The sequence below is a fragment of the Cetorhinus maximus genome, chromosome 2 (genome assembly GCF_964194155.1).
Source record: "Cetorhinus maximus chromosome 2, sCetMax3.hap1.1, whole genome shotgun sequence".
NCBI classification, from domain to species: Eukaryota; Metazoa; Chordata; class Chondrichthyes; order Lamniformes; family Cetorhinidae; genus Cetorhinus; species Cetorhinus maximus.
The window spans coordinates 169,430,612-169,502,700 of NC_135880.1; positions in this window are offsets into that span (position 1 = coordinate 169,430,612).

Genomic DNA, 72,089 nt, shown 5'->3' on the forward strand with positions numbered 1-72,089 from the left:
CTCATCCCTATTTACCCTTCAGAAGGTGGTGAGTTGCTTTCTCCAACCGCTTTAGTCCATGTGGTGTAGAGGTCCACCCACAGTGTTGTTAGGAAGGGAGTTCCAGGATTTTTGCCCAGCAACAGTGAAGGAGCGACAATATAATTCCAAGTCAGAGTGGTGAGTGACTTGAAGTGGAACTTGCAGATGGTGGTTTTCTCATGAAGCTGCTGCCCTTGTCCTTTTTGTGGAGATTTTCTTCATTCTACACCTCGGTGCATTGACTACAGAGAATAACAGAAAACCTTCCTTTTGCCATCATTTTCTGCTTGTGGTGCAACAGGAGTGAGCTTGCTTCCATAGCTTGGAGAGAAATTACTCTTTGCCAATGAAAACTGATGACCACAGGAATGAGCAAGGCAAGGCACTTGCAGAAGTAAGCTGTAAGGAAACATCTTCTTGGGTTCAATGGCTTTGGAAGAATCCCTGGTCTCTTCAGGCTGTGGCTGTTTTCGGTATGAGCTGAACATGTGCTGATGGGTGAAAATGCTAGAAGTCCCTATTAATCACGCTGTGGGAGCACCTTGCCCACACAGACTGGCACATTCAAGAAGAAGGCTCACAAACACCTGCCAAGGGCAACTTAGGGTTTGGCCAGTGACGCCACATCCTGAGGTTCAATACAAGGAAATTGAGTACATACTGATGTCATTGTATCAGCCAATTAGTTGGAGGCAGGGCAAGACTTAAGGCAGGACTTAAAGCAAACAAAGCCCATTTTACAGAAAATAGTGTCTACTTACAAAGCCACATGCAAACAGAATCTATTTATGAGCCTGCGCACAGTACATCAAACAGAGTTTATTTAGAACATAAGAAATAGGAACAGGAGTAGACCATTCGGCCCCTCAAGCCTGCACTGCCATTCAATAATATCATGGCTGATCTTCTAGTGTTTCGATTTCCACATTCCCATCTAATGCCAATAGCCTTTGATTCCCTTGCCTAACAAGAATCTAGCTCTGCCTTAAAAATATTTAATTACCCCACCTCCATCACCTCCTGAGGCAGAGAATTCCAAAGTCACACAACCATCTGAGATAAAAAAATTCTCTTCATCTCTGTCTTAAAAGGGCAACCCCTAATTTTAAAACAGTGCCCCCTAGTTCTGGACTCACCCACAAGAGGAAACATCCTTTCGATGTCCACCTTGTCAAGGCCATTCAGAATTTTGTATACTTCAATCAAATCGCCCTTCACTCCTCTAAACTCCAATGAAAACAAGTCCAGTCTGTCCAACCTTTCCTCATAAGACAGCCTACTCATTCCAGATATCAATCTAGTAAACCTGCTTTGAACTACCTCCAATGCATTTACATCCTTCCTTAAATAAGGAGACCAAAACTGCACACAGTATTTGAGGTGCGGTCTCACCAATGCCCTGTGTAACTGAAGCATAATATCCTTACTTGTGGTTCAATCCCTCTTGTAATAAAGGATAGCATCCATTAGCCTTCATAATTGCTTGCTGTACCCGCATACTAACTTTTTTTGACTCATGCACTAGAACACCTAGATCCTTCTGCACCTCAGAATTATGCAGCCGTTCTCCATTTAAGTAATGTTCTGCTTCTTTTGTTCTTCCTACCAAAGTAAAACACTTCACAGTTTCCCACATTAAACTCCATTTGCCAGATCTTTGCCCAATCACTCAACCTATCTATACCCATTTGCAACCTCCTGATACCCTCTTCACAGCTTTCCTACCTATCTTTGTGCCATCTGCAAATTTAGCTACTATGTCTTCACTCCCCTCATCTAAGTCATTGATGTAAATCATAAAAAGTTGAGGACCCAGTACAGACCCCTGTGGATTCCAATCGTCACATCCTGCCAATCAGAAAAAGACCCATTTATGCATACTCTTTGCTTTTTGCCTGCCAGCCAATCTTCTATCCATGCTAATATGTTAGCTACTACACCATGCTCTTTTATTTTACATAATAATCTTTGACATAGCACCTTATCAAATGCCTTCTGGAAATTTACTCAGCAAATGGAACACAGAGTCAATTGGAACAGGTTTCCTATGAACAACAGCAAATCAAACTTATTTCTGAAACTGTCACAGGCTCCCAGTAAAGACAAGGTTAAGCCTCCAGCAAAATGCAATGACCAGAGGATTGTTATGTAATGCAAATGATATGTGTAAGATCAATCCCAGTCATTTTCAGCAGTGAAGTCTCCAGGTGTGATTGATGGGGAAATTACCCAGTCATCTCCATTCTGGCCAGGAGCTGTGCTGCCTTTTTATGCAGCATTAAAGAAAAAGCCTGATGGGATTGCAATCATACTGGAGATACCAGCATGCCAAAGTTTTTGGCAGATTGCTTCATATCTATAACCTTTGTTCCATTATGTTTGACAGGAATGGAAGAGTAAAATGATATGGTGTAATATTTCAGCTTACTACTGGAGTGTAACATTATTTTTTTTGCAGGTCAGGCATGTCTTATAGAAAATGCCCGATTTTGTTTTCCTTTGAAATCATGAATCCCCTGCAACAGCAAATTTATAGTTCAACCTTGAGTTGAAAATGATTATATCTCATGAACCCAGTCCATCTGAATGCCTTGTAAAACTCTTCCATCACACAATTAATTAATAATTAAACGCGATCGTTAGTTAAAAATCATTTCTGTTTAATAAATTCTGAAAACATTGGGATCTCTAGGCTGACACTTTAGTGAAGTACTGAGCTTCTAAAACTCAGCTAAGTATTCATAATGACCTCAGCTATAATAACAACCCTCGGAAAATGTCAACAAATAACTCTATTGAAACTGCAGGAACAGATGGCCTTTTTTCCTAAGCTACACCAGATAGCCTGTCAGTCAAAGCATAAGGTGTTTTTTGTTTAAACTCTAGCTGACAGCTGCAGCCTGTTTTTATTTTCATGTTTAAAGGGCTGGGGATGTAAATACCTCAGATCAAGATACTTATCTGCCCTTCAAGGGCGTTTACATCTACTTCATGAATTGGAGCAGCAAAAATGAGATCTGTTTGAACTCAGCGTTAATTTCAAAAGGCCCTGAAGAGTTTGGATTTTCCACCAGTGTGATTTATGTCCCAACGCTTCCCCCAAGCAAAATAGGATCTGCTGGTAATAGAGGTGGGACTTCCACGTCCGGGTCCTGCCCCCCCATTTGTAAAGGACTCTTCAAAAATCCGGCCTATTGCGTCTGCCCACTGAAGGTGTATATCAAAATCATTCTTGCTCAGTTATACCTTTCAGAAGCTGCTGAAAGGAAAATCCAGGTGGCTTCACCAACTTTTCCAGCTTCAGAACCATTGCATTTTCCAAGTCGAAGGAAAGCTTTTCAACTGCAGCACTATTACAGCTAAATAATTGAAAAATTATCTGCCCTACAGTTTCTGCAATGTCGACCATTTGAAATTTTAATAGATCACAGATAAAGTGACAGCAAAATGTTTGAAAATAGCTGAAAATTCATACATATCTCAAAATAATTAATTTTCTAGTCGTACCGCAGAGCACCAAATGAATCTGATAATGAAAATCACTGAAATGGTTCAGAGAGACAGCTGTTAATGGGAACACAATGTGTCACTCTAAGCAGGAATAAAAACCATCGAGAGATAGCTCAGACATCTTTGATTTTTCAACTGTATTACCTAAACAGCATCTAATTTGACATGTGTAGGAAAGAATAGAAGGGCTATTAGGCCGTTTTATAGTTTCAGATATTTGGGCGTACATGGGAAGACCTGTTCCACAATGTACGGCACATTTTAGAGGTTGTTCTTGGGTTTTGTGCTTGCGAGCCATGATCTATACCTTCTCCCAGCAGGGTATATGGGTCTTCCTAGTGATCCTGAAACTTGCTTTTGCCGAATCAGGAACACAACTCGCATACTTGGAATACTCAGTGCTTCAGTCGTGCAACAACTTATAAAGCAGCTTTAACATAATGAAACATCGCAAGGCACTTCACAGGGACATTAGAAAATAAAGTATGATACTGAGCCACATTAGAGAATAAGCTCAGGCGACCTAAAGCTTGGTCAAAGAGGTAGGTTTTAATGAGCGCCTTAAAGGAGAACAGTGGGAGGCTGAAAGGTCTAAGGAGGGATTCCAGAGCTTGGGGCTCAGCAACTGGAACAATCAAAATCAACGACACAAAGGAAGCCAGAGTTAGAAATGTGCAGATTTCTCGGAGGATTGTGGGGTTGGAGGAGGCTACAGAGAAGTGCTTTTTGACTTCAATCCCTGCTGTGTAGTTCACCAGAGAGCCTCCACCAGAGGAAACAGTCCCTCTCCATTGACTCCCCAGATCACCTTAAAGACCTGAATCGCTCAAAGTGTACCAGCAAACTACAGGCTTTCCAGACAAATCCGTAGCTCACTGGTGCACATTTATCTCCATCCCCAACAAGTTCAGCCACATTGCTCCCCATTTGCATCTTGAGCTTCTCAGCAGTTATGCATTTTTAAAATGGCGGCTTGCCCACATAAAATGACGACGCGCCCCCAATCAGGGGCGCCAATCAGAGGCGCGTCTCCGCACGCCCCCACTTTAACTTCCCCCCTAACGGGGGGAAAATCCTGCCCTTGCAGTTGGTGGTGCTCATATGCATCTGCTGCCCTCAGGTGGTAGAAGCTGTTGGTTTGGAAGGTGCTGGCAAAGGAGCCTTGGTAAGTTGCTGCAGTGCATCTTGTAGGTGGTACACACTGAGGCCACAGTGCATCAGTGGTGGAGGGAGTGATGTTTAAGTTGGTGCATGGGGTGCTGATCAATTGAGTGCTCTGTCTTGGTTGATGTTGAGCTTCTTGAGTATTGGAGCTGCACTTATCGCTGTAAGTGTACAGTGCTCCATCATACTCCTGCCTTGTGTTTTTTAGATGGTGGGCAGGCTTTGGGGAGGCACAAGGTGAATTACTCACCACAGAATTCCCAGCCTCACCTATTCTTGCAGCCGTGGTATTTATATGGCTGATCTAATTCAGCTTCTGGTCAATGATAACCCCCCAGGATGTTGATAGTAGAGGATTCAGGCATGCATGTATAGGAGAAAAAAACTACAACATGAGGACAGCAGCAAAATACTGGGAAGGAAACTTTTGTTTCACGTGACCAGGCAGAAAGCAAAAATGGACAGGTGTGACGAGTCAGGGAGACTGGCTCATGCATGGCACACAATGAGGGATGATAAATTTGTGGTTTAAGAAATGATACCAGAGGTTCAGAGTATTGTGAGAAATGAATGAAAGGGTTCTGCGCAGATAAAAAGACTACAAGAAAAGGTCATGGGAAGCAAGTAGCTTACCTTGGCTGCTTAACTTCAGATTGTTAAACCACCTGCTGTACTGTAAAGTAGCCCTGGGAGAATTTTATCTTTGAGATAGATAATGTGTGAACCATAGCTTCCCTTATGTATATAATTACTAGATCAAACCAAAGGCAACGTGACTTGTGTAGCAAGCAGCTTGGATGTGGACCTGACAGCTTGGCACCATTTTAGAGACAGTAAGAATCCATCTGTATTTAATAATTCAAAGATTACAAGCATAGGTCATCAGCCACACGGCAGGGGACCCACAGGCCACTGATACCCCCCAGATAGCTTTGCTATTGCTAGATAACATTTATTTCCATTCACTATACCACCAACATCAAGACAAATGAACATACTTCAGAAAATGAACAATGCTTTCATTTGAAAATTATGACCTGCCTAAGATTTCACAACATGTGATATGAAACTGAGATTATTTTTTTTAACAATTTGAAGCAAGGCCCCATCACTGTAATCAATGTACTTTAAGACTGGGAGGGGGCATACAATGTTTTGTGTTTTGGATTGAACCTTCACAATTGAAGGATCAGTGCACTGATTCAGCCAGTGACTCATTTACTAGCGTGAAAAGCAACTGTGAAAGGAAGAACCCTTAATGTTTTCTTCTCCATAATTATAAAGATGTTGGATTTAGTGCTAATAAAGATGATTATGAGCACAGAAACAGGCCGCTCAGTCCATCAGATTGGAGGTGATGTTTTCTTTGACATGAATTGCACAGTAAAATCTTGCGTACTCGCTCATACTCCATGAGCAACTACATTCTTCTTTTGCAAGCAACTCATTCCCTCTTGGCTCTATTTCAACAACAGCTTGTGGTAGAAACCTAATTAGAATGACTGTTGCTTTCTCAGCACCCGGACCAACAGGGGGGAAAGTGGTCAAGCTCCACCATCTGCTGCAAGGACACCAGCAAGTATCATGGTGAGCTGTGGCCTGATAGTTGTCTGCACTTTCTTGCAGGGATGCTTCAGTGATGATCGATTGGATGGTGCTGTGGAGCGGCATAGAAGAAATTTCATCTGATGCATTACCAACTCATCTACAGCATCCGTCAAAGAGGAGGATGGAGTGTACCATCACTTACCTGGTGACTCTTAGGTTCCTTCATCTTCACCCTGGCATGCCACTTATTAATCTCATACCCCTTCAACCTTGGTAAAAGTTGCAAATGGCTTGCAATACCTTTTGATGCTACCCTAAACCTTTCTCCTCTTCCTTGTAACATTAATTGTCCTCGGCTTTTTAAAATTGACTGGCACACAATTTTTTGTCTCCTATCTATAAGGAACATTGGGAAAAAAATCAAGAGAATTCAGCACACAAAACTCTAGTTCTCGAAACTGGAGCATTTCAATCTTTAAATGCTTAGCACCTCAAAAGCCACAAATGTCACAGATTTTATTGCCTATTTTATGTGGGTGAGCTGAGTGCACAACAGAATTCCTGTAAGAACATTAGACAATCACGCACTGTCAATTAAAACGGCCTTTAAATATATGATAGAGAAGTTCTCCCACAGAATACTCCAGGGCATTATTAGACAGTCTAAAAAGAATGTTAGTTGATCTGTGATTCAGGTAGGGCTCTGCCAACATGGATCTCCATCTGAATACTCCAGCCTCACAGTGGCAGGGATTGTCCGATTCAGCAGATGATTCAGGATACGAGGATGTTGTTTAATCTTTGACCAGGACCTGAACAATCAGCAGTATATATATGACAACCTGAAAGTAAAGAAATAATCAAAACTTAAACATACCTGAAACAAAAACAGAAAATCCTGGAAACTATCAGCAGCTCAGGAACATCTGTGGATATACAAACAGAAGAACTAGGAGCAGGAGTAGGCCATTTGGCCCCTTGAGCCTTGTCTGCCATTTGATAAGATCATGGCTGATCTGATTGTGGTCTCCAGCTTCCTGTCTATCCCCATACCCTTTTACTCCCTTGTCAGTAAAGACCTGTTTAACTCAGCCTTAAAAAATGTGTAATGACCCAGCCTCTATTGCTTTCTAGGGAAAATAATTCCACAGACTAAGAACCCTCTGAGAGAAAAAAAATTCTCCTCATCTCCGTCTTGAATGGGAGAACCCTTCTTTTTAAACTGTGTCCTCAAGTTCTAGTCTTGCCTAAAGGGGAAATATCCTTTCAGCAACCACCATGTCAAGTGCCCTCAGGATGTTTCAGGTGTGCAGACCTTCATCAGAGCTGTGATGATACCAATGAAAGCTCCACACCAAAAACATAGGCCCTGATATTTCTGGGGCAGCGGGTGAGGGGTGGGGAGAGGGGCACGTGCATGCAGAGGAGTGGGGGGGAGCTGAACATTATGGAAACATGGAGATCCTGCTGAATCTAACTAAAGGAACTTAATCACATTTTTATTTACAGTTTTTTCCCACTTAGCGGTAAACCAGATTGTCAGGCTGGTTGACTGCTGAGCAGAAATGCCTTTGGTAGAAGGCCGCAACTGGGGACCACTGAGTAAAGGCCCTGGTAACTGGAGAAGATCGAGGGTTAGTGGGGTGGAGTGGAGAGGTTTCAAGAGAGTGGCAGTGAGGAGGAAACACGGGGTAGAGAAATCACAAAGAGGGAGTGTTGGATCCTTGTCATGAGTTTAGTTGGAGTAATGGATCTGGGTTGCACACTTATTTGGGATGGCTGACTTGGTACCATAGACAGAGTAGATCAGCAGACAGTTCTTATGTAGAATACGTTCTATTTATTTACAAAGGAACTCAGCAGCTACACTTGTGTACTTACAACTCAAACCCTGTCTCTACATTACAGACTCTAACTCTAGACTACTCATTAGCCACTACTGACTATTAAGGTAGCCCGTGCTACTCTTCTATTGGATACTAAGATCATGTGATCTTCCATTATAACATTCTTCTTAAAGGTATATTACACATCAGATTACCACGTCCCTCCCCTTTACTCAGAAATATATTTTACAGTTACAATTACAATTTTTCTCAAAATATCCAATTATTTACACAGATAAGTAATTTACAAATTCAGCCTTTCTGGAGGTTTCCTTATGCGTGTAGAACGTCTCAGCTCTACAGCTTCAGATGTTTTGTCAGGATCCTCCTTTTCTGGTGTTGCCCAAACATCAGGTTCTTCGGTGGTCACCTGAAAATTTGTTTCCTCAACTCTTGCAGGTGTCCTTCAGACACATCTGTATTCAGTTGAGTTCCTTCAACAGGAGACATTGACATAGTGATGAACACTGGAGGAATAATTTCCTGATACTTTATTTCTCTCCTCCTTATATGATTCAATGTCTCCATATGACTCAGCCTTCCACATTCACATGGTAAGAAAGAGGTCCAGTCAATGCACTTATTTCATCTGATAGCCATTTGAGTCCTTCTCTAAAATTTTTCACATATACCATTGCTCCTACGGTAAACGTCCTGTCATGACTATGCCAGTCATGTCCAGTTTTCTGACTTCCCTGACTCCTTTCCACCTTCCCCCTAAATTTGGCGTTATTAAGCTCAACCTCATCCTGAGATGGTGTCTCATCAACAATTCCACAGGTGTGACACCTGTTGTCGTGTGAGTGGTGGCCCTATAATGGAAAAGAAAATGTGCTAGCTTGGTCGCTATGGAGCCTCCGGTTAATGTTTTCATGCCAGTTTTGAATGCTTGAACCGGTCTCTCGGCCAGTTTGGTGAAGTTTTTACATGAGTGATACCGTTGAGGCTGATAAACTATTGAAACTCAGCACTCGTAACTGCTATGCCATTATCTGATACGACAATGTCTGGTAGTCCGGTTGATGGAGAAACTTTGATGTAGCTTATCAATTCTAGCTGAAGATGCTGGTGAATTCCCCGCATATATGTCCATCCATTTTGGGGTGGTAATAAGGTCAACAATAAGGAGAAACATTGCTCCCATATAAGGTCCCACATGGGGCAGAATTTTCAGTTTGATGTGTAGGGGAGGGGTTGGGTGGGCACACGCGGGCCAAGGCCCCACACGTCCGCGCGTAAAATGATGCGCGGTGACATCGGGCGAGGGTCCTGACGTCACCGCGCGCCATCGCAATATTTCGCTGGGCGGGCACGTGATGAAGTCCGACGTGCGGCCGCTATTAATCAACGGGCCACTTAAGGCCCTTTAGTCTTCAATTGACGGCGATTTTTAGGCACCCGTGTGATCTTCGGGTTGGTGCACAGGCACAACGGGTAGAGGGGTAAGAGACTTTTATCTGAACCTCATCCGTGGGCAGGATAAGAGGGCTCAGTAGGGTCGTCAATCTGCTTTCTGGAGTATTTATTGGAGAAAGTATTTTAAACTTGCCTGTGTGATCTGCAGTAGTTCAGAACGCATTCCAGCAGCTTTCTGTGTACTTCTAACCTTCAGGACAGCACTCTGCAGCCAGGAATCTTTTTCGGGCCTGTAGCTTTCAGGAAACCTCCCCTTAGCCCGGTATAGGATCGGACATGTCCACTGGAGGCAGCACCTCTGAGGAGGAAGGGAGGGCTATAAGGGGGAGGAGGCCAAGAGTGCATGTTCAGCCTCAAGGGGCCCACCTTTGGGAGGTCAGGCACAGGCACAAGGGGCGCAAGACCAAGAGGTAGTCCAAGGTGGAATGGGCTGCAGAAGACACCACTATCCTGCTGCCAGGGTTTACAGGCAGCGAAGCAGCTACCTCAATATGTCTGAGGTGCAGTGCCGAAGGAGGCTCCGACTGTCAAGGGAGAGCCAACTATATCTGTCAGACGATTGGCTCTGAGATCTCTCCTAACTGTGTGGGTGGACACCCCATGCCAGTGGCTCTGAGGGTCACAGCTGCCCTGAACCTCTATGCCTCTGGTTCCTTCCAGGGGTTGGTGGGTGATCTTTGTAGTGTCTCCCAATCAGCTGTACACACTTGTGTCAAGCAGGTTACAGATGCTCTGTTCAGACGGGCATTGACCTTCATCCACTTCCACTGCTACCAGGCCAGCCAGACACAGCGAGCCAGAGGCTTCCCGGCCATTGCTGGCTTCCCCCGCATCCAGGGTACATAGACTGCACATATGTGGCCATCAAGGTGCCAGCAGGTGATCCTGGTGCCTTTGTCAACAGGAAGGGCTTCCACTCCATGAACGTGCAGATAGTGTGTGATCACAGGATGCTGATTTTCCAAGTCTGTGCAAGGTACCCAGGCAGCTCCCACGATGCTTACATCCTCAAACACTCCCAGGTGCCGGGGGCTCTTCAGTGCTCCGGCTCGGCTGGATGGTTGGTTGCTGGGTGACAAGGGCTATCTCCTCAGAAGGTGGCTCATGACGCCTCTCCGCCATCCAAGAACAGAAGCTGAGCAGCGGTACAATAGGAGCCACGGCACCACAAGGGCTGTGGTGGAGAGAGCCATCAGTCTTCTCAAGATGTGCTTCCGATGCCTGGGCCACTCAGGGGGCGCACTCCAGTACCCCCCAGATCGTGTGTTGGTAATAGTGGTTGCATGCTGCGCTCTCCAAATCTTGCGCTTGAAAGGGGGGAACGCTGTGGATGATGAAGGCGTCGACGCTGTGTCTGTAGCTGCACACGATGAGTCCAGCACTGATTCTGAGGGTGAGGAAACACAGGGAAATGCTGAGGGGGTAACAATGACCAGGGACTACACCAAGGAGGCAGGGACACCCGGAAGGCTTTAATCCACTGAACCTTCAATTAGCACAACACAAATGGATCAGCAGGACCAGCCTTGCCTGGTGCATCCAAACATGACACCTAAGTGCAAAATCTGCCAGGTCATCAGCAGGAACTAAGGGCCTTGTACATAAATTTGAATGTCCAAACAAACACTCATGACATAAAAATATAAAAACAAAAAACTGCAGATGCTGGAAATCCAAAACAAAACAGAAATACCTGGAAATACTCAGCAGGTCTGACAGCATCGGCGAAGAAGAGCAAAGTTGACGTTTCGAGTCCTCATGACCCTTCAACAGAACTAAGTAGAAATAGGAAAGGGGTGAAATATAAGCTGGTTTAAGGGGGTGGGAGGGGAGAAGGGGGAGGGGTGGTTGTTGGGACAAGCAAGCAGTGATAGGAGGAGATAACCAAAAGATGTCACAGACAAAAGAACAAAGAGGTTTTGAAGGTGGTAATATTATTTAAAAGAATGTGCTAATTAAGAGTGGAGAGCAGGACAAGCAAGGTAGCTCTAGTGGGGGTGGAGTGAAATAAACGATGGGTGGAATACATTTAAAAATAATGGAAATAGGTGGGAAAAGAAAAATCTATATAAATTATTGTAAAAAAACAAAAAGGAGGGGGAAGGAACAGAAAGTGGGTGGGGATGCAGGATGAAGTTCAAGATCTAAAGTTGTTGAACTCAATATTCAGTCCAGAAGGCTGTAAAGTGCCTAGTCGGAAGATGAGGTGCTGTTCCTCCAGTTTGCGTTGAGCTTCACTGGAACAATGCAGCAAGCCAAGGACAGACATGTGGGCAAGAGAACAGGGTGGAGTGTTAAAATGGCAAGTGACAGGGAGGTCTGGGTAATGCTTGCGGACAGACCGAAGGTGTTCTGCAAAGCGGTCACCCAGTCTGCGTTTGGTCCCTCCAATGTAGAGGACATCGCATTGGGAGCAACGAATGCAGTAGACTAAGTTGGAAAAAATGCAAGTGAAATGCTGCTTCACTTGAAAGGAATGTTTGAGCCCTTGGACGGTGAGGAGAGAGGAAGTGAAGCGGCAGGTGTTGCATCTTCTGCGTGGGCATGGGGAGGTGCCGTAGGAGGGGGTTGAGGAGTAGGGGGTGATGGAGGAGTGGACCTGGGTGTCACGGAGGGAACGATCCCTACGGAATGCCGCCGGGGGCGTGAAGGGAAGATGAGTTTGGTGGTGGCATCATGCTGGAGTTGGGGGAAATGGCGGAGGATGTTCCTTTGATTACGGAGGCTGATGGGGTGATAAGTGAGGACAAGGGGGACCCTATCATGTTTCTGGGAGGGAGGAGAAGGCATGAGGGCGGATGCGCGGGAGATGGGTCGGACACGGTTGAGGGCCCTGTCAACTACCATGGGTGGAAAACCTCAGTTAAGGAAGAAGGAGGACATGTCAGAGGAACTGTTTTTGAAGGTAGCATCATCAGAACAGATGCGATGGAGGCGAAGGAACTGAGAGAATGGGATGGAGTCCTTACAGGAAGCGGGGTGTAAGGAGCTGTAGTCGAGGTAGCTGTGAGAGTCGGTAGGCTTGTAATGGATATTGGTGGACAGTCTATCACCAGAAATTGAGAGAGAGAGGTCAAGGAAGGGAAGGGAAGTGTCAGAGATGGACCATGTGAAAATGATGGTGGGGTGGAGTTTGGAAGCAAAATTAATAAATTTTTCCAGGTTCCGACGAGAGCATGAAGCAGCACCGAAGTAACCATCGATGTACCAGAGAAAGAGTTGTGGGAGGGGGCCGGAGTAGGACTGGAACAAGGAATGTTCCACATACCCCATAAAGAGACAGGCATAGCTGGGGCCCATTTGGGTACCCATAGCCACACCTTTTATTTGGAGGAAGTGAGAGGAGTTAAAGGAGAAATTGTTCAGTGTGAGAACAAGTTCAGCTAGACGAAGGAGAGTAGTGGTGGATGGGGATTGTTCGGGCCTCTGTTCGAGGAAGAAGCGGAGAGCCATCAGATCATCCCAGTGGGGGATGGAGGTGTAGAGGGATTGGAAGTCCATGGTGAAGAGGAGGCGGTTGGGGCCAGGGAACTGGAAATTGTTGATGTACACACTCATGACAGTTTTCTTAAACATACACATGCAGAACAAACGAGCCACCCTCAGGCATGGTCACACATCTGAATTTTAATTTTCAACTCAGATGTTCTCCCAATTGTAAAACAATACTGTAAGCAAGCAAAAAGAAATTCTAAGGACCTAATCTCAGGCCAACACAAAAGCACCAGTGAGAATCCCGTGGTGTGCCTGATGTGCCTTATGTTTCCATTTGCGGGTGCTACGTCTTGGTGCTACCCCATTGCTGGGAGTAGCATCTGAGACAGCCTACTCACTCTGTTGTCCTCTTGGCCTTGATGACCTTGGCAGTCGTCCTCTGGCCCGTGGAGCCTGTGCTGGCCCCGCCTGGGAGGGAGCTGCCAGTTCCACAGCTGGCATCTCCCCAATCGTCGCAGCCTCACCAGATGATACAGTCACTGGGAGAGGGGCGGAGGAGCTGCTGCCCTCATCCGGAGCACCCTGAGAGGAACCCGCAGATACGACAGGCAGCTGCTGCGCTTATGTGAGGTCACCCCGGACCTCGCTGCTCACCGTGGGTGGATGGGCTCCGAGCTGGGAAGCTTGAAGTCCGCACCACCTCCCACACTGGCACTGACCAGCTGTGGCCAATACCGCTGTGAGGGCTTGCAGATCCGGGTGCAACCCCAGGAGGACCTGATTGTTCTCCTGGAGGAGCCTCTCCACGAGAGTTGCCACTCTCTCCATGGAGGAAGCATGACGCTCGGCCATGAGGCTCATGGCATCAGTGATGCTCCGCGTGGACTCCTCCACCACGGACACCAATCGAAGCACAGCCTCATGTATCACCCAGATGCTCCAGCACACCTGGCTGCATTTCCTGCAGCTGCTGCGTTGTGGGTGACTCCAGAGACACATCATCAGGCACCAACTGAGCGTGTGCCTGGTCCCCTGCAGTCCTCTCGCAGAAATGATGTGACACTGGTGAGACTTGAGGGCCGTCAGGTGTGAGATGGGGCCTCTTCAGTTCCTCCTGGTGGCCATGCTCTGATGATGTTGAAAGGAACAACAAGGACAGTGGATCAGTTAGCGTGCACACAGTGACAAACTTCATCCCTTTCCCCCTGGGTCATTATGCACTCAACCTTCCAGAACCAATGGACACAAACATTGGTGGGGTGGTAAATAGTGAGGAGGATAGCCTTACATGACAGGAGGATATAGAGGAGCTAGTCAGATGGGCTGATGAGTGCCAAATAGCATTTAATGCGGATAAGTGTGAGGTGATGCACTTGGGCAGAACAAACAAGGCACGGGAATACACGATGAATGATAAGACCGTGGGAAGTAACGAAGATCAGAGGAACTTTGTTGTGCATGTCAACTGGTCCCATAAGGTAGCGGGACAGGTATATAAGGTGTTTAAGAAGACATATGGCCTTTATTAGCCGAGGCATAGAATATAGGAGCAGGGAGGTAATGTTCGAACTGTAGGAAACGCTTCTTAGGCCACAGATACAGTACTGCGTGCAGTTCTGAAATGCACATTATGGGAAGGATGTGATTGCAGTGGAGAGGGTGCAGAGGACATTTACCAGGATGTTGCCTGGCCTGGAGAGTTCCAGTTATGGGGAGAGATTGCACAGACTGGGGTTATTTCCCCTCGGAACAGAGGAGATCGAGGGGGGACATGATTGAGGTGTATAAACTTATGAGAGGCATAGATAGGGTAGACAGAATGGAACTTTTCCCCTTGGTGGAGGGATCAGTAACCAGGGGGCATAGATTTAAGGTAAGGGGCAGGAGGTTTATAGGGGATGTGATGAGCCACTTTTGCACACAGAGGGTGGTGGGAATCTGGAACTCTGCCTGAAAGGGTGGTAGATGCCTCATAACATGTAATAACTATTTGGATGTGCACTTGCTATGCTATGGCATACAAGGCTATGGGCCTAGTGTTGGAAAATGGGATTAGAATACTTAGGTACGTGATTGACCCGCGCATCCTCGATGGGCCGAAGGGCCTTTTACTGTGCTGCACACCTCTGACTCTATCACTCTGTGACCGAGCAATGTTGCAACAATAACAAATTTAACAATCATCAGTGCTATGGATGTTGGGAGGACATTGCGGACCTCACTGTTGGTCTCAAATACCTGGCTGTTCCACCCCAGCCTCACTGACACCAGTTGACCTGGGTGCATGCCGCCTCTCCAGTTCAAGGGCCTCCTGCTTGAAGCGGCTTAAGATGAGGTGTGCCTGGCCGCCTCCAGTCCTCGCATGCTCTGAGGCATTATGAGCACTCTTCTCCTGAGAAAGAGAGAACACCATTCATTACGACAAATTGCACATGGACTCTACATGCGCACACCACATCCCAATCACAGTGGGCCATATCAGGCCTCCAGTGCCTCTTCTCCCCACTACTGCTGATCACTCACACAAAGATAGTACGCCTGCTCCCAACACCGCCCAAGCGTGCATTGCTTTAGGAACCACACGATCTTAGCTCCCATAGCAAGTTTGCGCAACTATATGCAGCGTCGAGGGCACCAGATGGTTCTTTGCCACGATACCTTGAGGCTTCCCTTCCACCATCTCATCACCCTGAATAGGACATGTGCTGGAGTTCTGAGTATACGCCTAGCTGCATTTCCTGCAGGTTGCCCCCAGACTAGTCATGTGTGACTAAGAGCAACACATGCTGTGGAGGAGAGCTCATCTCCTCATGAACCACTCAGGCTGACTTCAGCATGGGCACTATCTGCTTGCCCATCCAGCGAAGAAAAAATGATTCAGTGCAGCCACGGCAATAAAACTTGGAGGTGGGGGCCCTCAAAGGCTAAGGCTACCTGCTGGGTTAAATGCCCAATGCCAACATGGTACTTACCCTTCCAGAGCGCAACAAATCATTGAAGCGCTTACAGCACTGGATCCGGGTGTGCTGCATCACGTTGTGGGAACTCACCACCTCCGCCACCTCCGCCCAGGCACGTTTGGTCATGTTGGGAAGGCCTCCTCCTCCCATCCTGGGGACCAATACCTCCCGCCGTGCAGCCACCTCCTCGAGGAGGGCAGCAAGGCAGTCATCAGAAAAACGAGAGGCGCATTGGCCCCCCGCTGGCCTACCCTGCAGCCTGCCCTGCTCCTCTGCCCTTCCCTCCAGCCTGGCCTGCTCACCCAACCCCTTGTGGTGCACCCTCAAACGGGCCATTGTCAGCAGCCTACAGGAGGCTGCCAGGCCTTCTTTTAAACAGACTGCCGGGTCGCCATTGGACCCAGTGGTCTGTGCACACTCGCCGCTGCCAGCACACTCCCACTATCCATGGGAGTCGGCAAATACGCTGGACCCTTAATTGGCCCGTCCGCGTAAAATGGCGGCGCGGACCCGATAACGGGCGGGGATCGGGTCCACGCCCGCCTGCGCCTGCTCTCCCCCCACCCCCACAACGGAAAATTCTGCCCATAGTCAATATGTAATCGCACCCATGGCCTTCCTGGCCACTCCCAAGGGTGTAACGGAGCTGTTGGAGGTAACTTTTGCACTTGCTGACACTGCATACAACGTCTCACTAAGCTCTCTATTTCTCCATCCATTCCAGGCCACCATTGGAAACTGTGTGCTATGGTCTTCATTCGGGAAATACCTGGATGTGCACCATGTAGCTCAGTTAACAATGGCTTTTGTCTTTTCAGAGGAACAATCTCTCGAGCGTCCCACAATAAGACACAATCCTGGCTGATTATTTCATATCTTCTGTGAAAATACGGTTTCATTTTGTCAGATTCCTGTTCTTGTGACCAACCGTGAAGAACTTGTTCTCGTACTCTGGTTAAGACTAGGTCTTGACTTGTCCAATCTCTAATCTGTCTAGTGCATAGCGGTGATGAATCTAAGAAATTCAATAATAAAACGAGTTCTTGAGGAACTGGAACATCCTTATTGTTTTCTTTCAAGGAAAATGACTAAGTGTATCAGCGTTTGCAATCTGTTTCCAGGCCTGTGGATGAAAGTATACTCATTCTCTGTCAGGATCAATGCCCATCGTTGTATTCTTGCTGAGGCTATGGGTGGTATAGCCTTGTCCTCGCCGAACAATCCTAGCAAAGGCTTGTGGTCCGAAACGATAGTAAAATGACGACCATGTACGTACTGGTGAAATTTCTTGACACCAAAGATGATTGACAGACCTTTTTTTTCTATCTGCGAGTATCCCTTTTCTGCTGTGTTGAGCATTCCTGATACATATCCAATAGATTGTTCTGAGCCATTGCCCATTCGATGGGAGAGCACTGCTCCAGCCCCATAGGGAGATGTGTCACATGTCAAAACTAACTCTTTTCTTTGGTCAAAATGTTCTAATAGGGTGGATGAGTGCAACAGCTGTTTTACTTTTGTGAAAGCTTCTTTCTGTGGTGTTTGCCAGGACCAATGTTGGATTTTCTTGAGTAGGTAATACAGGGGTGCCAGTTCTGTTGATAAATTAGGCAGAAAAGCATCCACGGTAATTGATCATCCCTAAGAATGATTTGAGCTCAGAAGCATTCTTTGGTGCTGGTGCCTCTCTAATGGCTCTCACTTTTTCTTCAGCCAGGTGGAGGCCCTGTGAATCTACCCTGTGACCTAAATAGACTACCTCTTTTGCTTGGAACATGCACTTGTCTTTTTTTAAATGTGCTTCCACCTGCAAGAAACGTTTCAAAACTTCTTCCAAATTTGCCAAATGCTCCTTTTCAGTGAGTCCTGTCACCAGAATGTCATCTAAATACACTACAATGTGAGACAATCCCTGCAGTAAACTTTCCCTTCTTCTCTCAAATATGGTGCAAGCTGAGGATACTCCAAAAGGCAAACAGGTGTATTGGTACAACCCTTTGTGTGTATTAATTGTGACAAATTTCTGGGAGGCCTTCTCTAATTCCAATTGTTGATCAGCATAACTCATATCAAGCTTAGCATACAGGTCTTCAATTTTTGGTATGGGTGTCTGTCCAACTTAGCCAATTTGTTAACAGTCTATTTGTAGTCTCCACAAATTCGAACACTTTGGTCAGGTTTCAGTATGGGGACTATTGGTGCTGCCCATTCTGAGGACTACACCGGTTGTATACCTCCCAGTTTCTCTAATCTGTCCAATTCGGAATCTACCTTTTCCCGCATTGCATAAGGTACTGTTCTTGCCTACATAAATCGGGGGGTAGCCTCTGGATCCATATGAAATTATGCTCGAAGCCCCTGGATATTCCTGAATTCATCTTGGAAAACTGAGGCATATTTTTGTAGTAGCTCAGGTAGCCCTCTGGCTCTCAGTTGGAAGGCCTCAGTCCAATCCAATTTAATTTTGTTCAGCCAGTTTCATCCAAGGAGGCTTGGCCCTTCACCTGCTACAACCATCAAGTGTAATGTTACTGATTGACTTCCGTACTGTACAGTAACCCTGCTTATGCCTTTGATTTTGATGTCTTCTCCTGTGTAAGTTTTCAATTTGGCATCTGTTTCTTCTAAATTTGATTTTCACTCAACATAATTCAGGTATGTGAAGGTACGCTCATGTATTACTGTAATGAAAGCTCCTGTGTCTACCTCCATTCTGATAGGTCTATCATTCACCCTCACGGTTACTTAGATTGATTCTGTTCTTCCTACCTTTAAATTATACAACGAATACATATCTGAATCAGGCTCTTCTACATTATGGATCTCACGGGGTTTTCTTCTTTTGATTGAAAATCTGCCTGATTCTATCCTTGCACTGTCTCATGAGGTGTCTGTTTCAATAACAGTGAAAACATTCATTTTTTTTAAACTTCCATTCATTAAAAGGTTGGCTGCTTCCATCCGCATTATTCCATTACCATTATCTGTTACCATTATTCCATGTTTTTGCTGCTAAGTCATTTCTTTTTATTTGTCGGAAAGCGATGGCTGTTTCCCACTTCTAATCAGAGCTGTGGATTTTCGCACCATTTTTGGTTGGGGCCCCCCCGCCCAACATGAAGGGTGGCGCCATTTTGCGGTCCCTGTATGGGTTTCAAGTCCCTCACTGCACTTTCCATAGCCAATGCTATTTCTAGTGCCTTCTGAAGATCCAAATTTATTTTAGACAGTAATCTCTTCTGAATTGTATCATTTGTATTGCACACCAAATGATCTCTGAGCATATCATTTATAAATGTACCAAACTCGCAATATTCTGTTAGCTGTTTCAGACTTGCCACATAACAAGCAACTGTCTCCCCTGGGGCTCTATTTCTTGAGTTAAATTTGAACCGTTGCATCGTTACCAAGTGCTTGGGCTAGTAATGACTTTTCACAAGCTTCACTAAATCATCAAAACCTTTTGAAACCGGGGCATGGGTGCCATGAAACTTTGAATCAATTCATAGGTCTTACTCCCACACATGGTTAAGAGGATCGCTCACCTCTTCTCCTCCCCGACAAAATTGTTAGCTTGGAAAAGAACACAAGGTGTTCAACATAATGAGACCAATCATCCATGGTTGGGTCAAAAGAATCAACTCTTCCAAACTGCAGCATGCTTCGAGGGGACGGCTTCATGATTAGGACAGAAGTTCTGTTTACAACTACCGTGCGAGGTACAGCCTAATTTTGGTTCACTTGATTTCCTTCCTCGCTTTTTCTTGCTTTTTTCTAGTTCTTTCTTGCTTTTTCCTCATTGCCAGTTTGTTGGATCCTGGTCACTAGTTTAGTTGGACTAATGGATCCGGACAGAGTAGATCAGCAGACAGTTCTTATGTAGAACACATTCTATTTATTTACAAAGAAACTCAGCAGTTACATTTGTGTGCTTACAACTCAAACTCTGTCTCTGCACTACAGGCTCTAACTCTAGACTTCTCACTACTGACTACTGACTACTAAGGTAGCCCGCGCTAATCTGCTATTGGATACTAAGATCATGTGATTTCCATTATAACATTCTTCTTAAAGCTACATTGCACATCAGATTATCACAGGGAGAGATTGCAGTTGAAAATTTGCTTGAGGGGCTGGGAGATACACTCATTTCTTCCTGGCCCACAAGCAGTGCTGGAAATAGCTGGATATGGCACCTCCCAGGTCCCTTCAGCTGCTGGATATCCTGAGCCCTGGGAATCCCAGCCGATAACCATGAAATTCAAATAACTCCAAAAACCTGAGCAATGGAACCATGTTGACATATTAAAATCACGGACCCGCCTTTCCAGGGTGGGTTACCTGGGTGCCCTCTGACCTGTGGTCATAAAGTGATAAAGTAGGTGATCAGTTCCAGGAATGAGTCTGGTTTCATTTCTTTTACCAATGTAACATTCCTCCAGCATGCTTTCTTTCATCATTGTTTGGGGGCAGAGTTGGGCTGTTAAATTCCCCCAGTAAACTCATCTGTTCCCATCAGTGAATGTACCTGACCTGCTGAGAGTTTTCAGCATCTTCTGTTTCTGTTACATAAAGGAACAATGGTAAAGCTGCTAAATTAACAGGGAATAATTTTATTTAAGATGCTGTGGAAAAATAAATTTTTAATAACATGCCTTTCACAAACTCAAGATGTCCTAAAGCACTTAACAACCAATGAAATGCTTCTTTGATGAGTCATCACTGTCATAATGTAGGAAACATGGCAGCCAAGTTGCACACAACATAATCCCACAAACAGCTAGAGGTTAATAACCAGATAATCTGTCCTAATTCAATGGTTCAATTGTTCTGTGTTTGATTTTGTGAGTCTGGTGACTGATCTGTGCCCACTGTGCTTGACTGATTAAGCCTGGATGTTGGCTCAGAGCAAATAAACATGCACTACAGAAGCTGCTAGAACCATGAAAGAGTAGGCATTTTAAAGCATTGTTAAAAAAACTCTGTAAATAAAGTTCCTGCACAATTTAAAATGAATAACACCTCTGCATTGCTCTGAGAAAAATCAAATATATAAAATATACAACACAAATGATGTTGGTAAATGGATAAATATCGGCCAGGACACCAGGGAGAACTTTCTTGTTCAATTTAATGCCATGTAACAATTTCTATTCACCTGAGAGAGGAGATGGGGCTTTGGTTTAAAATTCCATTCGAGAAAAAAACACTTCTACCTGTGCAGCACTCCTTCAAACCTATATTTAAGTGTCAGTTCTACATTTTGTGTTTCCGGTTCGAGGTAAGATAAGGTACAATTTGAACCGAGATAATTCTGAACCAGGGGCAATGGTGATAGCCAAAGAGTCAAGGCTGACACTTAGAATGCTAGAATGGTTATAGCAAAGAAGGAGACCATTCAGCCCCTCAGCTAGTCTCACTTCCCTGCCTTTTCTTCACAGCCCTGCAAATTTTTACTATTGAGTTAATTACCCAGCTCCCTTTTGCAAGTTATTATAGCATCTGCCTCCACAACGCTTTCAGGCCGTGCTTTCCAGATTTATTATGCAAGTGCCTACTTTCCCTTTTATTCCATGACCTAGAATTTTGCTCACAAGTCTGTGGTGTGGCATTGTATCAGTTGCCTTATGAAAATCCATATACACCACATCAACAGCATTTCCCTTATCAATCTTCTCTGTCACCTCCTCAAAAAACTCCAGAAAGTTACTTAAACATGATTTTCTCTTAATTAATCTATGCTGGCTTTCCTTATGTATCTTGCATTTGACTAAGTAATCATTGATTTTATCCTGAACTATAGTTTCCAGATGTTTTTCTGCCAGTGAGGTCAAACTGACTGGCCTGCAGTTGCCAGCTTAATCCTTGCACCCCTTTTTGAACAAGGGTGTAACATTCATAATTCTCCAGTCCTCTAGCACCTCCCCTGTGCCTAAGGAAGACTAGAAGATTATCACTACTGACTCTGCAATTTCCACTCTCACTTCCCTCAGTACTCTTGCATGTATCTCATCTGACCCTGGTACCTTATCAATTTTAAGTAAAGGCAACCTTGCTAACATCTTCTCCTTCTCAATTCTAATTTATTTTAGTGAACTAGTTGCCTCCTCTCTCACCTTGGTTTGGGTAGCACCTTCTTCCTTTGTAAAGACAAGTGCAAAGTGCTTGCTCAATACCTCTGCTATCTCTCCAGCCTCCATGTGCAAGTCCTCTTTATTGTCCCTAATTGCCCTAATCTTTCTTTTACCACCCTTTTACTATTTACATGCTTGTAGAAGACCTTGGGATTCCCTTTTATGTTAGCTGCCAGCCTCTTTTCATGTTCTCTCCTTGTTTTTTTTTATTAGTTTCTTCACTTCTCCTGTGGTCCATTTATATTCAGCCTGATTCTCTATTGTATTTTCTACCTGACATCTGTTGTAAGTCCACTTCTTCCTTTTCATCTTCACCTCTAACTCTCTCATCATCCAGGGTTTACTTGTCCTACCTTTCTCCTTCAGGGGAATATACCTTGACATTGCCTGGAATACCTTTTCTTTGAAGGTGACCCATTGTTCAGCCGCCGCCCTTTCTGCCAACACTTGATTCCAACTCACTCAACTCAGATGCATTCTCATCGCATCAAAGCTGGCCTTTCCCCAGTTAATTATCTCTGCTCTGGATTGTACCCTGTCCTTTTCCATGGCCAACCTAAGCCTTATGAAACAATGGTCACTGTCCCTAGAGGCCAACACATTGGGCCAACTCATTCCCTAAAACCAGCTCCAAAAGTGCATGTCTATTCGTTGGCCTGGCAACATACAGCTGGGGAAAATTATCTTGAACACATTCCAGGAACTCTCGCCCCTCTTGTCCCTTTGTTCTATTCCTATCCCAAAATGAAGCCCCTCATCCCTGGAACCAATCTCAGAATTTTTATTTGCACCCTCTTTAATGCCTTTTACATCCTTGCTAAAGTGTGGTTCCCAGAATTGGATATAATGCTCTGGTTGAGGCTGAACCACTGTTTTTTAAAGGTTCATTATAATTTCCTTGCTTTTATACTCTATGCCTCTATTTATAAAGCCCATGATCCTGTAATTCTCATTAACTATGTTCTCGACCTGCCTGCTATCTTCAGCAATCTTAATCAAAGCTAAACTAAATAACTTGTACTAAGTATTGCTGCCCAAATGTTGGAAGTGTCCAGAGGTCAGTGCTTAAATGATGATTGAATTTGGATAGGACTAAGCAATTTATCCTTGATTAGTTTGCACAGGTAGGGTAATAGAACAATATGCTGGAGTTTAAGAAAATGACAGAATTTTTATTTGAACGTATGTTTTGTGTTTGTGTGCCCATCCCCCACATCCAGTCACAGCATCAAATTTCCTAGGCAAAATAGAATATTAAAAAAGGAAAGCAGACACTGGAGTAGAGAGTGGCATCTGCACCACATACCCAATTGTGGACCGGATTGAGCTGGTCAATCGGTTGGTATTAGCATTAGCACAGAGACAGTGAATGCCACACTGAAGCATACAGACAGAACAGATCACAATCAATTGACATGGAATGCTGATTTGATATCAGCAAATCCATTTTGGAGCTCAACGCCACCGCCAACAATGTTCATTAGCCTTGCACAACTGAATATAGGTTAAGTAGCAGGAAGGGCACACCATCAGTGCTATTTAAAGGGATTATCAATTACTTACAGATTAGCTGCTGATTGGTTTCTGCTGCCAATTGTTATGATTCTACAAGTTTTTGGTGCTTTCCATAGTTGTTTCAAGTTGCAAACTTCAACAAGGAGTGGTGTGGCAGGTGTTGAAGGACATTTTACACACTTCAATGTTTCTGTACGAACCAGGGATGGGTGCACGACTAAGCATTCCCTTTGGGATACAGCATGACTGGGAATGAAGAGAGGTCAAGTAGAGCAAGACAAGCTCCTGGAAGAGGAAGGAGGAGCAAGGAAAGAGAGGTCACAACAGAAGGCCACATCCGCCCAGAGTATTCAGGGAGCAATGCCTGAAACTCAGGGGGAATCTGTGATTCAGTAAGGATGTCCTCACTGAAAGCTGCCATCCACTGCAGCCACAACTGCAACCTCAGAGCAGGACAAGGACGGCATTGCTGGCTGCTGTGGATAGGAACCTTTATAAGTCTAGCTCCTTCCAGGCTGGAGTTCGAGATATTTGCAAGGTGTATTATGGCATACAGGGGTCCTTGAGGCTCTCTATTCAAAGAGAATTAATTACATTTCATCCACTTCCAACAGAGACTAGGGTGCAGAGCAGCCACTTGGCTTCACTTGGTTTGCAGACTTCCCTAACACGTAAGCTGCAATTGACTGTGGTTTTGCAGGAGCTGCATGTCAGCGTGGAACCAAAAGTGAGCTCACTCCGTCAATGTTCAACTGGTGTGTGAACGAAGGCAGCTAATATTGCAGGTCAATGCCCACAATCATCATGCCATCATTCTCCAACATTCTTGTGTGCCAGCTGCATTTCAGCCGCACATGGACTGCAGTGGTTCAAGAAGGCGGCTCACCACCAGCTTCTCAAGGGCAATTAGAGGTGGGCAATAAATACTGGTCTAGCCAGCGAAGCCCACAGTCTATGGAAAAATATCTACAGAAACCAAAAAGTGGCTACTGGGCGACAAGGGCTGAAAACGGTGGTGAGCCCACGTCCATTTTTAAATTGTGTCTTTTTGCATCTGCCTGAACAAATCGGTGGAGCCTCCATTTAACATTGCACCTAAAAGACATCACCTTTAATCCAGTATTGCAGTAGATCCTGTGGCAAATCCTGAAGTGAGGCTTCAATGTACAGCTACCTAAGTAAGGGCAAAGAGAGCTACTCCCAAAACAAAGAGGGGTGGGTAGGTGGGTTGATTTCCGCACTGCTCACCTGACAGAAATCGGCCATATTCACATCATCCACCCTCCCTTGAACTCATGGGAGCTGAGAGGTTCAGATGAGCAGGCAGCAAGGATGGCCTTCTAAAGCCAGCTGGGTTCTTTTTAACACCTGCCTTTGCACCCTGACAATGACATCAAAGAGCAACTGTAATTCTTACCAGGCGGCCTGAGTGGGAAGGTGGCAGTGAGGTTCCAGCTAGGCCAGGGTAATGGTGGAGGTGATCAGGTGACCAGATTGGACCCAGGAAGATAAGTCATTCATTTCATTTGGCCTTCCTTTTGGGGCTCGGGACCACTGTTGCCGGGTGGTCTCTGGACTGTGCAATTTGCCACTGATTGCTCCCATGTTTCCTTGACGAATGGCAGGCTTGCCGACCACAATCATTGGTCCAATTTTTCTTAATTTAAGGAAGTATGTTCACAATTCTGAAGCAGAAGTTGACTGATATTCCAAGAGGAGAGTATGTGATTTCAGTGTTTAAAAAAAATGCCGACTTGAGACTGTATTAAGATTGCTCACAAAAATATAATCTGAAATAACACAATAACAAATAAATCATATTTCTTGGAATGTCTCACATACATAGATTGCCCAGCACAGCATTAAGGGCTGACCACTGGCTTGAAGCAAACTGACCTTTCAGTTTTGAAGTGAATATCTATATTGTGCTATGGAGCTTTTTAAGAAATTGTAGTAACTAGAGGTGGAATTTTGTGCTCGTCGGGCGGGCATGTGCCCGACCTGAGCGAGCGTCAAATGATGTGTGATGACGTCGGGTGAGTGTCCAGACCTCATTGCGCACTCACGTGATACTTCAGCAGGTGGGCACTGCGGGAGTCAGAGTTGTGTCTACCATTAATTAAGAGGCCTTTATAAGGCCGTGGAGAACCCAATTGACTTGAATTTTTCACTGCCCAATCCAAGCGGCCTTTGTATTTTTGGCGAAATCTCATCCACGGGCGGGATGAGGTTTCGACCAGTGATTTAAAAAAAACTTAAAACTTTTAACACTCATGTTTAACACGTCCCTGCTCATGCAACAGAGCCACATGAGGGGACACGTTTTCATTATTTTAAAAATCTTTGTTTCTATTGTTAAAAATTGTCAGCTACCTGAGGCAGCTCTGTGCCTCAGGGGCTTTTATGCACACACCCGCGCGTATGCGCACTCTTCCGCATTTGCACTCCTCCTGCCACTACCCAGGCAGCGCTAACTGGCCAGCCAGTGTGAAATCCATGTCGGGGTCCGATCGCGGGCGGCGATTAGCTTCCCAGTCACTCCTAGGCCCACTAGCCAAGCCCACCCAACCACCAGAAAATCCTGGCCTAGATGTATTGACCCTCTGACCTGTCAATAACTCATCATGTGATGCGATTAGGGGGGGCTTCGACCAATAAGCTTATTGTGTGAGTAATCCTGTGGGCGGGGCTTCTGCCGGAGAGATCGCATCTAATGTGCAAGCGCCTCTACATGTCTCCTAAATAAAGTTTAGCCTTTTCTCCGCCAAACCTGCTGCTCCATCGAGTTGTTATATAAATCTTCCACCTTTTTAAAAGAAATGACATTTATCTCCTCTTACACTGGGCCTACAAGTGAAGAGGCATTCAGGACGCAATGGGATCCTTGAGATAACTGACCTTTTCATCACTTTTCAACTTAGCAAAAAGAGCCCAGCTATCATAGCAAGGTATATTCTCAACTTTGTGAGCATTTAAAAATATATGAGTTTGTCAGGGGCATCAGACATGTCTGTCAGACTGGATGATTTCCTTCAGTTTGTACAGCAGTAAGGCCAAGTCCAGAAGCAGTGGAAAGAAAAGAAAACATATGAGTAGAATCTTACCTATGTCGGGCGAGCTGGGCGGGAATGGGCGGGTGCGGATGTGGAACCAATCGCCGCCTGCGATTGGCTGCACACCGCCATTTTACATGGGTGGGTTAATTAAGGCCCGCTCAGTGTAACGCGCGGCCGGTAGCACTCAGTGCTACCTGTGCGGGTGGCGGGAGGAGGGAGAGTCGGGGCCTGCATGCGCGCGAAACAGCGCCGCGATCTCCCTGAGACACGGCGCTGCCTTGGGGGGATTAAGTGGATAATAAAACATGTCCCTTCATTTTACAGTGTCACATGAGCTGGGACATGTTTGTGAAGTTGACAAAATTTATTTATTAATTTTATAAAACCTTCAGGAAAACTCATCCCGTCCATGGATGAGGTTTCCTGGAAAATACAAAGGCCGCTTGGGTTCTTTGCCTGCCCGCCAACCTTAAGGTTAGATGGGCAGCATTGTTAATAAGGTATATTGCTTTCTTAATGGCCTTAATAGGTCGTTGACAGTTCGGTGTACACGCAGCCGCCGAACGCAATATCAAAATGACGCATGATGACTTTTGGACACGTGCCTGGCGTCACCTCATGTCATTTTACTCATCAGCATTTAGGGCCCACCCCTGCACGCCGATGGCAATATTCTGCCCATATATAAGCAAGCCCTGATGTAGGGAAACAGAAGTGAAACTGAGTACTAAAGGAAAGGGAATGACAAAGTTGACCTGATTGGGCAGAGCAGAAGCAAGCCGTAAAATGATTTTTCACATCATCTCTGTCCTTTGACCCCCTTGCAGGCCTAGCAATTCCATGTGACCCCATCCCAATACCTTGGAAGTGGCAGCACACAACTAGTAGCTATCAGCTGTTTGCTGGCCACTGGTGCCCAGGAAGACAGCCTCGTACTCCTGTCATGAGGCACGTCCTCAGTATATCAAACAAATATTCAAATGAGTTGAATTTGCATTACCGGGCAGGTGAAATTCTTTTGTGCAAAGATACTTGGAGTTTGTGAGCAGTGCTGCCTCTGGGCAGCCTTACCAGACATTTTATGTGACATAATTTAACCAATGAAGAAATTGTTTTGCTCCTTTTGGCTGCATCTTATGTTCAGATTGTGTATTTTTTCAACATCATTACTTCACTTCTGTAACAGGGCTGAACATTAGTTCAAATGAAGGAAGAGGTGGCCTTTCTGTTTCTATGGGGGCAATATTAACATAACTCACCGTGTAGCAAGCCCACAGGACTGGGTGCACTGTTGATTTTACACACTACCTGATTTTGCTTTCTATTGAAGTCAATGAGTAACATTGACTGGGATCTGAAATCTGCTTTCTACCAGACCCCTTGTAGTTCCCACTGGCGATTTGAGTTAAAATAGCCTGCCATGAATCCAAGAATAGTTCACTAATGTGTATCTTCACAACACCAGTATACTGATTAAACATTATTTATATGATGCTAATTAGACTCTGGCTAATTGGAAAATAATTTTCCCTCAAACACAAGCAAGCCATCTCTGTGAAACTCAGAAAACAAGTAAAAGCAAAATACTGCAGATGCTCTGAAGAAGACTTATATTGGACTCAAAACGTTAACTCTGTTTCTTTCTCCACAGAAGCTGCCAGACCTGCTGAGTTTTACCAGCACTTCCTTATTTTTTATTTCAGATCTCCAGCATCCGCTGTATTTTACTTTTATTATATTGTTTAATTCACCGCCAGGAAGACCTATCTTGAAGATGTTCTGCCCTTCTGTTTGCTGTTTGTCTCTTTCACCTTGTTCACTTCATTGCTTCCCATTTCCCTTCTGGTGCTTGAGAAGTTGTCTACCAAAACTCGCTTTCACAGCCACATTTCCTTCCTCAGTCACTGCCTCTGGCTCCGACTTACCTCACATGGATTCCAACTGAATTCCATCCTACGTGTTTCAAAGCCATCCAGGATTACAGGTATCTCCGATACATACAACGTTCCTTGCACTGCTGTTCTCATCACATCCTGAGATCTGCACCATGCGCCGCCACATGTACCACACTCAACCTTTCTTTCCAGCAGCATCGACTCACCCCCACCTCAAAGCTGTCCGTGTCCCCAGTTTCATTTCATTCTTCATCTCATTCAGTGCCTTAACAAGAAATTTTTCTCTCCTCTTTTTCGGTGGTAAGGACCACAAACTCCAGCAACTGATTGGTACCAGCTCTGAAGAAGGGTCATACGGACTCAAAACATTAACTCTGTTTCTCTCTTCACAGATGCTGTCAGACCTGCTGAGTTTTTCATGCATTTTCTGTTTGTGTTTATAACTTATCGGTCCCGATGCCCCTCTGCATCCTTCCTTCTCTTCCCTGCCCTCTGACCCCATCCTTTTTCCTAGTCCCAGCTCTTGCTGTAAAAGAAAAACGTCAGTTCCGAAGAAGAGTCATACTGGACTTGAAGGTTAACTCTGTTTCTCTCTCCACAGATGCTGATGGACCTGCTGAGTTTTTCCAGCATTTTCTGTTTTTATTTCAGACAGCAAATGCTTTGCCCAAAAGGTGAAGATATGACCAAAATGTGATAATTAGACAAACAGATCTACATCTAAAAATAAAGTTAATTTGAAAATGGACATTTCTACCACAATTCAGAAAAAACCCTTTCCTTTGTTGAAAGTGAGAAGTACTTCAGTAATGCTAAAATAATGAAAGCATGGGGATTGGATCCCATTTGTAAAAACTGCATAAGGCTGATCTCAAATTAAATTGTGTAACTCAGACGGCTATCTTACACAGTTTTCCTACTATCAATTGTTGTTTTACCCTCCTTGTCAATTTGTTCCTCTTCCTTCAGCTTCTGAGATTGTTAACTCTGTGTGGGTGTATGACCAATACTCTCCATCCAGCACCAGAATAGCGGTGACAAGGAGTGTCAGAAGGACCTCTGATCACAGAGTTAATCAAATCCACACCCAAACATGTCTTTGCCACAAAGTCTACACAGGCGCACTTACAGCAAAGGAACTGGGGTGGGGGGGGCGGGGTCACTGTTCACTGTGTTAAAATTAGGGGCCGCCCTTATAGGACAGAGATGAGGAGATTTATTTTCTCTCAGAGGGTTCTGCGACTTTGGAACTCTGCCTCAGAAGGTGGTGGTGGTGGAGGCTGGGTCACTGATTATTTTTGAAGGCAGAGGTAGATAGATTCTTGTCAGGCAATGGAATCAAAGGTTATCGAGGGTAAATGGGAATGTGGAACTTAAAACACGAAAGGATCAGTCATGTTCTTATTGAATGGCAGACCAGGCTCGAGGGGCCAAATGGCCTACTTTTGCACCGATTTTTAAAGTTTGGATGTAGGTGTTCAAACCATAGTAGATTTTACCCTCCCTAGCCCAAGGGGCATTGAGGCAATGAGGTAGATTTTCAATTGCTGCTGAGGGTGCAAACGTGTGCGGGTGCAATTTGAAAATTGCATTCCTGGGGGGCAGCACTGCATCCCACCAATTCCAAAATAGTTTGCAACTTTCAAAGGGCCTGCAGGGTTAGGGAACAGGAAGCCTGCTCACCACCAATTAATGATCCTCTTCAAGGAGCTTGTTAAGGGGCCTGTCCTGAATGGGACAAACAAAAGTTGGTTTCCATGTGTTTTTTTTGTGAAATTTGGGGTGTCAGTTGGCATAGGGTTGAACTCTGTTCCTCAACTTGGCATCCATGTGCCACCTTTATCCTCCACCCCTTTCATGCCTGTTCTTCTTGGTTAGGCAGCAGCAGCCCCCAATATGGCTGCCACCTGCATTTGCTGTTGGTGCTAGGCAGGCAGCTTCTGCCTTCTGGAGGCACTGAGCATCTCCATTGGACACCAAGTGTTAACAGTTTGTTTATTATATTTTTAAGTTTAAGGATATACAGGTGGAGGGCATTGATTGATTAAGTACCTTGAGCACATATTAAGAGAGATTTTTTGGAGGTTGGGTGCTAATTAGGGAGCAGGCAGGCATTTGTAGTTGAACCTGCCCATGGCAGGTTGGGGAGGGTGGTGGTTGGGGAGTTTGCGGGAAGGGAGGTGATGATACATTGCATTTGCCTAAAACAAAGGAAAGAGCAGGAGACACTGCGTATAGGTTGAAGCAGCATAAGGGAGTGGCAAGGTAGCCACTTCAGAGCACAGTATTTCCCGCTCCTGAGCAGACTGGTCCATTGTCTCTATGGGGGAATTTGGCTGTGCCTTTGTCCTTTGTATGTATGGGGTGCTTGGGTGTGAATTGGCTTTTGAGAGAAAAATTCTCCCTGGCTGAGACCAGTTCAATCTGCAGAGACTGAAGATAGAGTCATTTAGTTTGCCTGGCTCAGCTATTAACTGGATGAACTCACTAAGCTATCAGAAGAGCTGAGTATAATGTTTAAAGCGTGAGTTGAAGCCATTGATGAGAAGTACTATAACCTTCACAATAGTTGAGATTTCCTTCTCTTCATTTGTCCTACCATTTTGTAACAAAGAGTAACAAACCAAATCAGCACGGTTGCAGTTCTATAAATCTATCGGACAATTAGCTTCTCTTGTTGTGTGTTAAAAACCACATCAGAAAATATTGAAGGTTGAATCAATCTTGGAGCATTTTTATTTAAAAGGAAGCCTAACTTGATCAAAGTAAACTAATGTTCAGCATGTAATCTGCCAGCTCCTTCTGAAAATCTCACAGCAACTCTGAGCTAATTGGTAGTCTACACTTAAGCTAGCCAAGTGTGAAAAGATTATTGGTGCTTAGCATCCCTGAAAGCTTGCATGAATGCCGTCTACTCAATCTTGAAAAGCTGTTGAGTTTTTTCATCTGATTGTTTAATGCAATTTCTCTAGTGCACGATATGCTGGAAGTAATAGGGTTCTTTGGAAATCAGTTTGTTTAAAGAGGCGAACTAGCTCCAAGTATGTGAAAGTAAATGGTTCTGTCACTTTCATTATAGCTCATATTCATCATTTGGAGGCCCTACCAATGAATAGCTTGAAAACACATCTCAATCCGATCCTAGCTTCTGACAATGAAAGAGGCAGTACGAAGCACAACGTGTGTGCTTATCAATCTTTAATCTCTTGGATCCTTTCTGTTCATAAAGATACAATATTATGGCACAAGAAACAGCTACAAAGTAAACATTTATTATCATGGAGAAATAAGGGAATTATTTTTTAATTGACTATAAAGTTTACTTTATATTATTTATTATGGCCAGGACTTGTCAAGTCGTGCATAGCCAATCTAGTAGGAAGCATTTAACATAGCATCAAAGGAAGATAAATTGCCCTTTTTATTATGGTGTTATTTCATCAGGTTCCTTTGTATGAGTTGAATGTGATGCTTTTGTTGGTTTTACCCAGTGCAAATGCAAAGAAAATCTAAGCTGATCTAAAGCTATGATATGGCTGTCAGCAGCTCCCTCAGTGGAGATAAAAGAAACAACAAATAGCCTTACTTTCTTTTTAAATGAAGAGAAAGCTTCTTGCTATCTCTTAACTTTTTTGCTGAATTTCCAGTACAGCGATTTCCAAAGTAAACAGTCTTAAGGTTTCAGTAATAGAGTTCTGGGCATTCATACTCTCAGCTTAACTGCTACAAATGGATAATGCACTGACATTTTAAACAGATCTACAACAAGAAGGACACTCTCTGGCAAAGCCAAAAAAAACACCAAATAGCTATCAAGTTGAACCTTTTGTTGGATGCTATTCAGGTTTCATAGCTTTAAACTATTGGGTTCTTAATATCCACCTGACATTTCTTTCTCATCGACTTGCTCCTGGCTTGAATACAGGCTGGAACATCCTGTTTTGCTTTAGTACTTTACTTAAATGGTCATCCTTCATGTGTGAGCATGAGAGTGAATGTAAGAGGGCTACTTGTCCCCATGAAATATGACAAGCGAGCCTGCTCCTGTCCTTAACTAATGTGCAAGCACATCCATTTTCAACAAGAGGCACTGGATAAATTTTCACTCCCTAACACCCTGAAGGCAGTTGTAACACCTCTGTTGATGCCCCGATAACTCAAAGCAGACCAGACGTTAATTCTGCTATAAAACTGAATATCAAGCACTATGTATAATGGGCAGCCTATCTACCACAACCTAAGATAAAAGCAAAATACAGCAGGTGCTGGAAATCTGACACAAAAACAGAAAATGCTGGAAAAACTCAGCAGGCCTAACGGCATCTGTGGAGAGAAAGACAGAGTTAACATTTTGAGTCCGTAATACTACCTGTTTCCACCACACAAAGTGAATTTATAACCCTAAGTCTTCCTTAACTACCTACTTATCCATTATCGAATACGTTTATACTGTTTGGTTTAATGTAGCAACTAAAACAAAACTTAACCACGCCCTAAGCTCTGAAATTCCATGCCTAAACCTATTGACATGCCTAAGCTCTGTCCATTTCCTCATTTTCAACTCTCTTTCCTCCTTTAAGATGCTCCTTAAAACCAATCTCTTTTGTCAACGCTTTTAGACAACTATCCTCATATCTTATATGTATCTTGAAGTCAAATTTTGTTTAATAACACTCCTGTTAATTTCCCTTGGAACTATTTATTTTTAAAGGCACTAAATAAATGCAAATTCTTATTTAATTTGTTATGATCACAGCCAGCGTTAATTGCTGCACAAAACAAATACCAGAGGGAAATTTGGCTTAGGTACCAGAACCTTTTTTTTGTATTCTGATAACGAGAAGGAGATGTACTAATCTCAGCAGTAAAAGGTTCAGTAATATTTCCGGGCTTTTAAAAATTAAAAGTAAAAAATTATTAACAAAAAGAAAAGAAAGCTTAAGCACTCAAGATTACAGTTATACAATTACGGTGAGTCTTACAAAACATTCCCCCAAAACTCCCTACTTGGTCAAGCCCACAAGTAAATACTTTTCAGGCAACAGTCCCTTATAGATATTTAAATATGAAATTCTGTAATATTACACAAGGCAAACTTCTGTAGCTTCACTAAGGTGTATCAAATGACCTTTACCCTCTTCCACTCTGCTATGTAATTGACTTCAGAATAAAACTGTTTGCTGCAGCCCAGGACATCTCTGGTTTGACTGGATGGGTGATTCAAACTGCATCCTCTCCCAGCCCAGAGCTCCAGCTATCTCAACAGCTTAAACAGTTCTAGTTATCTCTAACCATCTCCAGTTTAACAGCTCTTCAGCTCAATTGCGAAAGTCCAGCTATCCACAGTAACTCGTATATACCCTTTTTACCCTTTTATCTCAGTCTCATTGATCTCACATCCCTTTGAAACTCAAACCCTTCCAAATATAAGATTGTTCATGTTTCCAACTTGTCTTTGCTTTTGAGTCAATACAAATATTAGATCTCCACTACTAGTTATCTATGGACTCCTGCAAGATGCAAGCATTTTTCTTTGTGCCTCTAATTACCCTTTGAAATTCAAACAACCTCTCAACTTATCCAAAAAAATGCAAATGTTAGAGATCTGACCTATTTACTTGTGCCTCAACTTAACACCTCTTATCCTTTTCATGGTTCCAAACCCTCAGACAACCTGACTCCTATCAAACTCTTGCCCAGCTTAAATAAATAAAACACACATAGACACCCAGCCTTTTTTACAGAATAGCACAATGTTCCCCCAATTTTTTTTTTAAAATCCATTCTCACGATATGTATACTTATTTATATAAAGGGGTCTACAACACTGTAGCCCTGGGTCTTTGCCCTGTACCCCCTACAAGTACAGCTCCCTGTGGGAATGCAGAGCTATCCATAGCAAGCCACAGCTGCAGATAAAAAGGCTGCATCTGCTAGCAGTGGGGGAAGGGATTCCTGTGCCTGACACCACGATGGGGGACACAGTACGATCCCTGATCAAGGGGACTCTGATTCTGGCGTTGAGGGTTGTCTAATTCCTGATCCAGGGCAGCATTTTTTGGATGGGTGCATTTCCACCAGCTGCCATTAAGTACCCCACTGGTGTAAATGGGATGAGAGTGGGGTCGGATTGGAATCCTGTCCAACTGGGAAATTTATGGAACATAATTTCAAACCCACGGACATGTTTTGCCCTCATGATTGGAACTATAAATTACAAAAAAAGATAAGCCACAGTCAGCAGTGCAGGGCTGGGTAGCAACGGGTTAATTCGGACATTTAGTGAAAAAACAGTGACTCATCAAAAGGGTTTGCACATTGGCTGACTGCTATCGGGGAACAATGGTACCAGGGAAATACCATTACCTGCCATCAACTAACGCAAACAAGAAAGTCTGATTACCCAATATAATGGCACAATGGACACATCATCAATACAATACGCTAAAGGAATTATGCACACAAGGTCTTCACCACCGATGTTAGTACTGGAATAGGATCATTCAAACCCTCATTAACTTTGGAGCCAGTTGCTGTTGCTGTCCTGTTACTGTACCATCTCAAACAGCAGGAGAATTTCCCATACAATGAGAACTGATGATATTCGGCTGGATACGTGTTCCATGGAAAAACCCATAGTGTTTCAACCAGCATGAGCTGATCATATTTGTTAGGACTTTGCGTGGAACTAAATGGACATTGGAACAACAGGAAATATGTTATGACATGTCAGAGTTCAATTATTATAAAAGAAGAACAGATCTGAGTATCTGGGCTCCAGCTGGAAGGAGGGTCAGGGCTGGTCACCTTGACTCAGGCCTACAGACAGACCAGCCGTGTTGGGGATTGTAAGTGTTTTCAACCATACTGTGGTGATAATGACCTGAGGTTTTGGGTTGCAGTCCAAAGAAGGGTCAAGTTTGGTTACCTTGACTTAGGCCTGTGTCTCCTTGTTCTGATGAGCAGTGTTCTTGTCACTCAGATGTGAAACTTTCTGCACAAGATAAAAGGCAGGTGTCTCAGTCCAGGGTCTCTTCCCTGTGCTCTGCGCGGCCTTCAGACCACAGTGATGGTCCAGTCTCACACTCCCTGGAAACATTACTGATGACTGCACCTCGATGTGCTGGTCATTGCTGCCAGAATATAGTGAGCAGGCACCACAGAGTTCTCTCATACTCTCTGTGTGCTCTCAGCACCTTTAAGGTGGGGCTGGCCGCGATCACACCAGCATCTGTGACCAGTGATGCTGTGCACCAGCTCCTGAAGGGCTGAGGTGCTGAAGGGTGGACACACCATCAGGTGTGTTTTAAGTTTCATGGCTACGTCTCTGAGATGACCCTGATCATGGAGGGCAAGCGAGCTGCCCTCAGCCAGGCAGGAGTCAGACATTCTCAGAGGCTATGTGAAGATCTATGGGGTGTCCTCAATGCATGTTGTCATCATCCTTCTATGATCGAGCAACAATTAGGGCCTCCACTGCATCTCCATGACAGGAGCATTCTCACAGAGGGTATTGGCGCTACCATAAGCCAGACTGGAGTCAAACATTCACAACTGCAATGTGAGGATCTATAGGAACACCTCACTGCATGTCATCATCATCCTCCACAAATCTAGCAGCTATGAGGGCCTCCCAAGCACGCCTGCCTCGTCTAGCCAGTGCAAGAGCCTCATCCCCATCCATCGTCACCACCGAGGACCTCCTCACCCTCATCCCCATTGGCTTCCTCCTCACCGGAGGAGACATCTAGCTCCTCCATCTCCTCCTCAGCCAGCTCCTCTCCCTGTTGCAGCACCAGGTTGCAAAGACAAGAGTAAACGATGCCGATACGTGACATCCTCTGCAGACTGTATTGCAGGGCTCCACCAGACCGGTCCAGGCATCGGAACTGCATCTTCAGCATCCCGATGGTCTGCTCCACCAAGTTGCGAGCTGCTGCATGAGCCTCATTATAGCGTTGCTCTGCTGCAGTTTGAGGCTGCCTCACAGGTATCATCAGCCACGGCCTCTGCGGGTAGCCCTTGTCCCTGAGGAGCCAACCCTGGAGCCTCTGTGGAACCTGGAAGACTGCAGGGATCTGCAAGCGACTCAGGATGTAGGCATCATGCACACTCCCCGGAAACTGTGTGCAGACTGCAGGATGCATTTCTGGTGGTCGCATACCAGCTGCACATTCAGTCAGTGGAAGCCCTTGTGGTTTTCTGAAGTCCACTGAGTGTAGCGGGGGAGACCTGAGTGCCACATGAATGCAGTCAATTGCACCCTGAACCTATGGGAATCCTGAGATCAGGGCGAATCCAATGGCCTTTGCATCCTGGCTGTCCCGGTCCAGGGCGAAATGCACAAAGTTGTGTGTCATAGAGAAGATGGCGTCCGTGACCTCAGGGACGCATTTGTGGGTGGCAGATTGTGAAATCCCACAGAGGTCACCTGTGGAGCCCTGAAAGGAGCCACTGGCATAGAAATTGAGCACTGTGGTCACTTTCACAGCCACTGGCAGTGGATGCCCTCCATCTCCCCTTGGCACCAAGTCCTGCAGTAAGTGGCAGATGTGAGTGACCAGGTCCCTAGACATGTGCAGTCATCGACGACACTGGTTCTCAGTCATCTGCAGGAATGGCAGATAAACTCTGGGTGTCACTATGCGCTGACCAGTCATGGCTCCCTGTCGCTTCTGGGCAGCATGTGTGGGATCCCCTGCTGCCCCTTCCTCGTGAGGTTGCTGGTCCTGCCTTTGTGCAGCCAGGAGCCTCAGTCGCTCTCTCCTCTGTCTTCTACTGTCTCTGTAGGCCATCAGGCATACAGCTTGGTCACCAGGATCCATGATCCTGATGTTGTCCTCCAGCAGCATGAAAGAGAGAGAGACGTGGTTGTCGTGGCTGTACTTAGCACCTTTCCTGGCCCTGTGTGACTGCCCCTTAACACTTCCCGGAGAGCGCTGGTCACCCCTCGGATGGCCAGAGATGAGTGTGCTGCATGGCTGCCCTGTCAGCCTGTGACATGGGGGAGACAGCTCCTAACCAGGATGCTGAGATTGGAAGGGGCTGTGAGCGCCTCCAGCAGTAACTGTCACATGGCCAGCGTTGGGTAGGAGATTGTACAACGTGCGCAGTTCAACTGCTCCGTGGTCAAATAAAATGCTAGCAGACTTGAGGTCTGTCCCGGCGGTGGGGAGTGGGGTGGGGGTTGCAGGAGGTTAAGGTATGGAGCGCTTGTTGGCCCTTTGGTGCCTTTGCATTTTTTGCATGGGTGGGCAGGCTATGAGCCTGACTCCAATCATATCACTGAGCCTGCGCCTGATCTGTCTCAGTTTCTGAGGCATGATCAGTTTATACAGGTGTCCCTAATGCGTTGCCACTTCCCTCGCTTACGCTGACCCCCACCTCGATTGTTTGTGTGCAGGATGCAGCACCAGGCAGCATTTGACACTGCCCCCCCCTCCACCAACAACGGTTGTCTTCGAGACTGTCCAGCACTTGCCCATGGAAACCCTGCCCCTCAGCAATCGCCTCCAAGGCTGGACAGCAGTTGCCCCTGGATAGCCCGCCTACCAGCATTCGTCTCCGAGGCTGGCTAGCACTTGCGCCCAGACAATCCCCTCCCTCAGCAGTTGCCTCCGAGGCTGGCCAGCACTTGCCCTCGGACACCACCCCCCCCACCCACCACACCCCCCCCCCCCCCCCCCCCCAAACTTAATCAGCAGCCGCCTCCAACGCTGGCCAGCTCTGCCCCTGGACAACCCCCCTACTCAGCAGTCGCCTCCAGGACCAGGCATCAGTTGACCCCACCCCCTGACGCCCCTGAGGTCTGTAAACAACGGGCGAGCTGTGGAGAACGCTGCTGCTCACTCACCTCAGTTTCCCCAAAGTGAAGGCCGCCAAGTACACGTCGCCTGTGTGCTGTTGTGAAACACATTGATGCGCTTTCCCGCCGACATGGACGGACGATACGGTGAGGTTCCAAGAGCCTGGTGGGATGGCCTTTTAATTATATGTTAATGTATTACAATTAGCTCCCTGCTGACCAATGGCGGGAAATGCGGGCTAAGTGGGCGATCGTGATCTGCCTTCACACCATCGTGAAACAGGTCTCACCATATTTTCCACACACGCCACCTATCACAACCGCCACCAGCGGGCTTGGAAAACTCCGCCCTTTGTGAGGAGTTAGCAATTTTGTAAGTTTAAGCCCGGGTCGTGGTGACTTCCCGTTGGGTACTGGGGGAATGGGTTGTTTTATATTTTGGGGGTTTGTACTGTGGGGTTGTGTGTGATTCAATAAAGCAATTGTGAATTATCAGAAGAAACTTGTCTCGCTGGTCATTCTGTTCAAGCCATACACACGTAAATCTGGTGTCACGAGCTTGAGTGTGGGGAGGGTCTCTGAGGGAAAAGGGGAACCCTTACAGCAGCTTGGTCATGACATTGGGATGATGTTGCGCCCTGACTATACTGTTGCTTCGCCATCACCCATCTTGGGAAATGCCATGTAAGGGTATCCAGAGCTGTTTCCCGTGGTAAGCTCGTTGAAAATTGGGATGCTGTGGCAAACATTGCAGAGCGGAATAGGGATAAAGGGCCTCTTCCTGTTCCTGTGTTCCTATGAAAATCAATGCTTTTGCTGCGTGCTGGATCCTGAGAAAATATATTCCACTGAATTCTGTTGAGCAGAATCAAAGAGGCTGATTACTAATATAGGTAGCATTTTGAGGTTTATTTACATTAGATTTGGAAGGAGAAAAGCTAAACTAAAGTGTAGAGTAGCAGAGGTGGTCAAAAGATGGATAAAAAAAAATGCGAGAAAAAATAAATTCAGACAAATGAATCAAACACATGGGATGTAATACTCCGGGGGCAGAGTTTTTCGCTTGTCCGGTGGGCTCGGTGGGGGTGGGCCGCGCTGTTGGCTTCCCGTGATCAGGGCCGGACCGCAAATTCACACTGGCGGGCCAATTTAGTCCCACCCAGCGTGAAATGTGAGCGGCAACGCTCAGCGCTGCCTGTGCAGGCGGGGGAGGCGTGCGAGCGCGAACTTTGCGCATCCGTGAGGGTGCGCACTTGAGAATCTCCCTGAGGCACAGAGCCGTCTCAAGGAGATGAACAGTGTTCAAAATAAAAAATAAAGATGTTAAAAATTAAAAAACACGTCCCCTCATGTGACTCTGTCGCATGAGCAGGGAACATGTTATTAATTAAAGTTTTAAATTTTTACTTGGTTTTTATTTGTGGATGGAAACCTCCCGTGGATGAGGTTTCCAAAAAAGCCCTTTTGCCTGCCCGCCAACCGTCAGGTTGGACAGGCAGCAAAAAATTTCTTTTACTTAGCTTTTTAGTGGCCTTAACAGGCCTTTTAATTATCGGCGCACGGCTGCTGACTCCAGTGCGCACCCGCCAACCAAAATATTGTGCGAGTGCGCGGTGATGTTGGGATGCTCGCTCGACGTCATCGCTCGTCATTTTACGCTTGGTCGGGTCAGACGTGTGCTTGCCCGACGAGCTAAAAATTCAGCCTCTAGAAAATAGTGAAGCTTATTTTAATTTGTTTCTAGAATGTGGGCTGATGTGTTCAATCAATATTTATTGTTCAACTCTAGTTGTCCTGATGACATTAAGAATTTGCCTCTTACTCCCAGGCTGGAGTCAGATATAGGCCATACCCATTGGGAGTGTTAGGTTACTGTGATGAAGGACATCAGTGAACCATTTGGATTATTGCTACCATCCAACAGCTTTCATGGCCATTTTATGGTAGCAGCCCACAAATTTACCAGATTTATAGAATTAATTTTCAAAAGTTGCTCAAATAAGATTTGAACTAACGGTTAAGCCAACCGAATGCCTGCAGGTGAATACTAGAAGCATTAGAATCAGGTGCTTCAGGTAAAAGCATATGTGGGAATAATAGATTATGATGTTAAAGGGATCACTTCTTAGCTGTTGGAAGTGAATGCGATATACAGAAATAGAATATTCTTGGAGGAGAAAATTAAAATGAGGTTTAGCTTTACATTTTTTAAATAATGTAGGAATTAAGAAGAGTGAATTTATATCCCAAGAAAATATATAGGTCCCAATTTTTACACAGATGCCAGGAGAGAATAAGGGCACTTCTTTTCAAAGGGGAGTGCAGAGATCCTGCCGAATTTTACGGCTCGCTCCTGCTATCAGCCAAATTGACAGGTTGGTCAGTTGTTAGGTGGGAAAGCCTGCAGTGGAAGGTGTTAGGAGTCCATATCTCCAAGGACAATATGCTTTCTAAAATATTGCAAATGCATTGAATTATTTGGACACTCTCTTGGGTTTGTTTCTCTAAAAGGCTACAAGTTCACATTGGTCTGTGAGCAATCTGCTTTTTCCAAGAATTCACATGATTTCAGCAATAAAGTGACCAGCAAGACACCTGGAGAGATAAGAATTATTTTGTTTACTTGAGTTAAAACATTTTTAAAAACTGATTTTGCCAGGCTATGGGCTCCTGCTGATTGGCTGAAAGACACCTGGCCTGGGAGAAGTTCTGACTGAACATGTTTTTTGAACTTAATGTGTGTCTTGGGAGCAAACTATGAAGGAAGATTGCTCCGCTCTCTCTCTCTCTCTCTCCCTATATTTCCTGCAGTCCAGAGGAGTCAGAAGAACTCCTCATCTCAGAATAATTCATCTATATTTGAAAGCAGATGAAGCTGCGACATGTGAGAGTTAAAAAAGACAATGTTTCACCAAAAATCTTTTGGAAAGGACTTCCAGACTAGTACTGTGACCAGCAGTCTGTCTTTGCATGCATCAACATAAAATCGACAATATCAGGACCATTTTGAACTTTATCCTTTTTCATAAAGTATTCTTTTACACCAACCACTGCAGAGACTTTATTTGTCTTGTCCTTTGTTTTGTATCTGTGTGTGTGTGTGTGTGTGTGTGTTTGTGTTTGTGTGGGTGTTGACATAGATAGGGAGGCTCACAATTGTGAGGGAAAGATCAGGGGTCAGGGTTGGAGCTTATTGTGATGTGGGATTGTGTGCGTGTGGGGGCGGTGGTCTGGGTCGAGGAACCCAGTAATCATTAGGGACAAATTAGTGGTTTGGGGGGAGGTCGGCTAATTGTAGAGTTGGTTGGAGATGGATGGCGGGGGGTTGTGGTTGGTTGGAGGAGGTGACCAATTGCGGCAGGGAGGAGAGGTCATGGTTAGCAGAAAGGAAAGTGAAGGATTGCTCGAGGGGCTGGTTTAGAAGCATTGCTGCCCCTCCTGGCCCACAAGGAATATTCTAACAAGCGCTTAGAATGAGATTTTTTTGGCCCAGGAGTGATAGTCTGGGAGGCAGTGGGGAGGGGGTGGAAAGGGGGGTGGGGGGGGAGGAAAATAATGAGGAGCCTTGTTGGTTCCCTAATGCAGTCCCACTGCTGGGGATGTTTCCCACTGGTGGACCCAGATGCAGAGTGGCTGCCCACCCAACAGGGGTAGGCAGTCAATTTAAATATTTAATGCCCCCATTTGGGTCAAACCTTTGGCCCTGCTGGCATTTTGCCAGTGCTGGAATGGCCCCCTGCCATCTTCTTGGAGGTGACCTCCCTGAGGCCCTCTGGGGGGCCATTGGAGCTGGAGGCTCATGCCCCAAAGAGCGGCTGTAGGAAGGGAAAGTTTGTCACCCCAGTGACCCATGTGAAGGAGGCCTGCCTGCTTGGTCCCTCTGATTTTTATTTTTTAACTTACATCTCCGAGGGTGCCCCCATGTTGAGATGCCCTATTGACCCCAGCTGGGGTTGCCAATCTGATTTGGCAGCTGCATCAGGAGCTCGCCCACTATTCTTACATGGACGGCAGGCTCAGAGGTGGTCAATTAGGAGGCCGCCTCTGGTAAAATTGCTGAGCTGGTCCTGCTCCCTGACAGGGGAGGCTCAGGGCCTCCATTTTATCTCTACATCAAGATCCCAATGCCCGGGGGAAAATTATGTCCTTATTTGCTGGATCCAGCAGCTCCAGGATCCCTTCATCTGTTGCCTTCCCAATGGTCTACCTGGTCCACAGCTGTAAAATTTAAATAGATTCCAAAATCTAAGGAGCACAGCCTCATTTAAATATTATGACGAGTGTACCTCCTTTCCAGAGCTTGTTACTTAAACGTCCTAAACCCGGCATGGTCAGAAGTAGGCACATTCACAGTGATGTGGGGTTAGGTTGAACATGTTTAATGATTTAATCCCCCTCCAGGCTCCAACCTTCTCCCACATTGTCACGGGAGGGTGTGGGTTAAAATTCCCCCAAACAAAGCTGCTGATTCCTACGCAGGAGAAGGATGATATTAAAGGAGAGAAGCCTATGTGTTATTCAGCAACATTCGTTGGCTTCAATCGATTCGTTATGAACGAAAGGTTTCTTAATGAAAGTAAGACAAGAGATCAGACTATTGACCACATTGCAGGGAGCTATCTTCAGTGTGCTATGTGTAGCGTTTTTATAAATGAGTTTCTGATTTGTTTTGTATTGCCCCAGTGGAAATCTATTCCTCGTTATGATTCAATTTAAGATTATTTGCCGACCAGCATTACTAAATTGCGGGGGGAAATTAATAATTGTTGAAAAGCAAATTTCAGAGGGAAGGAAATAAAGGAGAAAATGTTACTGTAATGATTCTTAGCTGATGAAAAATCAAACATTTTTAGAAGAATTTGTTATGTTAGCAATGTAGGAAATACCCCAAAAACTAAACAAAATAAGCCGTCACATCTCTAAACATTTTAACAGTCTGGTTTACATCTCATTCAACCTTCTTTTCTCCAGTATACTTCAACTAACCTTATCAGTATATCTTTTATTCCTTTCTCCCTCATAGGGAGAATTTTCTCCCCGTCGGGGGCACTGAGCGGGAATGGGCGCGGGTGGGCACGCAGCCGTTCGCCGCCCGCAATCGGCTACGTGCCACCATTTTACGTGGGCGGGCCAATTAAGGCCCGCCCAGCGGGACGCGCACCCGGAAGTGCTGAACGCCCTCTGTGCGGGAGGGAGGAGTTGGCTTAGTCGCGTCCTGCGCTCTTTCACGCATGTGCGCGAAAGAGCACAGACATCCCCCAAGGCACAGAGCTGCCTCAGGGAGTTTAATTTCATGGTTCAAAATTTAAATAAAGAAAAAATGATTTTTCAGACATGTCCCCTCATGTGACAGTGTCACATGAGCTGGGACATGTCAATGAATTTTAATTTAAACATTTATTCGGTTTATAAATCCTTCATGAAACATCATCCTGCCCATGGACGAGGTTTCATGATAAATGCAAAAGCCGCCTGGGCTCTTCGCCTGCCCGCCAACCTTATGTCTGGACTGGCAGTTCCATTGATTGTTTTAATTAGTTTCAAATGGCCTTAATAGGCCTTTTACAGTTCGGCAGGCGCGCAGCCGACTCCGATGCATGGCCGCTGAACAGAAAATTGGAATAACGCACAGTGACATCGGGACACACAGCTGATATCACCGTGCGTCATTTTATGCGTCAGTAAGCGGGGCCCACCACCGCACGCCAACCCGAAGATTCTGGCCCATGTGTCTATCTGGCTTCCCCTTGAATGCATCAGTGCTATTCCCTCAATTACTCCATGTGATAGCAAGTTTCGTTATTCTGACCATTTCTTTTCTCCAATGAAAACAGGTAGAGTTCTGTGATTCCCCTTTTCATTATCCTAAACTCAATTTCCTGAATCATTCTTGTTTCCATGTCCTGAACTGACTCCAGTGGCTCAGGATCCTTTTAAAAGCCAGGTGCCCACAACTATGGGCGATATTCCCATTGTAACCTTGCCTGTGATCCACATAATGCTAAGGCAACATATGTGATCATAATTGTATTTCAATAGTTAATTAGTGTGCTTAATCACAACTCATAAAACCATTGGAAAGTTGTTCCACTTTAGTAATTAAGAGACAATACATGTCATTTTTAAAATAGAATAAAATAAGGCACTGCAAAGCACCTAACCCGAAAAAGAGAAAATTCAGTAGAATAACACAGGTGTTGGAAGAACTCCTTATTTTCCTCTACAACTATAGTACAAACATATGAATTAGGAGCAGGAATAGGCCATTCGGCCCCTCGAGCCTGCTCCGCTGCCATTCAATAAAATCATGGCTGACCTGATTGTGGCCTCAGCTCCACCTCCCTTCCTACACCCGATACCCTTTGACTCCCATCAAGAATCTTTCTAACTCAGCCTTAAAAATATTCAATGACCCTACCTCCACTACCCTCTGGGAAAGAGAGTTCGACAGACTAACAACCCTTTGATAGAAATACATTCATCCTTATACCCGTCTTAAATGGAAGACCCCTTATTTTTAAACTGTGTCCCCCAACTTCTAGTCTCTCTTACAAGGGAAAATATCCTTTCAGCATCCACCCTGTCAAGATCACTCAGGATCTTGTATGTTTCAGTAAGATTGCCTCTCGCTCTTCTAAACTCCAATGGATACAGGTTCAACCTGTCCACCTTTTCTCATTAGACAACCTCCTCATCCTAACATCTGGTTCAGGCTTGGGTAAAGGACACTTCCTGTTTGCCTTTATGGCAATGAGGTTGCAGCTGGAAAATCGGTGCTGTATAGATCAATTTCTTGGGCATATTGTGTTAATATGATAGCTAATTTGTAATTAATAGGATATATTATTTGTATCTAATCTTATGCAGGTGGTGGGTGTTAATTGATCATTCACTGGTACCTCTAAACAAAGGAACAGGCTTAAATTGTGTTGTTGGGTTAGGAGGTGCATGTTTGTAATGTGTACTTCTGGAAATAAATGCTTTTCAAAGTGTGTAAAGATTGTCTCCCATTCTATCCTTCACCACTTGATTTTCTGGAGTGCAACATATTGCTCAGTCACTGAATTTCTCACACGAATGAAAATCTGCCTGGAATAACCGAGAGAAATGTTGGATTATGGTAAGGAAGCCTCACAGAAAGACATTGGCTTGACTGCTCAATGAAACAAGACAGCTGTCAAAAATATTTTAGTTCCTGAACAGACACAGGCTCCTGGCATTACCAGAGCCTAAAGGAAGCTGCATGTGATTAAAGTTTCCACTTTCTTTTCAAGTATTATTAATTTTTGGTTGATTGCTGTTGCCCCTTGGCATTAACTTGCCTTTCAAAACTACCTTAAGGCCGATTATGTGATGAATGGGTAGAAGGACAGATGGACAAAAACAGGACTGCACTTATTGGAATAGAGCACATTTTTATTTGCTGCCCAATTGTTTTATATTCGTCAACCAATGTCAGTATATTGAAAGGCCTCACTGATTTATGTCCTGAACATTTAGATTGAACAGATAATAGTCTAAGGCACAACTGCCTCATTAAAAGATGCAGCATTATGCACACTTGGCTGCACTTCTTTTTCTCTTTGAAAATGTATTATTCAGTTCAAAGAATGGATTTTAACCAGCAATGAGCTAATGGTCTTACACTCAAAATTCTGGTCTGGTTGTAATTAAATCAAATCCATTTGATTTGAGAGAGATACTTTAATCTTCAAATCTTGATAATCTTTCCCAGCTCCGCAACACCTGTTTAAACTTATATGCAAGATATTAGCATCCTTAGTACTAACTTCTAATAATATTGAATCAATCCTAGGTGATACTTCAACCCGTTCTATCTAATAGCCCCAAGCTTCCTAGCCACAAACTCCATTCTCTTGTTACGGACTGCGTTCCACTTCCTGGCCAGGCCACTATCTCACGCTGTAACAGACATTTTGCAAGCCTTGTGGCCAATTCAACAAAAATCTGGTGTTCCAATCCCATATTATCTCCAACACAAAAGATGGCTCACTTCCACCTGCATATTCTAGGGGTCCGCTGCTAGCCCAGCCTTTCTTCTGTTGAATACCTCAACAACGTATTTATTAATTATTGCTGAAAAAAGTGACATTTTTGTCAAAACTTTTCATCTTGCACTCATCAGGACAATTCGCAAGAATACCAAATGTAAAGGAAACAACAATTTATACTGCATGCGAAGAAAGTAAGCATTCGTTATTCTTGCAAATTGTCCTGATGAGTACGAGATGAAAAGCTTTGACAAAAATATCACTTTTTTCAGCAATACTCATGTTCTGTATTACCAAAGGACTAAACGTATCTATTATGTTTACTAGATTTCTCCAGTGTTCTTTTGGCTGGTCTCCAATCCTGCAACCTGTGTAAACTTCAGCTTATTACCAATTTTGTTTTCTCTTATCCTGTGTCAGTTTAAGTCCCGTTTACTTGTCTGTCCAGTGCTCACCCAATTTCCCGACACCTTAAATTTAAAATTCCCACTTTTATGTACAAGTCTCACAGGGTTTCACCACTTCCTATCTCCGTAACACCCTCCAGCACTACAAGCCCCCATCTAACTCTCCACTCTTCTAATTCTAGCCTCTTGAGCATGCCTTTCCTTTTTCTCCATCATTGGTGGCTGTACCTTCAGCTGACGGGGTTCTGTATCCAGGATTCTTCTGAAACCACTCCACCAGCTTCATCTCTTTTATGACCATTCTTAAGACCCATTTCTTTCACCAAGCTTATAGGCTACCACCTGGCATGTATGATGGTGTGTTACAGTTCACTCAGGGAATTCGAGTGGCAACCTGCACGTTTTACACGCATGTTGAAGCCTGGGGATATGGATGGTGATAATAGAGGCTCCAACCTCCTTTCCAACACATAGCTGACCAGGAATCTTTCCCACCCTTACCGCCTGCCATTGAGGTGTGTTGGAACGATTTTCAGATTGATACTTGACAATTCTGACCGTGTTATGAATGCACCTTCCTTGGAAGCAAGTCCTGGGACGCAACTAGAACCTAGGCCTTCTGGGTCAGAGGCAGGGGCACTACGCACTTCGCCACAAGACCTCAATAAATATGGTACTTAGATATTATGAACTGACCACAAGATGGTTCCCTTAATGGGAGTCATCAATTATCGCAGTTATACTCCAAGGCATATCTAGTATCATTTTTCTTCTTCTTTGGCTGAAGATTCTAGAGGGCCTGGAAATAAACAGAGCTAGTTCTTATCACACTAATTTGAGTTTATTCAGAATAACGGGAAACACATTGTTAAACATATTGAGTAACCTACACCTTTGTTATAAAGTATTTGTCTACTTTGTACCGAAATTATTTCACCATCATAGATTGGTAGCTCAGGTTTCCCATTGAACTGTATCCGATCCTATCTTTTTGACCCCATTTCTACCAGATTACATTGACTTCTGATGGGATTACCACGGTGAGATCCCCAAACATACGAAAGAGTACACGAATTTAGCTTTATTTGAATTAAGAAAACCTAGAACAACCATCCCTGGTTACAGGTTAAGCATGACCTTGAAACAAGCAAGCTTGGCTGGGTTCTGGAGTCTGGCTGCCAACCTGCTTTGAACAGCTTTTGGTCATAAGAGATAAAGGAAGGCTTTTTTTAAAAATTCATTCATGGGATGTGGGCTTTGCTGGTTGGGCCAGCATTTATTGCCCATCCCTAGTTGCCTTTGAGAAGATGGTGGTGAGCTGTCTTCTTGAACAGCTGCAGTCCATTTGGTGTAGGTACACCCACAGTGCTGTTAGCGGGGGTAGTTCCAGGATTTTGACCCAGCGACAGTGAAGGAATGGTAATATATTTCCAAGTCAGGACGGTGAGTGACTTGAAGGGGAATTTCCAGGTGGTGGTGTTCCCATCTATCTGCTGCGAGCAGTCAGACATTCCTTGACAAATATTACATGGACTGTTATTTCATTAGCACAGTGAACTGTATAATGCCTCAGACAGAATGTAACACATCAGAGTGCTCAGTGCTCAATTAAGTGAAAAATAAGCTCTAGGGAAACTGCCAAACAATTCGGCCATTTAAGAAATAACACACAAGATAAAAAGTGTTTTTTTTAGATGCAGACAGTAACAGCAGTGTGCTAAGCACAATGTTTCTGCTACTATAGACTGAACAATTGTGGTAAGCTTGTGATGTAGCAGTATATGATTTGAAAAAAAATCATTAAAGCCTCACAATATTTTACATTGTTCTACATGTCAAGTGTGTTTGGCAATAGAACGGAAATAAAGTTGAGAAATATGTGGAGCTGCATAGTGAATGCATTTAAGACTTGCAAAAAATTATATAAAATTTGCAGGAGAGAAACAGGTCATTTGCCCCACTTGGCCTATGCCAGTATTTATCTTCCAGACGAGCCTTCTCCCAGTATACTACAACTAACATAATTTGGCTTTTATTTTAACCTTATCAGTATGTATTTTATTCCTTTCTCCCTCATGTGTCTATCTAGCTTCTCCTTGAATGCATCAATGCTATTCCCTCAAGTACTCCATGTGGTAGCAAGTTTCCACATTCTAACCATTTCCTGGGCAAAGACGTTTCTCCTGAATTGTTTTTATTGGAGAGGCTGAATATCCACAATCATGCTTCACTTCAATGGACATAATTTTATGGTCCCCCTACAGTAGGTTTGTGAGAGTTGTTGGGGGAGGGGCATAAAATTCGCCAAGTGGCATTCCAACCACCCTCCCATCTGAAGTGTTACATGGGGTGGGCAAGGCCTATGGTGGCCTGCCCTCTCCCCAGTTGAGGCCCTTACTTTTCAACTATTGGCTACTTTAAAGACCACTTCCCCCCTGGCCTCAATTGTGAGGCTGGTGGGAGGTGTTCAGGGGCAGGAGGGTGGCCCAGCAGATCACGCTGCTTGGGCCTTCCTTGAGTGGTAAAGGAGGGGGACGCCTCCCTGAAGGCCACAAGGGCCTCCTTCCACATCGGTGACACCACACATTCCCCCCACCTCAAAAAACCCCCCCGCCCACCAAGGTCTGCCACCACCCCCATTACATGTTCTCCTTCCCACCTATTATCTCCATCAAGACCTCCATTACCTGTTTCCCCACCTCCCTGGGCCTCACTCCCCTTCTTGCTATGAGAACCGCACCCCCTCCCAACCCCTCAATTACCTGGTCCTGGATTCTGAGACTTAGAACCTGGGGACTGCTTGGAGTCCCAGTCTTGGACGCTGCTGAAACTGGTGCTGCTGGGATTACAGACCTGCCAGCCAATCACATTGGTTGGCGGCAGCCTGAGGGTGGGACTTGCACCCGAGTGAGAAGCGGAAGTCCCGTCTCCAGCCAATTAACACTCTTCGGAGAGTTAAGCGTTCTGAGGTAGTTGTGATCGGTGGGCATGTATTTCAGAAACTCCACCATCCGAAAATTCATCCCAATAAGTATAAAAGAGCAATAATTGTGCACTATGAGTGGTGACCTGGGAGCCTGCCCCCACTGAAGGCCATAGGATTGGACAATTGCACTCATGCTGACCTTAGACACCCGTTGTGAGCAGCAAGCAAATTGCAGTACTAGTCAGGCAAAGTCCAGAGGAGCCTAGAATGTCTAAGTATATAGAATTTACTTAAAATTGCCATCATTTTTATTCTTGCATGGGTTGTGGGCATCACTGGGAAGTCAAATAGTTGTTGCCCATCTCTAATTGCCCTTGAACTGAGTGGTTTGCCACACTATTTCAGAGTCAACACTATGGGCAGAATTTTGCCCTCAACAAAAAATAAAAAATACCTGGAAAAACTCAGCAGGTCTGGCAGCATCGGCGGAGAAGAGTACAGTTGACGTTTCGAGTCCTCATGACCCTTCAACAGAACTAAATAAAAATAGGAGAGGGGTGAAATATAAGCTGGTTTAAGGGGGCAAGAGGGAGGCAGTTGAGAAGGGTGGGGGGGTGGTTGTTGGGACAAGCAAGCAGTGATAGGAGGAGATAACCAAAAGATGTCACAGACAAAAGAGCAAAGAGGTGTTGAAGGTGGTGATATTATCTAAAAGAATGTGCTAATTAAGAATGGATAGCAGGACAAGCAAGGTACAGATAGCTCTAGTGGGGGTGGGGTGAAATAAGACTAAAAGGGCATAAAAAGTATAGATAAATGATCGATGGAATACATTAAAAATAATGGAAATAGGTGGGAAAAGAAAAATCTATATAAATTATTGGAAAAAACAAAAAGGAGGGGGAAGAAACGGAAAGGGGTGGGGATGGAGGAGGGAGTTTAAGATCTAAAATTGTTGAACTCAATATTCAGCCCGGAAGGCTGTAAAGTGCCTAGTCGGAAGATGAGGTGCTGTTCCTCCAGTTTGCGTTGAGCTTCACTGGAACAATGCAGCAAGCCAAGGACAGACATGTAGGCAAGAGAGCAGGGTGGGGTGTTAAAATGGCAAGCGACAGGGAGTTCTGGGTGATGCTTACGGACAGATCGAAGGTATTCTGCAAAGTGGTCACCCAGTCTGCGTTTGGTCTCTCCAATGTAGAGGAAACCGCATTGGGAGCAACGAATGCAGTAGACTAAGTTGGAAAAAATGCAAGTGAAATGCTGCTTCACTTGAAAGGAGTGTTTGGGCCTTTGGACGGTGAGGAGAGAGGAAGTGAAGGGGCAGGTGTTGCATATCTTGCATTCGCATGGGGAGGTGACATAGGAGGGGGTTGAGGAGTAGGGGGTGATGGAGGAGTGGACCAGGGTGTCATGGAGGGAACGGTCTCTACAGAATGCCGCTAGGGGGGTGAAGGGAAGATGTGTTTGGTGGTGGCATCATGCTGGAGTTGGCGGAAATGGCGGAGGATGATCCTTTGAATGCGGAGGCTGGTGGGGTGATAAGTGAGGACAAGGGGGACCCTATCATGTTTCTGGGAGGGAGGAGAAGGCGTGAGGGCGGATGCGCGGGATATGGGCTGGACACGGTTGAGGGCTCTGTCAACTACTGTGGGTGGAAAACCTCGGTTAAGGAAGAAGGAAGACATGTCAGAGGAACTGTTTTTGAAGGTAGCATCATCAGAACAGATGCGACGGAGGCGAAGAAACTGAGAGAATGGGATGGAGTCCTTACAGGAAGCAGGGTGTGAGGAGCTGTAGTCAAGGTAGCTATGGGAGTCGGTAGGCTTGTAATGGATATTGGTGAACAGTCTATCACCAGAAATTGAGACAGAGAGGTCAAGGAAGGGAAGGGAAGTGTCAGAGATGGACCATGTGAAATGATGGAGGGGTGGAGATTGGAAGCAAAATTAATAAATTGTTCCAGGTCCCGATGAGAGCATGAAGCAGCATATTTATATATAGAATTTTGCCCTCGGCTGGCGGGCGGGCCCCACCGGCTCGGTGGCAGGCGGACAGCTGACCCCCGCTGCCAAAACGGGGCCCGCCGCCATTTTGAGTGGGCGGGCCAATTAAGGCCCACCCAGCGGCCTGCCCGACCAGAAGCGTTATGCGCTATGCCCTTCCTGTGCTGGGGGGAGGGAATTCCCAGCTATCAAAGTGTGCTCTTCCACGTGCATCTGCTCCCTGAGGCTAAGTGCTGTCTCAGGGAGATTAGTGACAATGCACAAAAGTTAAAAATAGAAAAATAAAAATATTATTAACATGTCCCCCTCAAGTGACAATGTCACACGAGATGGGACATGTTAATTAAAACGATATAAACTTTATTAAACTTTTTTAAAAAATGGACATGAAACCTCATCCAGCCAGTGGATGACGTTTTATATACTATCAGGAGCCCGCTGGGGCTCCTGGCCTGCCCGCCAGCCTTAAGGTTGGACGGGCAGGTCTTTAATGATCTTAATTAGCCTGTCAATGGCCTCAATTGGCAATTGACAGGTCGGTGGGTGGACAGCTGATTTCGCTGTCCGCCTGCCTTCCTAAAAATTTAACGGGAACGGGATGATGTCGGGGGTTCCTCCCGACGTCATTCTGCGTCATTTTCCCATCGATTGGCCTCGCCCCCAAATCGCCAATGGGAAAATTCTGGCCTATGGCTCTGGAGTCACATGTCAGCCAATCTTTCTTTCATAAAGCACATTAGTGAATCAGATGGGTTTTTAGTGCAATCATTGATAGCTTCATGGCACCATTACTGAGACCAGCTATCAGTTCCAGATTTAATTGATTGAATTTAAATTCTACCAGAAGCCATGCCCCCGGTACATCACTCAGGATTACTAGCCCAGTAACATTACCACCACGCCACCAGTTGCAAACAGGTGTCTGACAAGGTGTTAATTATTATTCTGGCTGCTGACTGACCAGTCGCAACTAGTGCATTTCTGAAAGGTTTTTATTTGTGGATTTTTGCTTGATGTGTAGAACTGTGGCTTGTTAAATAGAGTGGAAACTAGGAATTGGTGAGACTGAGAATTCTTTGGTGAGACTATGGATGTATTGTTATTAAGCTGAGATTTAACATAATCTTCTTCATTCCAAACTTTCCTTAAAACCGCACAGGACTGGAAGAGACAAATATCATTAGTGTAAGGAATAGTTCAGAAATAGTAGGTATGAAACATGGGGGGCAAATGCAAAGAAGTGAAAAGACGGTCTGGAATACACACACATAATGCACTTAGCATGGAAAATAGTCTTGCTGAGCTGCAGTGTCATGGCAGAGCTGATGGTAAATGTTGAGTTGTTCAAATCCCAGAGGGAAACTTGAGACAACTGCCACAACTATTTTTGCACTTTGTATGTTTCGAGATATGGGCTTTGAATTCAGTAGTAATAATACCATCGAGCCTTATAGGTTTTTACCAAACTGCTTGAAACATTTATTAATAAGATAAATGATTTTAAGCACACATGTATGCCTACAAATTACTACTATGATAACTTCTACATCCCCTAATTAATCTGACTCCATGTTATACCTCCATTAAGGCAACAGTAAGACACATAGGGCAGAATATTACCCTCGGTATGTGGGCACGCGCCCAACACGCCCGAACGTAAAATGGCGCGTAATGATGTCGGGCGTGCGTCCCGATGTCATCGCACAGTCTCATGATATTTTGTTTGGTGGGTGCGCCGGAGTCGGCTGCATGCCCGCTGATAATTAAAAGGCATATTAAGGCCATGAACAATCTAATTAAATTCAAATTTACACTGCCCGTCCAACCTAACGGTTGGCTGGCAGGCGAAAAGGCCAAGCAGCCTTTACATTTTTTAGGAAACTTCATCCATGAGCGGGTGAGGTCTCCTAACACTAATAAACATTAAATAAAAGCCTTATTTTTGAATCAAAAGCACGTCCCAGCTCATGTAACAGAGTCACGTGAGGGGCCATGTTTTATTAAATTTTTATTCTCTTCATTTTTTTCTTACACAGTGCTTCAATCTCCCTGAGCGAGCTCCATGCCTTAGGCAGATTGAAGTGCTCTTTCTCACGCATGTGCAAACTGTGCACTAGGCCCGGCTCTCCCTCCTCCCCCCGCCCGCACAGGCAGCGCTCAGCGCTGCCGCTCGCAATCCGTACAGGACAGGCCTTGATTGGCCTGCCTGTGTGAAATTGTGGTGCAGAGCTGATTGCGGGCAGCAGTTGGCTTCCAGACCATCCCAGCCCACCTCCTCCAAGCACCCCCGCCAAGGGCAAAATCCTGCCCATAGATTTTAAAAGGCCCAGGCAAAGAAACATGATACCCTGAACAATCCAATTCAAAGTGAGTTTTCTTAACTTCAGTTTGTGGTTGACAACAGCTTAAGATATAGATGGGGGAGGCCTTTCACACTTGTTAGATCTTAAACTACCTGCCTTTACATATAGACTTTATACTAATGTTCCCCTTCAAATAGGCAAATTCCCATTGTTTCACTATGTCTTTGGGCTTTACCTCCCTGATGATAAAAAATAATCATACTATCAATTTTACCAGTAATCTTTGGAAAAAATAAACACACTGGGCAAAATTTTAACCTCAGTAGGCTGGCAGTGCCCAACCCATCAAGCATAAAATGATGCGCGTTGACGTCAGGCGAGTGTCCCGATGTCAACGCACAGTCGCGCGATATTTTTGTTGGTGGGCATGCGCTAGGATTGGCAGCGTGCCAGCCGACAATTAAAAGGCCTATTAAGGCCATTAAAGGATCAATTAAATAGAATTACGGTTGGCAGGCAGGCGAAAAGGCCAAGCGGCCTTTGAACTTTTTTAGAAACCTCATCCACGGGCAGGATGAAGTTTAACATCAAATAAAAATCAAATAAAATTTTTCAGATTTCACTTTAAACACGTCCCTACTCATGTGACAGAGTCATGGGACATGTTTTAAAACATTTTTCTAACCTTAATTTTTTTTAAAAAAACTCTTCATCTCCGTGCCTCAGGGAGATTCTGAAGCACGCACTCACATGCATGCGCAAAGTTCGCGCTCACCCCACTCACCCTGCTCACCCCACCCAAACAGACAGCGCTGAGCCTTAATTGGCCCACCAGCGTGAAATCGCCTTCCGGCCTTGATTGCGGGCAGCAGTTGGCTTCCCGACCACCTATGCCCACCCCTGTCGAGCTCGCCTGACAAGGGCAAACTTCTGCCCACTGTTTCTTAAATTTTGATGGTTAGGGGTAATATTTCACTCCCTCTTTCGGATTCAAGCTAGTCTTGTTTAATAAAAAAATGCAAATGTCCTTTTTTACACCTTACATTCTAAACTTACCCCATGTTTACCTACTTAGCATTTTGAACCCAGTTTATCTCACCTTCAGACCAGCTTCCTTGAATCCAATTAAGTCACACACACACACACACACACGCGCACGTACGCCTGAATTTTTCCCTCACCGAGTGGGCTCTGGCGGGTCAGCTGGGGAGCTGCTGCCCACGATTGGTTCCACGCCGCAATTTCAAGTGGGCAGGCTAATTACGGCCCATCCTGCATGAATCGCGAGTGGTAGTGCTGAACGCTGACTGTGTGGGCGGTGGGGAGGAGGGAAAGTGGGCCTGGCATGCAGTTCACGCATGTGCGCAAAAGGGCGCGTCAATCTCCCTGAGGCACGGGGAGATTGAAGCGTTTTTAAAAAAATACATAAATAAAGACATGAAAAACTTAATGAAACATGTCTCCTCATGTGACTATGTCACATGAGATGCGGCATGTTTTTAATTTCAGTATAATGCTTTTATTTAATTTGCATTAGCTTTAGGAAACCTCATCCCACTTGTGGATGAGGTTTCCTAAAAAATGCAAAGGCCGCTTGGGCTTTTCACCTGCCCACTAACTGTTAGGTTGGACTGGGAGCCTAAATTTCAACTTAATGTGCTCATTAATGGCCTTAATAGGCCGTTCAATTATCGCGGGCGCGCAGCCGACTCTGGTGCACGCTGGCTGAACGAAGTATCGCGCGAGTGCACAACGAAGTCGGGACACACTCCCGATGTCATCGCGTGTCATATTACATTCGTGCATGTTGGGCGCGCGCCCGCATGCCAAGGGCAAAATTCTGACCGTAGACACAGATACCACTACTTTACAATAAATTCCAATAACATTATGAGATCTTCCTGACATGCAGGCACAAGTCACCACATAGGCCTCTAATATTGGGCGAGATTTCCTAGTCCCACCAGAAGTGGGCATCATCGCGGACAGGACAAGAAATTTGGAAAGCGGCCAAAAGTCACTCTCCAAATTTTCCCATCCCACCCACGGTAATGCCCGCTGCTGGCAGGACCTGAAAATCCTGGCCATGTTGTCAAGAACAGAGACCTTGGGCTAAATTTCATGACCCTTTAGGGATGGGATGCCAATTGAGTGCCACAGCAGCTGCACTGTGCCTGCCACCTTCCGACTGCTGCAGGTATTTTACCCATGGCGAGGGAGGCATCGGGCTGCTCACCCGTGGGCCAACTGAAGCCTTTAAGTGACCAATTAACGGCCTCCTCCTGCTGCCACTTGGATTCTCCCTTCAGCAAGAGGGGCTGGCATCAAATTCCCAGGGTGCCCAGTAAAAGATGGTAGCTGGGCTGGGGGCTGGGGGCTGGGGGGGGTGATGGTAGGGGTGTTTCCTGCTGGGGCATTCTGTGCCCAGTGGAGCCCCGCTCACTCAAGGTTTCCCCCAACCCACATTTCACCCCCACTCCCCCATTTCCCTGTTCACCCAAGGCCTCCAGCCCCCTCACCAGGGTTTGCCAGCCCGGGCCTGGCAAGACCCCAGACTCATCTTGTTCCAGAATACTGGCTCCTCTTCTTCTGAGAACTCACTACAGTCATGGACAGAATTTCTGTGTTTCTTATTCTGCCCATGATCGGTATGTTGGTATGTAAACATGTGTGTGTTTTCTTACCCTCAGAGTGGGTGTCCAAATTAAATAATTCCAACAGCAAGGTTCTTGTAAGCTTTAAAATGAATAAGATTACTTATTATCACACACCAGGATTTCAAAAAGCGTCACCTCACTCACCAGTTTCACACACACTCCTCACACACACAAAGATTAGTTACAGATGAAGATAAAACAATATGGTTGCAAATTATAATTATCTCGGTCTCTTTCATTGCAGGCCTATAGTTTCTCAGATAAAGGTGATGCTTTACAGTTGAAGGCAAGTCTCGTGGTGAAGGGCTCTCAGCAAAATGTGAGGTTTCTTGTAGTTGAATTTCCAGGAGGTTGGTTCACAGGGGAACTCAAACTTGAAACAGGATGGGAGGAAATCCTTCTCCCACTTTCATGACCTTGGCTGTTTGGTTGACTTGCAGCCAGTTTTCTGGTTTTCACAGGAATTCCCTCTGTCTGCGAGCAGCTTCTGCTGTTTTTTTAAAAGCAGACAGCCAAAATGGTTGCCTCATTATGTGACATACACAAGTTCAAAGTCCTTTTTCCAGACAAGAAGTGTTGTGCTTGTTGATACCAACCATCCTGCATTTTCATTTGACATCTTCAGAGCTTGAGACGAGTGTCTTTGTGTTTGAATGATCCATTACATTTTGAAATGACTCTTTTGATTTTGTTTCAGGCAAGGGAGTTGATTCAGCATCAGTCTGGGGTGTCCCGTTTGTTCCCTCTTGAGATAGGAGAGTGGTTTCAAACCACAAAAGAAGTCAGGTGACCCTTAAGCAGCCATCTTTTGCTCAGTTTTTAAAACTATAAAGTATTGTTTGAAAGTCGATAATATACTGGAACATGACACTGTAGTCCCAGCAGTGGCCACTGCTCCTGGAGGTGCTGGTGGGACAAGAGAGCTCCTGGCAACTTGATTGGATTTCCTCTTGGCTAGGGGTGTAAGTCCCACCTCAAGGCAATTAAAGTGCTTGGATCAAAGAAGGAGATTGAATTTGGGCAGCATAGTGCCCATAGTTTTAGTACCACTTTGTTACCAAAATGACATCTGCACTGCGCATGCGCACTTCTGATGTGGAAGAATGCCAGTGACAAGAGGAGACAATCCTCAGCAACCAGGAGCAATTGAGGCTGGGTGGTGGGATGAGTGGGATGGGGGAGGGGGGGGTGAGGATGATGTCCTGCAGTTGGGTGGGAAAGATCACAGCTTATGATCAGACCTTCTTGTGGTGTGGGATGAGAGATGTTGGGTGTCAAAGGAAGGTTGTGAAGGGAGGGTCAGGGATTGGGGTGAGGGGTGGCCGATTGCGGGTCAGGTTGGAGGTCAGCGATTGGAGGGGGTGGGTTTTGCTCATGCATGGACAGATTGCGATCAGCAGAATGAGACCTGAAGGTTAGCTTGAGATGCCAGGGCTGATGCACTCCTGCTCCCCTGGCTCACAATGAGTACTCCAAAAAGCAATTAACTACTGTGTCCAGCTGCGCTCAACTCCATTTAACTGCCCATAACCATTAAATAGACATCAAACTTCCAACTGCACTGTGAGAGCCTGAGGTAAGTATTTTAATGAAGCGTCTTGTCACTACAAGAGGACACACACACACAGAAAAAAAATCAGAGCTATGGGGAAAAGACAGGCGTTTAGGATTAGCTGAGTTTCTCTTGCAGAGAGCCAACATAGACTGTGCTTAACAATTCTATGGTTCTATAATTCTACATGCACACCATGCATGGCAGCAGGGGTGGGGATGCATTCCCTGGTTTCCAATCTTTAACCACCATCCTGCCTGGTCCTCCCCGGTTCATTGTTCCAGCCTAATATCAGTCCCAACAAGACTTTCAAAGCACCAGAAAGATTACAAATGCGATGCTCATTGCTCGGTGGGCTTCACTCTTGCCTCTGATAAGAAGACTGTGGGTTCAAATCCTCCTCCAGAGACATGAGCATAAAAATCTAGGCTGACACTCCAGTGCAATATTGAGCAAGTGCTGCATTGTTGGAGCAGTTGCTTGGATGAGATATTATCACAAAGCCCTGTCTGCTGTCTCAGGTGGACATATAAGATCCCATGGCATTACTTTGAAGAAGAGCAGGGGAGTTAAGGACAGGAGAAGGCCACTCAGTCTGTCGAGCCACCATTCAATACAATCGTGGCTGAATGAACACTTCAATGCCTTTTACCTACACTATCTCCATAACCCTTTACATTATTGTTAATCAGAAATCTATCAATCTCTACTTTAAACACACTTAATGACTAAGCTTCCATGGTCCTTTGGGGTAGAGAATTGTAAAGGTCACAACCCTCTGAGTGGAGACATTTCTCCTCATCTCAGTCCTAAGTGCCGTACCCCTTATTTTGAAATTGCGTCCCCTGGTCCTAGACTCCCCAACCAGGGGAAACATCTTACCTGCATCCACCCAATTTATTCCTTTAAGTATTTTGTAGGTTTCAATGAGATCACCTCTCATTCTTCGAAACTCTAGAGAATATAGGCCCAGTTTGCCCAATCTCTCTTCATAAAACAATCCCGCCATCCCCGGAACAAATCTGGTGAACCTTCCTTGCACTCCCTCTATGGCAATAATATCGTTCCTGAGGTAAGGGGACCAAAACTGCACACACAGTTCTCACTGGTGTGCTGGCCAATATTTATCCCTCAATCAACATCACTAAAATTAAGCTCATTATTATCACATTGCTGTTCGCGGAATTTCCTGTGAGTAAATTGACTGTCATCTTTCCTTCTTTACAGCAGTGACTATACTTCAAAAATATGTCAATGGCTGCAAAGCACTTTGGGGCATCCTGGGATCATGAAAAGTGCTGGGGAGATGCGCGTCTTCCTTTCTCTGTGCAGGGAGACTACATGTTTTTACATGAAATATCTGCCAAAATTAACGTGTGTTCTTTATTTGTCGTGACAACTGATGGACAGAAGTTGAGCTAATCAAGCCAAGAAACTTTTACCATATTCTATATGCTTTACCTTCCGTGGAACAAAATAGTTTTTGAGAGATTAATGAAGCACACTTAAGACATGGAGAGCCAATCTCAAATCACAAAGAATTTTTGTTGCTACACTGCCTGGTTCCATGGCTACACTAACAGAAAAAGGGAAAACAGAGTCAACTTCTTTAAAAATAGCAGACAGCCTGACTACAGAAGAGAGTGACTGACATCATTGATCCTGAGATAATACCCATGGCAGCTTTGGATTTGCCATAACAAATCTAATACTCAAACTGCTATCTGAGCTACACCCAAGGGCAGTGCACCTTCCCAATGATGAAGAGGTGTCAGCTGTGGCTCAGTCCATAGCACCCTCGCCTTTGAGTCAGAGGGTTGTGGGTTCATGTCCCACTCCCGGAAACCAAGAACTGTGATTGTACTCGAAAGAGTTGCAATCTGTGACTGTTGGTAACTCGAAAGAGTTTCCCAATGATGAAGAGGTGTCAGCTGTGGCTCAGTCCATAGCACCCTCGCCTTTGAATCAGAGGGTTGTGGGTTCATGTCCCACTCCTGGAAACCAAGAACTGTGATTGTACTCAAAAGGGTTGCAATCTGTGACTGTTGATAACTCGAAAGAGTTTCCCAATGATGAAACATGTTCAGATATCCAACTATGCAAACATCCTTACCTTTCCTGCTGTATTCAATCAGCTCACTTGAATATTTTATAGGCCTAACCAACCACAGACTATTAATTAACCTCATGAAAGAGCAATTTGGTAGACCAATTCACCTAAAAAAAACTACTTAGTTCGCCAATCACACTTTTGCAAATAAAGTCAAACAGACTTGGCTTTGGCTAAACACTCTTAATCCAAAACAGACAAGGAACAGCAGATAAGATTTAGTTCTAATTCAATCTCGGGATGTGGTCAGCACTTATTGTCCATCCATAGTTGTTCTCTGCAAGGTGGTGATTACATTTACCACATGTGACAGGCCCACTAAACCATGTTAAACAAACTCAATTCATTCAAACACATTTGTGTGGTGTGGCGTGGTGTGGGTGGTTGGGGGGTGGGAGGGGTTTTAAGGAGCATGCAAGAGCAGGAATGCGGCGGGTGGGGTGACTGAATTAGGCGGGACGCAAAATTTTGATTTCCCGATGGCAAGTTGAGATGCCGATATTAATTCAGCGGCGTGTTTGTGGTATGTCAAGCCTCACGCCATGCTGTGGGGGGTTTGTATATTTGCATGCCGTGAAACTCATTAGCGTAAAACTTTTCAAAATTACGTCCTACCTTTGAGCTAAATTCAGTGGCGCACAAGAATCTCGTGGCACCCGGTTCACAATCGTGTAAAAGTGGCGTGCACCAGTCAGCTCTGTGAGGCCAGTGGTTTTCCTTCTTGAACTCTGCAGCATAAGGGAGGAGGGGGGGGTGTGGGCAGGAGAATGGAAGCTTGCTTGGAGGCGCAGGATCAGAAATGGCGAGTCGGCGGTGAGGTGGGGGTAGCGGTGGGGGTTGAAGGATTGGTGTGCAGGTGGATGGAGGAATGAAAGAGGGATCCAGAAGAGGATGTGGGGTTGCAGGCATGGAGAAGCGAAGTGGGAAGAGCCTGGTGTCTTGGGTGTGGTGTGGGGGGTTGGGGGGAGGTGGTAGGGTCAGTCCGTCAAGATAAGTAAATGAGGGGACAAAAAGGCGATGGCAGCACTATCAAAATACGGGTCTATCTCAGTGTTTTGGCTGGCAAAGTCCTTGCAGAGCTTTGAGTTCACCTACGACATTTCAAGTACCCTACTGAGAGTGATCTCGGACAAAGTCCTTTAAAATGCGTAAACGGGATGGCCAGCTGAGCTTATGGGCAGAATTTTGCCCTTGGTGGGCGTACAGGCCCCACAGGCCCGGCAACGGGCGGACAGCCGACCCCCGCCACAGAAGCGGCCTGCCTGACAGGAAGCGCTATGCGCTATGCGCTTCCTGTGCGGGGGTGGGGAGGGAATCCCCAGCTGTCAAAGTGCGCTCTTTCACACATGCGTGCGAAAGAGTGAACTGCTCCCTGAGACAAAGTCCTGTCTCAGTGAGATCAGTGACAGTCCAGAAAACTTTAAAAATAGAAAATTAAAAAAATTATTAACATGTCCCCCTCATGTGACAATGTCACACGAGATGGGACATGTTAATAAATATCACATAAAATGTATTAACGTTTTTAAAAATGGACATGAAACCTCATCCCGCCAGTGGATATTATATTATATATATTTTTTTCTCTGATTAAGCTAGACTCAACAAGTAACAATGATACACACATGAATAAAGTGAAATGAATATGATGTGAAATATTTACAAGTGAAGCTTAATTTTGAACAAATATCTGCGCCACATTTTTGGGGCTTTGGAATTCTCTGCCTCAGAAGGCGGTGGAGACGAGGTCATTGAATATTTTTAAGGCGGAGGTAGATGGATTCTTGGTAGGCAAGGGAATCCAAGGTCCTTGGAGATAGATGGCAATGTGGAGTTGGAAACAAAAAGATCAGCCATGGTTTTATTGATTGGGGGAGCAGGTTCGAGGGGCCAAATGGTCGTCTTCTGCTCCTATTTTGTATGCTCATGTTCATATGAGACAACTGGAAGGTGGTGAGGGGTGGTGGGCAAATAAAGCCTCGTGGGGATGTCACCAGCCAAATGGATGCAGCTTCCCCACAGTAGCCCAGGGGGATATCGAGACCAGAGATCGATGGACCAAAGAGGAGGCCATGGGGAAAAGGCAAACTCCCAAACCCCAATGGTATCTCCAAAGGGGTTTCCTCTATGATCTTCAGCCCTTCAATTTTTAAAAACTCTTTTACACTTACCTGCCCAGCTCCCGTGGTTTCCTGCCTGCCCCAGCAGCAACAACCTCTCTCAGTGGCAACGTTCAGGCTTCAGAACTGCTGGCCCTCTGAATGGGGTAGCCGCATCGGCAGTCTGCCCACCATCCTTTATTGGACGCTGGGCCCAGAGGTGGCCTCCTGTAGTAAAATTGCTGAGTTGGTCACATTGCCGGCAAGTACAGACGAGGGACTTGTTTTTCACCCTGACTTCAGGGTTCCAATGCCTGCAGTTAAATTCAGGACAGATTTGTTGCTGAGACACAGCTGGACTAATTTCTGTCTGGTGCAGAGACCAGCTCTTAAAAAATGTAGGCACTGCATAGAATTGCCAGGGCCAGAGCAATCTTCCTTCTCTGAAGGAAGTCAGAAATCGGAAGGGAATTTTCCCAGGTTTACTTTGGGCAGAATTTTCTGGATGGCAGGTAGGGGGTGGTGGAGCATGAGCAGGCGCAGGCGGGCGTGGACCCGATTGCCGCTCGTGATCGGGTCCACGCTGCCATTTATGCAAGCAGGCCAATTAAGGCCAGCCCAGCGCACTTCACGACTCCCGTGCATAGCAGGAGTGGGCGGGAGGCAGTGGGTGCACTCAGCCCACTTGGTCTAATGGTGACCCGACGGCCTGTATAAATGAAGGCCTGGCATCCTTGGAAAGGCTGCTCGCAATGGCTGGGCGAAGGGGTCTGAGATGGGCAATGGAAATGACGCCAGTCCAGAGGGTAGGCCATCGGAGCAGGCCAGGCCAGAAGGTAGGGCGGGGGGCCATTGTACCCCTTGTTTTTCTGATGACTGCATATCTGTCCCCCTGAAGGAGGTGGCAGCACGCCGGGAGGTGCTGGTTCCCCAGGACGGGAGGAGGAGGCCCCCCCACATGACAAAACGCCCCCGGAAGGAGGTGGCGGAGGTGGTGAGCTCCCGTGACGTGATGCAGCGCACCTGGATCCAGTGTCGCAAGCGCTTCAATGACCTGTTGTGCTCTGGAAGGGTGAGGACAATGTTGGCATTGGTCACTTAACCCATCAGGTAGACTTTACCCCCTGCTGTCCCCCACCCCTTCCCTCACCAAGTCTGAGTGTAATGACTGCATTGAATCACTGACGGCGTGTGTCCTTCGCTGGGTGGGCCAGCTGATATTGCCCATGCTGAGATCACCCTGAGAGTGTGGTGAAGAGATGGGCTCTGCACCCGTGGCATGTGGTACACTGAGACCCACATTACTGTTTTGGGGGCAACCTGGAGGAGCTGCACCTAGGCGCAGTGCTTGAACTCCAGGACATGTCCAAGTCAGAGTGATGACATGCTGGGAGGGGAGCTTCAAGGTGGCGTGGCTACGAGCCATCTGCTGCCCTTTGTGCTTCACGTGCTTGCGCTTCCTTGCTATGGGAGGTTAGACTGTGTGGTGCCTAATGTGATGTAGGCAGCATGTGGCCAAGGGGGTGGGGGGGTGGGGGTGCGGGGGGCTGGTTGGGGTGGAACAGGCCTAGCATCTTGGTCTGAGTGTTCAGCAGCAGCGGGGTGAGGAGGCACTGGAGCCCTGATATGTCCCACTCTGGTTGGGGTGGGCCGTGCGGGAAGCGAGTCCATGTACAATTTGCACAAATCAATGCTCTTCTCTCATTTTCAGGAGAAGAATGCACATAATGCCACCGAGTGAGTGAGGACTGGCAACGACCAGGTGCAGTTAGCCATTCTCAGCCAGCTTTAGCAGGAGGCCCTGGATTTGGAAGGCGCCATGCGCCCAGGTCCACCGGTGTCGGTGAAGCTGGGATCCCACAGGCATGTATATTTGCCCAGCACTGAGGTCACCCTTGTTCTCCCAACAGCCATGGTAGTGCTGAATGTTCAGTGATTTAATTTTGCAACATGGCTTGACCATTGCTTATGGAAGGATGAGCGCATAATGATCCGGGGGACAGGGATGCACTTTGACATTGTCTCCACGTTAACTGATCCAATGTCCTTCTTCTTCCTTTCAGCATCAGTGAACCAGGGCCAGGAGGAGGAGCAGCAGAGGCCCCCTCTCACACCTGAGGGGCCTGAAGTCTCACCAGCGTCACACCATCTCTGCCAGGCAGGCACCAGCGCAGATACTAGCACCTCGTTGGGAGTTAGAACATCGGCTAGTGTTCTGGGGCACAGCAGTGAGGGCACTTCACAGTCGCTCGAGGAGCTGGCAGAGACAGAGAGTGCCCATGGCGCCAGCAGTCGGAGGACTGCAGGGGACCAGGCACATGCTCAGTCGGTGCCTGATGATGTGCCTCTGGAGTCGCCCATGATGCAGCAGGTGCAGGAAATGCGGTCGGGTGTGCGGGAGCATCTGGGGGAGATACATGAGGCTATGCTTGGCTTGGTGTCCGTGCTGGAGGAGTCTACGCGGACTATCACCGAAGCAATGAGCCACATGTCTGAGCGCCATGCGTCTTCCATGGAGACAGTGGCGACTCTCGTGGAGAGGCTCCTCCAGAAGACCCATCAGGGATTCCTGGGGATGCGCTCTGACCAGCAAGCCCTCACATCGGTATTGACCTCAGCTGGTCAGTGCCAGTGTGGGAGATGGTCTGGGCATCAAGTTTCCCAGCTTGGTGCCCATCCATCCACGGTGAACAGTGAGGCCTGAAGCAACCTCACGTCGGCGCAGTCGCTGCCTGTCATCTCTGCGGGCACCTCTTAGTGTGCTCCGGATGAGGGTGGCAGCTCCTCCGCCCCTCTCCCAGTAACTGGAGCATCCGGTGAGACTGCGACGACTGGGGAGATGCCAGCTGTGGAACTGGCAGCTCCCTCCCAGGCGATGCCAGCACAGGCTCCATGGGCCAGAGGGCGACCGCCAAGGTCATGGAGGCCAACAGGACAGCACAGTGTGCAGGCTGTCTCAGACGCCACTCCCAGCGATGGGGCAGCACGAAGACATAGCACCCAGAAATGTAAACATAAGGCAGCATAGGCACAGCATGTGTTTATCACTGGTGCTTTTGTGTTGGCCCGAGATGAGGACTTTATGATTTGCATTGAATTGGAACACCATTGTCATTTTTTTGGCTTAAGTTTTTTTGCTTGTGATATTAAATTCAGACATGTGACCATGGCTGAGGGTGCCTCTTTTCTTCTGCATGTGTATGTTTTCCAAAAATGTTAGGAGTGCTTTGTGGGACATTCAGCTTTATTAGCAAGGCTCTTAGTTACTGTTCCTAACCTGGCAGATTTGGCACTTAGGTATCGAGTATGGAGCCTGCAGGCCAGGCTTGTCCTGGAGGTCCATCTGTGGTGTGCTAGCTGAAGGTTCGTTGGATTGAAGCACCCTGGGTGTCCCTGCCTCCCTGGAGTGTGCCCGGGTCAGCGTGTACCCCCTCAGCATTTCCCTGTGCATGCTCATCCTCGGACTCACTGCTGGACTCATCGTGTGAAGCTGCAGCCACTGCGACGACGTCTTCATCATCCACTGCCTCCCCCCTTTCTGGCGCAAGATTTTGAAGAGCGCAGCATGCAACCACTATCACCGAGACACGATCTGGGGGATACTGGAGTGCGCCCCCTGAGCAGTCCAGGCATCGGAAGCATATCTTGAGAAGACCAATGGCTCTCTCCATCACAGCCCTTGTGGAGGCATGGCTCCTATTGTACCGCTGCTCAGCCTCTGTTCTTGGATCGCGGAGAGGAGTCATGAGCCACCTTCTGAGGAGAAAGCTCTTGTCACCCAGCAGCCATCCATCCAGCCGGGCTGGAGCACTGAAGAGTCCTGGGACCTGGAAGTGTCTGAGGATGTAGGCATCGTGGGAGCTGCCTGGGTACCTTGCACAGACTTGCAGAATCAGCGTCCTGTGATCACACACTATCTGCACGTTCATGGAGTGGAAGCCCTTCCTGTTGACGAAGGCACCGGGCTCACCTGCTGGTTCCTTGATGGCCACATGTGTACAGTCTATTGTACCTTGGACACGGGGGAAGCCAGCAATGGCCACGAAGCCTCTGGATCGCTGTGTCTGGCTGGCCTGATCCCAATGGAAGTGGGTGGAAAGCAATGTACACCTGAACAGAGAATCTGTAACCTACTTGACACAAGTGTGGACAGCTGATTGGGAGACACCACAGAGATCACCCACCGATCCCTGGAAGGAGCCAGAGGCATAGAAGTTGAGGGCAGCTGTGACCTTTAGAGCCGCTGGCATGGGGTGTCCACCCACACAGTTAGCGGAGATCTCAGGCCCAATCGTCTGACAGTTGACTGTCTCCCTTGAGAGATGGAGCTTTCTTTGGCACTGCACCTCAGACATATTGAGGTTAGCTGCTTCGCCGCCTGTAAACCCTGGTAGCAGGATAGTGGCGTCTTCTGTGGCCCCTTCCGCCTTGGACTTCCTGTTGCCCCTGCACCCCTTGTACCAGCGCCTCTCCTCCCAAAGGTGACTCCCCTGGAGGCTGAATGTGCACTCCTGGCTTCCTCCCCCTTCTAGCCCTCCCCTCCTCAGAGGAGGAGGTGCCTCCAGTGGAGAGTTCAGCTCCCATTCCCAGGCTAAGGGAAGGCTTCCTGAAACCTGCAGGCTCAAAAATGATTCCTCACTGCAGAGTGCTGAGCTGAAGGTTGTGAGTTCAGGTCAAGCAGCTGGTGTGGGTTTTGAAGTATTGCAGATCACACAGGCAAGTATCAGTAACTCTGAAACATCAATGTTTGACAGAGCACACTTGCGACCCAACTGAGCCCTCTTATCCTGCCCGTAGATTAGGTTAATACAAATGTGTCCTACCCGCCTGCCCATTGCGCCCGTGCGCTGCCCCGAAGATTGCAAGGGTGCCGAAAAATGGGCGTCGATTGGTGAGTCAAGGGCCTAAAGTGGCCCGTTAATTAATGGCGGATGCACAGCGGATATCATTGCGTGCCCGCCCAACGAAATATCGTGATGGTGCGCGATGACGTTGGGACACCCGCCTGAAGTCACCACACGTCATTTAACCCCCCACATGCCAACGGGAAAATTCTGCCCCTTAGCTTGATTTTTAATCTGTTTTGTCACCTCTTCCAGGAGATCACTCTAGATTCGGCTAGAGTGGAGAATATATAGAATGTGATGCATAAGGCATAACAATTGTGTGGGATGGACAGGAGGAACTTTTACTTGCCATCATTGTTCACATGTTCATCGTTTTGTAGAATGTCTAATGTGACTTCTCACCTGAGTTAGTTACCTGAGTTTCAGGAACTGTTCTGTTTTTGAACTGTACAATTCTTTTCAAGTCAGATTTCCAGATAGACTTAGAAGGTTGTGGTTAAACAGGTGAAAAGTAGATACTGGGCTAGTAGCACAACCTGTTTGAAAGTTGGGTTTTAGTGTGCAATTTTGGTCCTAATTGCTGACTACCATAATTTCAATTTGCCCGGAAGTGGTAAAGCCAAAACCCACAGGTTTAACATTCAAGCTTGAACCTGAGATCATGCTCAGCTACCTCTGTCCTAGGCCACACCAAACCCCATTCATCCATCATCCCTGCTCCCACTAACCTACATTGGCTCCGGTTAAGCAATGTTTTGATTGTAAAATTCTTATCCTTTTTTCAAATCCCTCCATGGCTTACTTCCTTCTTATCTCTGCAATGTCCTCCAGCCCCGCAGCCCTCTTGAAATATCTACTCTCATCTAATTCCAGTCTCTTGGCCATCCCGAATTTAATCGTTCAATCATTGGTGGCCATGCCTTCAGCTGCCTAGGCCCTAAGCTCTGGAATTCCCTTCCTAAATCTCCCCACCTCTCTACCTTGCTTTCCTCCTTCAAGACACTGATGAAACCTATCTCTTTGGTGCAGCTTTTGCTCATCTCACCTAATATCTCCTTACATAGTTAGGCATCATATTTTGTTCAATAAGGTTCCTGTAAAGCACCTTGGGACATTTTATTACATGAAAATTACTATATAAACATAAGTTGTCGTTGTTCATAACACAGTAGTGAGGGAAATAGGGTACTTTGGACCTTGGTAAATTATCAGACCAATAGTTTATCTCCTTAACTGATCTGGTTTAAGTATTGAGAAAGAAACCCAGGAATGATAGAGAGGGAAATAGGGTGAATTATAGAGAAATCGGGTGTAGAAAGAGAAATAAAAGAAGGAAAGCATGATTGGATTAAGAGAAAACCAAAAACAGAAAGGAAAATTAAAAATTCAGAAATAAATATTAAATTCAAATTTTATAACCCAGTCAGAACAATTTACTTCCAACAAGAATAAGACCCCATTGATTCACTTGTTCCTTTTCTGGGTCAGAGAGGTTGAGTGGTATTCCAGGAACATGAATCTCATCAATGAAAAGGCCTTAAGTCTTTAAGTACCAGCACTGTCTTTCTGTGGCAGGTTTAATTTGACTTTATAATGCAAATCCAGCAATTTCGTGAAACTCAAGGAGAGGTTGAAGGCGATCTGTCACTTTCACTAGGTTCAAAATGGGGTGGCACAGCACGACCAGTGAGTTAATGGTGATTTACAACAATAGCATATCTCTTCCTTGCCAAACGTGGCTGGCTATGTACCCACAAATAAAAATTTGCACATTAAACTCGCTACTTATTTCCCAGTAAATGTGTACACACTGGAATTTGCTGGCAAACAAAAATAATTTGAACTGCATGCAAATGATTAAATGTAAGTGTATGAGAAATGAAATGTATTTTTTCTCAAGTACTCTAGTTGCAAAATGATAATGCATTTATTTCAGGTTTAAAGTTAGATAAGCTCAGGTCCTTAAAAGCTTGATAACCTATAGCTAGGGCAAATGGACAAGTAAATAGTCATATTGTGTTTTTATCTACATAATCATACATTTGATGTCAACCAGATGATGTTCTAACAGATTCCTGGGGCAGAAATAATCTTTCAATCCAGAACAATTTTATTAAAGTTTATTTTTGCTTGAACTGTCAATAAACCCTCCAATTGACAATAAATATGTCAAACATGTCAAATCCTGGAAACTCGAGAGTGAGCACCAGAACTTAATCTAACCAAAGGCTTCACAACAAAAGCAAATATCACACCACTTTACATATTATTGATTTACAATGAATTCTGGGAGGCATTATTCATTTTCATGGTCTGTGTTGTGCTCAAGTGAGCGGCACTGTGTATACCAGAGGGGTTATTTTAGCCCTAGGGTGGAAACAAATACTAAATGGGTGCTGCGCAAATGGAACACTCCTGTATGAGCACACAACTTTGGATCCAACTGCTGATTATCATGATTTGAGTTTAGCTGGAAGTGCTAAACTAAATGTCTGCATGTTTTGCACTCAAGTGCTGATTGTAAACAATTTTCGTGGAGCAGTGTTTGTAGGCTCCATGCACCCTTTTGCACTGAAAGTGTGGAGTGTTCTGGCTGGCACACAGTGGAACAGTGCCAGGTCCTTCTGGGACAGAGGGATAGGGTGCACATGTTCTCAGGTGGGAAACTGGAGATCTTGGTAGAGGAGGTTTGGAAGAGGAGGGGTATCTGTGCCTCCAACAGGGAAAGTGTCCAACTTGTCCAATGCCCCTCTCTCCTGTAGCATGGCCTGATGTTCTCCTCCCATTCCTTATCCAGAACAATGGCCCCGTAGCCCATGATCGATCACTCACTTTCTCCTGGTGACTCCTATAAGTTGTCTGATTAAGTAGAGTAACACAGCACTTATTATTTTAGGTGATGTCCTCATTAAATTTGTGGATTAAGTAATCATAATGTTGTTGAAGTCTTGACAAAGTCTCTCTCTGTTTTAGAGGTCATCTTAGTTCCAGCAGCAATTCAGCACAAAATGGTAAATCTCCCTTTAAGTAATGCTTGAAATCCACATCAGTGTCATGTTTGTTCTCAAACAGCTGGGCGCTATTAGTAGAGTAAATTAGGAAAGGCCCTAGGCACCAAAATACCATGTGACCTCTTTAATGAACATCAGCAGGGATTTTAATTGGCAATTGGCTCCTTAATGAGCCTCAGAGAGGCCATTTCTAGTGCAAACTTCAGCTCTTGTAATAAATGTGGGAAAAGCAAGAACCCATGTTGGTCACCTTGAAGGATTTTTAGCGCCTGAACATGCTGCCAAAAATCGTCTCCCAGTGATCAGACTCACATTTATCCTTGGTGCAAATGATAACAGCCACATTGAAATGACCATGAAAATTTACAATCAATCGAAATGGAGGGCGGAATCATCCCAGATTTGCACGTTTTACCTGTTGGCCGCAATGGCGGGTTTTCACACCGTAACATTTCAAACCCGCCGCATTACTTATACATCCCCGGGAAACATACCTTTTCCAAGGTGGATGGGCTCTCATTCGCCTGCCACGTCGCCACCTCGCTGCTTCATCATGTCAGGCACCACATTTAAAATACAGCCACGCTCAGTGCTTCTAGCCCAGGACTGCAGCAAAGAAGACATGGCCCTGAAAAGTAAGAAGACTGCAGCCCTTGGGTGCCTTTTGGACGCTGTGGAGGCCCGCTGTGATGTCCTCTATCCCCACTCTGGCCACAGGAGGGACAGCTAAATTTCCACTCCGGCTTGGTAGGCGATGGCAGTGGTGATCAGTGCCAATGCCGCACAGAAGAGGTTGGCCATCCAATGCAGATAGAGGATGAAACGATCTCATCTGTTCAGCCAGGGTATGGCAACCATCTCAACACTCTAAACTCACACATGCATGCCCATTCACTGGTGTTTCACTCATTGCCAGCTCAAGGGTCATCACACCCATTGTGATACCTTCACATGTCCATCTGCCTCATCTCCTCTGGAGACTGTATCCTCAGCACTCATCATTTTGAGGCCACTTACACAGATCAACATTGCCCCCACACACACCCTGGGTTACCCTTCTTTCCCAGTATGGCTCTCGCCCTGCAGCTGTCAGAGATTAATCACACCGAGGCATCATTAATACATAGAAACCCCATTTATTACTTGTACACAAGGGAGAACAATACAGCGAGAGCTATTGTGCCGTCTCAAAGCAGAATACACAAACACTTGCTTAAAAGCATTTTACGACAAATCAGTAAATTTTGCACATCTCAATCCACTTATTTGCATACATTAACTGACCAATCCATGTTTTAGTTAATTTCCATTCCTACACAACAGGTGCAGAGCCTACACACTTGGTTATCACAACTTTGATTACATTCGGCCCAAGAGAGAGACACATGGAATGTCTCAGGACTCATCCTACAGTAGTCAGACAAGATGGTATTGTTCTTCAAGGTTGCAGTATTTTTCTCTTAGGCCTAAGAATTTAATTCAATTACTCCATTAACCCTTTCAGTACTAAGTGGGTTCCCTATTTGTCTAGGCCACCACACAGCCTCTTCCCTTGCCTGACACTATTTCTCCCCCTTCCCCAAGCAAGCCCTAGTACTGCAGCCATTGAAAAGCCTCCCACATATGGCTGATCTAGTACGTAGGGACCTGCCCGTGAGACCCCCTAAAAGTGATGTGCTGCTATCTGTGAAGACTGGTGCTGATGACAGTGAGTGCTGACTGAAGCAAGGTAGGCAAACAAACCTCGAAGTCCCGAGTGAAGTGCAGCTCGCCAGGTCACGTCGCTTATGTGTTGTTGTGAAACGCATGTTTTCCTG